This window comes from Pelobates fuscus, chromosome 10 (genome assembly GCF_036172605.1).
Source record: "Pelobates fuscus isolate aPelFus1 chromosome 10, aPelFus1.pri, whole genome shotgun sequence".
Taxonomy (NCBI): Eukaryota; Metazoa; Chordata; class Amphibia; order Anura; family Pelobatidae; genus Pelobates; species Pelobates fuscus.
The window spans coordinates 142180548-142237428 of record NC_086326.1 but is presented as its reverse complement, the minus strand read 5'-3'; the positions used below and the strand labels follow the sequence as shown (position 1 = coordinate 142237428).

The window sequence follows — 56881 nt, the reverse complement described above, 5'->3', positions numbered from 1 at the left end:
CCGATGTTTTCTTTTGTTTGTTTTTCTACTTTTTGTAGTTAGTTTTGCACTCATGCGATAAACAAAATTTGTGTTGTGGCATAGTTAATATTGGGCTTAGTGAGAGCTACAAGATAGTCTTATAATTGAGGAATTGTGGCCTCTCCCTTTCTAACTGGACCTAGGTTTTATCTTCCATTCTAAGTGAGAGCCTGCTCTACCTTATTATATCTGGAAGATATTGTTATCCCTGTGATACCGACTGCAATTTGGTTGGGGGTAAATCATTATAATAGAAATCTCCTTCACTTTTAGGTATTCAGAATGCGTTTTGTAAAATGGGGGACTTTTTCAAACTTTTTTTGTCTCTCTCTGATGGCAATATATGTTACCTTGCGACTGTTTTTGAATAACTCGTCCTGTAGCCTATTCCAGATGGATTACCCAGGATTAGTGGTTAGCCATGCTGATACACTCATTTTGCAATATATTTTGTATACGTTGTCGCATTTTACCAGCATTCAGTCCTGGACAGATATCTCATTTCAGTTCCCTATTTAGAACTTTAGCCAGAGTTTGGTACTTTATGCCCATTTACTAGATGATCTGTGTATTACACTATTTTGGAAGGGTCTTATCACTAGATCACTAAATATTTGAAGATATGTTGAATATAAGTAGTATTTATATGTATATACATTACAGAAGAAATCATTTTATATACAGAAAGAGTAAAGGCTGTGTTTTATTAATTGTTTGACTATATTTTCTATTAGGATCAAACAAAGATTTCTCCAGCCTCAGTAAGTAACCCCCTCCTGTCTCCGAATCTGCCATTACTTTAAAAGGGCGTTTGCCCTCTTCCAAAATGGCCGCGACTGTCCCCGTGACGTCACAGCCGCTGTCCCTATCGCTAAGAGACGAGGCTGCTTGTGACGCATGCGCGGTGTGCGCTCAGTGAGTGCGGCCTTTATGTGCGATATCTGGGGTTGATCTCAGGATCAGACCGCTCGGGGGCCCCTGGGAATGACAGCAGGGGCCACAGCTCAGTCCTGGCACAGTGAGTATAATGAACTGTGTAATGGGGACACAGTGTGCCCACAGCGCTCCCACAGGCATATCAGGAGACCCCCAATGGCAGACTGAGAGACCCCCTATAATGGGGCAGACTGAGAGACCCCCTATAATGGGATACACTGAGAGACCCCCAATGGCAGACTGAGAGACCCCCTATAATGGGGCAGACTGAGAGACCCCCTATAATGGGATACACTGAGAGACCCCCAATGGCAGACTGAGAGACCCCCTATTATGGGGCAGACTGAGAGACCCCCTATAATGGGATACACTGAGAGACCCCCTATAATGGGGCAGACTGAGAGACCCCCTATAATGGAATACACTGAGAGACCCCCTATAATGGAATACACTGAGAGACCCCCTATTATGGGATATACTGAGAGACCCCCTATAATGGGATACACTGAGAGACCCCCACTGGCAGACTGAGAGACCCCCTATTATGGGATATACTGAGAGACCCTATTGGCAGACTGAGATACCCCCTATTATGGGATATACTGAGTGACCCCTATTATGGGATTCACTGAGAGATCCCCTATTATGGGATATACTGATAGACCCCCTATTATGGGATACACGGAGAGACCCCCTGTTATTATATATACTGAGATGGGATATACTTATAGACTAGGAATCCCTTAACAGCTGAAGTACTAAGTAAATCCCACATTTTGACAGACTAGTGGAGCTCCTAATGTGTGATATACAAAGACACTCTTCTAAAGGTGACAAACTGGGGAACCGCAAGAAGCAACAGACTAGGGACATCTCTAAACAATGCAATAGGATTCCTCGCAGATAACTATCTAGCAATATTTAAAGAGTAAAAGATTAGTTATTCTCAGCAGGTGACAGATTCTGCACCCCTTACTAGCAATAGACTTTACACCACAAGCAGGTGACAGCCGTGGGGACCCCTAGCAGGTAAAAGACGAATAACCCCACACTTGACAAATAGGCAAAGTGAAATCAGTCTGTTTTGTCCATCTATAATGAATAATGTCAAAAATCACTGCATTCAGCTTCAGAAAATGAATAAGCATAGACAATCATTATACTATCGTCATATGGCCCTGAGCTTCATATTTACACCCTAACGGATACACTCTGAAAAAAATCTCTATAATAAACTGTGTACCCTATTAGTAACCATCTTACAGGAAAATGTTTAATTTCTTATTAGAAAAACATTAGTTTGTATCTTTACTTTATGTAATATATATCACCTTAAGGGTGTAATTTGTTTGTCAAGCAGTTTTGGCATTTTTACTTGTGTTTTGAACTGCATTTTCCAACTTTCTCATTTATCACACTAACACATATAATTTTATTAAAGGGGCTTTAATTTAAAGTTACATCTACTTATATCCATTCTAATTTATTATAAAAAGGGGGGGGGGGGACATTTTGTTCACAGTTTTGGCAATAATAATGTGTACATCATTTGTGCAGATTCCTTCAGAACTCCTTCAGGACCAAGATAAATTTGTTTGTTTTACACATAAGGACCAAGGCGTTTTTTGCTATGTGTGTGTACAACCGAAATTTTCATCTTCCTCATTTGTGGCACCAACAAATATACAATGTATTTAGGACAAAAGGGATTCATTTGATGGGACATATACATTTATAAATTTTCATTTATAATAAACAAAAAAAAAATTATGAAAATACATTTTTTTCCACAGTTTTGACAATAATAATCTGTACATAATTGGTGAAGCTTAAAAAAGTAATTCAAAATAAATTCATTTGTTCGTCCTGCTTTACCAAGTATATAACTTGTCCAGGATTTCAGCTCATTTTTCAAAGTTACAGGTCACAAAATACAAGGAGTAAAATAAAATATCGATGTGGAGTGATATTAGAATTTGGTATATTTGTCTTGTAAGGTAATCACAGACAACAAAATTGTCTCACAAAAGTATACATTTATATAAAGTAGACATCACAGGCTATTTACCAAAAGGGTATTTTGACACTTCTTTTTGACATAAAATACAAAATAATAAATTAATAAATCGTACGCAGATATTAAAAATATATGAATATTGACCCTCCTTGGCAAGGTACTCCGTGTATAACCTTAAAAAAACCAAACAGTAAAATATAGTGCACACAATCCGTACAAATAACATATGAGTATAGAATGACACCCTTCGTATACCCTTGTCATGTTTGTTTTTTTTTTTTTTAATTCTTTATTTTATTGTGCATGAAGTGACAATAGGCCTGCAGGGCCACAACAGCAGCTGCAAGCTTTGATATAACAGTTTAGCAGTTGAAAGCGTGGTATAGTAAACAGCACATTTTTTTTCTTTTTTTTTTAATCCATATAGAAACATTCTGATTTCTAACAGTGGTACATTAGTTTAAACAGGTTACGTTAGGCAGTCTACAAAATTTGTTGGTCTCGTTGAAGATCAATAAGACGTGTTTTATCATTTCGTAGATCTAGCTGTCGTTAAGACAGTGTGCTATAAAGCAGTGATTGACAATAAAAGAAAATAATATACGAGTAGGCATGTTAGGCAAACTATCAGCTATAGGCTAACCTGTAGATTAACGCAGTGCAGGTGAGAGGCATATCAGTGTCGATTGTGATGTAGGACAATCCGTTTACATAGTGTAGATTAAGTGTAGGGTTGCGCCTTGCGCCATGCTGTCTCTATGAATTGTGAGAGGTGTGTATCCTGCACCTATGGGGTGGGTGTGGGAGTTCGCTTTGTGTGTGTTTTGTCGCCTAAGTAGTGTATGGAAATGCCTTGCGCCAGTGGGAAGTGGAAGCATACTGACTCCGAGCTGTAATGCCCGCCAATAATGCAGCTGAAGACCAAATTGGAGGAACAAGAGAGTATGAAAAATAAAAATAAATGAAAAAGAAAAGAAAAGAACATTCACATAACAAAACATGTTGGGACATAGTACCCCTACAGTAGACTGTGTAGTATTGCGTTGGTGGGTACCTATAGGTACTAGTCGGTTCGGTAGATAAAGGTAATGTCAATGCCACTGTTCTGGGCTGTAGGTTGCGCTCAACGGTGACAATGTCCCGGCTGGTGCACAATGCATGGGTAGGAGCCCTGCATCGTGTGTTTTTCTCGTCGGCTCTAGCAGCTTCTGCCCATCAGGTGGGAAGGCCCATCACGCTTAGGGGTGATCTTTATAGATGTGTTTAGAGAAAAGTCCCGGTCTAGAAAAGTGTGGGGCCAAAGTGGGCCTCGTACCCTTGTCATGTTTTTGTGAAAATACAGGGCTGAATTTATAACCTGTCCAGTGCAATTAAAAAATAAAATGGAAATGGGTCTGTGGTACATTTTGGGCCATTTTAGTACCTCACATATTTAAAGGCACACTATAGTCACCATAACAACTACAGCTTAATGTAGTTGTTCTGGTGAGTATAATCATTGCCTTCAGGCATTTTAATGCAAACACTGCCTTTTCACAGAAAAGGCAGTGTTTACATTGCCCCTAAGGACACCTCCAAGTGCCATTCCTCAGATGGCCATTGGAGGTGCTTCCTGGGGCAGTGCTGCACAGTAGGCAGCACTGCCATTCAGCGTCTCCACACTCTGCATGGGGACGCTGAATTTTTCTCATAGAGATGCATAATGTTTATAAGACCACCCCTGTTTCCTCTTGAATATAACCTGTTACACAGTCTATTAAACGTCAGAAGTCACCTTGAACCTTACATTGCCTTGTCTCGTTCATTGGGGCTCCACACCAGATGGTTTTGGGACGAGGAAAAATACAGAGAGTTGCAAATTGATAAATAAAAAAAGACCATGGCCTGGTGAAATTCCTGACTATCAGACCCTATAGTGTTCCTTTAAATTGCTCCATAAATGCATACCATTTTCAAAAGCGGACACCGTGGGGACTGTCACATGAGCTTTACTGAGATGCTATTTAAAAAAAAAAAAAAAAAGTTTCAGGTGTTAATTTTTATTTTTATTTTTCTGTTTTTACATATACATTGTATTTTTGCTGCTTTATTTTTTTAATTCTCATGTTTCCAACAGTAATAAAGTTATTAATAAATAAAGTATTGCCACTAACAATAGTTTTTTTCAGCAGTAGGATTCAATTGCTGACCATAATCTGAAACCTACTCCAAATCCTAAAATTCTAATCCTAAGCGTAAATCTAATACTTATTGTAAACCTAATCTTGATTCATAATCTGAACCTGATCCTAGACTAAAGGGTTTCCCTCTGCTAATATTAGTAATAATATTAGCAAAGGGAATTCTAACTTTAGAAAGAGAGTGGTATGTTGCTGCCATCTATTGGTTGGCTATTTTCAGTATGATAGGCATTTCCTGTTACATTAAGAATAGTATGGCCAATGCATTGCGATTGCTGCTGGGAAACCGACAGAGCCCAGCACCAATCAAAACCGTCTTGGGGCATGGTGTGAGATCTTCCATCGTCTGTTCAGACTCTGGGGGTCTCCCAAGCACCAGATCCACTGAGAGAATCACCGAGGCTAAGCATGATCGCTCAGCAGCAGAGTTTTCTGTTGAGTTAAGTTCAGTAATTTGAACGTACAAATATTTTTAATATTAGGGTTCTTGAAACAACTTACTGACTAGGACCTCATTAGCGTCGGACTAGAGCTGGTTTAGTTTCAATGGGGAATATATCAATGTGTTCTGAAAGGTGATGGCTAAATTCTGCAGAATTAACAGAAAGTTAATTTTCAGAATAAATAAAAAGATTAATTTTTCTAGCGCTTGTGCAAAGTCTGTGTGGCAGCTCAGACTTCCCAAACCAGAGTCTTTCTTCTGATTGTAGGTAGATATAGAAAGGGAATGCAGGGAAGCAGCACCTTCACAAGTGTCCTCAACTCAAATAAAGATGGTGCGATATGTAAAACAACAGGACAAATAAAACGGAATATGGTGCAGTATTTTTGATGATTGTGATTATAAATAAAATAAAGGAAATGCACTTACAATATTCCGGAGCCTGAAATCAGCTCCAGATCTACACGCATGGACAGAACATCACCCATTTGTGTATATGCTGATCTTGGTCTCGGTCTTGATATTATGTAGAAAGGTATACGGCCGGTTAGCAGCGTATGGTAGTCAGCTTCATAGAAGTGATCTCTTTCAATATGCCGTTCTGTCGCAGTGAGATTTCAACTAAAATGAAAGTAAAAACAGATAATAGTGCTCTCTGTATAGCTAAAAAAAATTATAAATGGAGGTATACTCACAAACGGAGAGCACAGTAAAGTTATACTCAATCCTATATCGCTTAGGTGGTATCCTTCCCACCTAGGAAACCGAAGTATGAATCCCCCAGGTGAAAATCTCAAGAGATAAAAACTGTAAGGTCCGATTCGATAAAAACTAGTTTTATATAAAACACCAACGCGTTTCACCTTCACACAGGCTTTTTGAAAATGTTTTCACTTTTTGAGATTGTATGGCGCCAGTATCCAACTACTATTGTTTTCATTTTAGTCAGTTCCTTCAGCAAGGAGCAGAGCCCTAAATCAGAGAATATGCCTAAGTCTTTAAAATTGAATATGGACAAAGATCAGATGACGGAGAGGATCTTGAATCTCACCCTGGAAATCATCTACCTGCTGACTGGAGAGGTGAGGATTCTGGGAGATCTTAAAGGGAGTGCATATATATATATATATCATAGAAGGGATTTGAAATAAGAAACGTGGTAACTGTAATTAAGGGGAAACTTCAACTAATGAATTGTTGATTTAATGTGTGAATAGGTGTCAGGATCCTGATAGGTACTCAGTTGCAGGAAACGGCTGATCAGTCAGCTGTTGAGTGTGTATACTTTAAATAGATGGGAGGAAATTAGAGACAGTAAGTCTAGTCCATTGATACAGTTCAGTATAGCCAGCGCAGAATGTATTATGCCTTGTTCCTGCAGAAGTGAGAAACCGGAAATAGCATGAATAGCACAATAGGATCATCAATGGGACCACAAGACATTCCAGGGAAAATGGAAAAATGGAAAACACAATTCCGGAGCCCAAGAGAAAGGGTGTATCTGGATGTTATTGTAAGAGGTGCTAATTTATTCAATTTCGGATTTAGTTTTTGAGGAATCACTGCCTACTACAAAAACAAAATGAAAAAAAAACGAGACAATGCATAATGGTAGGACAGTAAAGAATGATTTATGTACAATAGAAGAAGCAGGATTGAATAATTAATAAGGATGGAGTTTTGATAATTGTTGCAAAGTTTGTTTGATTTTATGTCCATTTCATTAAGTAGGATTACATCAGTGTGAAGAAATGTGGTCACTGTGATATAAATGGGAACAGTCCCTTTCTATCAGAAGGATCCTGTAGGACCCAGAGTCCCACCACAGCGCCTTCACCCCACCCAAAGATACATGAGAGAATCAATGGCAAGAAGGTCCTTGAACTGACCAATCAGATCATCCGCCTGCTGACTGGAGAGGTGAGGTTGCTGGGAATGGGACATTATACAGTAAAACCAAGGGATGTGTTTGGATGGTGACTGTATCTTTGTGTGTGTCAGGTTCCTATAAGGTGTGAGGATGTCACTGTCTATTTCTCCATGGAGGAGTGGGAGTATCTAGAAGGACACAAGGATCTGTACAAGGACATGATGATTGACAATCCCCAGACCCTCAGCTCACTGGGTAAGTTGAAGTTCAAATTGCCATTGCAATTTCAGATAGCAAAATGAAACAAGTGCAGAATCCAGACTGGACTGGTTAAGGATCTATATGAATGCAACCCTGTTTAGGAAAAGGGTTACCCACCCTCTAAGAGACAACTGAAATCAGATAGGTATAACAAGACAATGTATATGGAGGGAACGTGTATAAAGAGGCCCATTCCACGCAGATCTAAGGCAATCAAGAAAAGTTGTATCTCAATCTCAAAAGTTTTATCCCAGATTAAAGGGTTTAGGTGCATAATACGGTGAATCAATTGGCTGTCCAGTCCTTTTTTGATTTAGCTGCAAGACGTATCAAACCTAATTTCACATTACCATAGAAAATATTTCTGTCTGATTTTTTATTTTGTTAACTTGTATTTGTAGATGTAGGTTGATAAGTAACTAAGTGCTGTTCTTTTTTCAGATGACGGAAAAAAGGATGCCAGGAGACACACAGAATTTGACTCTTCAACTTATTCTCAAGATTATGGAAATATAAAGGAAAATTTTGCGATAAATAATTGTGATGATGACTGTGTAAAGAAGAATAAACCAAGCAAGATAAGAAGCAAATGTAAAAATGATGTGGTAGAAGAACCATCCACCTTGTGTAAAATGAAACCAAGCAAGATAGGGAGCAAATGTAAAAATGATGTGGTAGAGGAACCATTCACCTTGTGTAAAAATGGAAGCATGACAGATGATGGTATAGATAAAAACCTCGAAAAAATGACAATAGATCATACATCTATGCATATTGTAAAGGAATGCACCAGTAGTGAAAAAAAGAATCTCACAGATACTAATATTTATACATCCACAGAATGTACACAGTTAGAATATCCATCTACTTGTATTAAGGAGGAATTGGGCTCATGTGAGGAAGAGGCTTTGACAAACACTGACATTTGTACCCCAACAGAACATACACAGACAGAATCTTTATCTACTCACATTAAGATGGAATCAGCCTTATGTGAAAATGGAAATCCTTCAGACACTGACAATCATACACCCACAGAACATACACAGACAGGATATCCATCTACTCGTATTAAAATAGAACCATCTTCATGGGAAGAAGCAAATAACATGTACGAACATGATATAAGTAACTTGCCTTTTATGCAATATAGTCAGTACAATACTATTTTTAATAATGAAACTGCATGCTCTCAAAGAACAAATCACATAGATAGAATGTATACCTTGTCAGAGTACCATAAATGGCTTACTAGACCCTCCACCAGAGTTCGACATCCGAGACACAGATTAATTTGTCCAGAATGTGGATTACAATTGCCATCCAAATCAGAGCTTATCATACATTTGAAGTATCACACAGGAGAGAAGCAATTTTTGTGTACAGAGTGTGGAAAGATTTTTACTACAAATTCAGATCTCGTCAGGCATTGGAGGATTCACACTGGAGAGAAACCCTTTGCTTGTTCTAATTGTGACAAGTCTTTCTCGCAGAGATCCACCCTCATGACACATCAGAAGATTCACACACGAGAGAAACCTTTTCTGTGTACTGAATGTGGGAAATGTTTTTCTGCGAAGGCTGATCTATTCAGACATCACAGGATTCATACTGGGGAAAAACCATTTTCCTGCCCTGAATGTCAAAAATGTTTTTCACAGATTTCATCTCTCATTGCACATCGTAAAATGCATGTTGGGGAGAAGCCACTTTCATGTTTACAATGTGGAAAATGTTTTGTGAAGACATCTGCCCTCTTAAGCCATCAGAGGAGTCACTGCGGGAAAAGTCCATACATATGTTCTGTCTGTGGGAAGGGCTTTACAACAAATTCCGATCTTCTTCGACACCATAGAATTCACACGGGAGAGAAACCATTCTCTTGCATGGAATGTGGGAAATGTTTTTCGCAGAGATCTACGCTGATTAAACACCAGAGGATACACACAGGAGATAGACCATTTCTAAGCAGCCCATCTCTCTTACAATTGCAGCAACTTGAAGAAGGAGAGGGGCAGTTCTCATGTTCTGAATGTGGGAAATGTTTCACACAGCATTACATGCTCATAAGACATATGAGAGTCCATACAGGAGAGGAGCCAAACTCTCCTCCAATATGTGGAACGCAGCTTGCTGACACTACAAGTCTACAAGCAAAAGCACAAACTAATATTGAAAAGAAGCCTTATTACTCGGAAACCGTATGAGGGTTTATACACTAAACTGTGAATTGTGTGAAATTGAAAGGAGAATTGCAAATCCTGGGACAAAATAGTTAAGTCGGAAAAATCGCTGAGTTTAAAAAATTTTTCTAATGCATTTTTACTATTTTGACTTAAAATTTGCAGTTATCGTAACGGTTCTCCAGTATTCTCAGTTTAGCAAATAGACCTCTTTCCTGCTCAGGTTTTGTGCACAATTGAGCAATCCATAAAATGTTATCAGGAATTAGAATGTAAGTGGACTTTAAGAAATGCAGTCTTTGTGTCTTCTTCTCATGGACCTTTCACAGACTTTACATACTCTTTACACGTTGAGCTAATTTACTTATATAACTTAGTTGCGACTTAGATTATCTCGCAAAATCCATGAATAGTAAGTGTTATTTTACTATTAAAAGGTTTTTATGTGTTCGCGCCTCCATTTTAGAATTTGGAATAGAGATATTTTAGAATTTCCATAATGCCAACTTGAAAATATGTGTGTACATGCTAAGCGGAAAAGGATTGTATGGGTGCTTGTGAGTGTGTGGCCTAGGGTGGTCTTATTGTCAGCCATCGGGCCGTAATGACCTCTCCATCCCATTAGTACTTCTTGAGGACTTCCAAATGGGGCGGGTCAAGGAACTGCATCCCCGATAGAAAAGACCCTCTCCCATCTCTAAGGGCAGAAGTATTGCCATAGAATGGCAGCTGTGATGACAAGATTGTCATTAGTTGTTAGACAATGAGCTCTGTATTCATTTTCACTCTGTCTTGCTGTGTTCTCTATCATTTGTAGGAGATCACATGGGGGTTTTCACCCATTTTGCTAGCAATCAAAGTACACAATAATACATATCCTAAGTTTACATTGTTCATGGATAATGCAGGGCATGGAAAATGTAAAAAATAAAAAATTCCCACAGAAAAACCACTTACACTACTGTTATGCGGTGTGTACATTTTGCTACACTTTGTAAATCTACCTGATGCTTTGAAAACATATTTCACGCTTGTGTTAGCCTTGCTTTTATCATCGATACAACTATTTTTTTCGAAATGTTAAAGTGATCTAACTTTCAAATGGCATCGCTCTATCCTATCCCTGCTCACCCACCAGTAACTGCCATTTTTACCTCTCACTCCTTAACAAGATAAAACTGTGAAGATTTTTTAAACTTTTATGTTTTTGATTAAATAAGATTTCACCACTAAAAGCAAGAAGGTCGATGAGATTTAAGGATGGCACTCGGTCATACCTGTTAAGGATCATGTCCTACAATCCTGGTTGATTGTAATTAATTACCCCTGTAATTTATGCTTATTTAAAAGTTACAGTACATCAGCTTTAAAGCGATTTATGTGTGTTATATGTTGATCAGAACTCATTTTCACATGGAGGATCGGTTAGTGTGACTGTAGGGGTGTATTTGGATTAGTGAATGCAAGAGGGCATCAATGTGTGTGTATATGCAGGGATTTATGTGCAGTGTTGGGTATGTGAATGCAGGTACTTGTGTAGAGTGAGTGTGTGAATGATGCACTCCTTTACCATTTTTAATGGCACTTTTATCCCCATCTCATGTTGTCTACCACTTCCTCACCCTATCCATTTACTTGTCATTCTCCTTCCTAATGTCACCTTCAATGTTTATTTTTGTAGTTTCTTATGATATCCTCTGCTGCTTACCACTGGGGATAGGGCCTCATCCCTGTTGTCCGATCGTACAATGCAGTCGAAGGGAACTGGGCTTTAGTAAGTTTTAATATAGCTGCCATTGGGCTCAACCTATAGTAACATTGTTCATTTCTACATTGAGAGCCCCGGAGAGCAGATTTTAGTACTAGCAGAAGCATAAATGCTAGTGCGTGCACCTTATTTTATGCCTTTTCAAGAGTGTGGGTGAATTAGGAGTCCTGTGTGTGTATGTATGTAAGGTTTTTTCCTTTTAAATGATACACTTAACTTATCTTTCACTTGTACAACTCATTCCAACCCATAATGTTTCCCAGGATGCTTTTGGCTTCTGTCTGAAATGGTTGCAGATATTGTGTATGTATTCAATAATTCTATTTTAAAATGATGGGCCTATGGAATACCCCAATGAGGATGCTTCATTGAGCAGTATCTTAAATGTTATGTACTCTAGTGAGAGAGTTCAGTGGTTAGTGCTCCAACTGTGGGATTTCAGAGTCTTGAGTTGTATTTAAAGCGGCACTGTCATTTCATAAAGATACTCGTACTGACTGTGTTCCAGCTTCATTGAAATTCCAACACAATCAATAGATATCATAAGACAAGGTACGCAATAATTTGTCTTATGGTAAATACCGATATAATTTGTCTTATGGTAAATACCGAGATGTAATTTGTCTTATGGTAAATACCGAGATGTAATTTGTCTCATGGTAAATACCGAGATGTAATTTGTCTCATGGTAAATACCGAGATGTAATTTGTCTCATGGTAAATACCGAGATGTAATTTGTCTCATGGTAAATACCGAGATGTAATTTGTCTCATGGTAAATACCGAGATGTAATTTGTCTCATGGTAAATACCGAGATGTAATTTGTCTCATGGTAAATACCGAGATGTAATTTGTCTCATGGTAAATACCGAGATGTAATTCGTCTCATGGTAAATACCGAGATATAATTTGTCTCATGGTAAATACCGAGATATAATTTGTCTTATGGTAAATACCGAGATGTAATTTGTCTCATGGTAAATACCGAGATGTAATTTGTCTCATGGTAAATACCGAGATGTAATTTGCCTTATGGTAAATACCGAGATGTAATTTGTCTCATGGTAAATACAGAGAAATAATTTGTCTTATGGTAAATACCGAGATATAATTTGTCTTATGGTAAATACCGAGATATAATTTGTCTCATGGTAAATACAGAGATTGACAAAACCTTTGTGATTTCTCAGAGCTTTGACTAGCTGTTGCTGAAGGACATACCAGAAGTTCTATAGAGGATACAGTAACATCTTCCATAGTAATCTGTGTTGTCTTTTCACACATATGTGCAAAATTGACTTGGGCCCTGGTGGATGAAGCACTAGAAACTGATTGAGAACTCTAATGACACTCACAAAACAGAGCTTCAGGTAAGTATATCTTCCTTTACCTTCTTGCCCTGGCTAGTGCACATCAATTAGCCATGTCACCTTCGGGGGTCTTTGCAAAATATGCAGAGATTTTAATTCAGTGTCAATGCCACTTTAATACATGCTCAATAGTGGAATAATGTTATCCCATTTTAAAGATATCTGTAATATTATTTTTTATTATTTAATTGCATTGTTTTTATTTACCGGTCTGCTATCAAATGTTGACATTGATCATCCCTTGAAAGATAGGCTCTATGATTCAATGACTTAAGTGGGCCAAATAAAGTATTTTGTCAGGATAATAATAGTGTTATCTTCATATTAAGTATCAGAACTGCTTAAAAGTTGAAGCCCACATTTTTGACATTGTAGCCTTTTATTCTGTTATTGGCTCTCTTTCGTTTAACATGTACTGTATTTTTTTTCAATGCTGTACACTTTTTATTTATGAGGGATTAGTGCTGTTTTTGTATTCAGCTAAATAAAACAACTATCACTTTAACTTGTCTCACTGATCATTAATCCTCTAAGATTATATTATTATATATCTGGGTACATTTATACAAGGTACTCTAAATGGTCCGTGTATATTCAGGAGAGTTACTCTATGTGGCGGAACCTACCTCGCCACTGGGAATTGGAGGGGCCTGGCTGCCTGCCTCTTACCTGCTGACTATGGCCCCTGGAAAATTGGTACACTTAAAGATTTATATTTGGGCATATTGTACTGTATATTGCTGCTACTGGCCCTTTTAACAGCATCTATGGACACATTGGGACTTTTGGGACTACTGTCCCTTTAAGACTGTGAAGCATGTTCTAGTGTGCTGCCTGTAATATTGTATATGTATTCATGTGTTAAGTTTAACCTGGGTGATATGTATGCAGCATTCAGCTGATTGTTCGGTAGAATCACTCCATTCATTATATTGAGTGAAACTACCGAACAACCAGACCACCCAGGAATAAGTGTGCCTCCAATTACAGTTTGCAACAATGTTGCAAACGGGTAATTGGCAATCAGTGCAGTGTGGTCTTTGTCCTCTGGGTGGCCGCCATTCAGGAAACTAACACGTGGCGGCGGCCATCTTTAACTACCGAACAGCGGTGTTTTGCCGTCGAGCGTCTGGAACTAAAATCGGACACTCGACTAGGCAAACACCGCTGAGACCTCCAGACTTCCAGGATTTCGTGGGGAAACTACCGAACGGCCCGCCGTTCGGTAGAAAGAAACGTACGAACTAGGGGATTCATACGAATCCCCCTTAGTCTCTATAGCACAGGCAATTCGTCTGTTTCATTCACTTGTTTGTGACCGACCGCAGGGCCAAAATGCATGGAACTGTTTTCGGATACTTTACCCATGCGGTCGGTCAATACTTTAAAGTCCCATAACTCCCGAACCGTTTATCCGAATGGGCTGATTCTTGCATATGTTGTCCCCCTGAATAAGGGCTATCAGGGGATACCTGTTTTGGAGGTGTAGCATATGTATTCGGGGTACATCCAGGAATTGGGGAAAAAGGTGTACGGTATAATTGTGTTAAGTGTTAATCTAAGGGGAGGAAATGTGTGGGAGGTACATCCATGTGATTGGTTAATTTCATCCTCCCCCTGGGAGTGTCCTGTATGTACTTGGTTGTAATAAAAGCCAGACTGGGTGTCCCAGTCGAGAGTTCCTGTTTTACCCTCAAAGTGATGTGTCGTCTCATTATTGGGGGGAAGGATTTATTGCATGCTGTTCCAGTTGACTGCTAGGAGTACAAGCCTATTCGTATGGTTCCTATTCAATGGTCTACAGCATTCATATGCTTGGGAGAATTTAAAGGTTTCTCGGATTCGGTGATTATGGTGTCTGCCAGAGTGCTTGGAGTCCTCAGGAAGCACTAGGAGCATCCATTAACGGAGGTACCAAGTCGGCGTGCCAGGTGATCCGTTACACTCTAAATAGACTCTTTATTCCCACTGCCCACAGCAAGTTTCTTGAAATCAGTATCCTTATTTTATTCTCCAAGTAGGGTGTCAAAAGTGTCCACATATAAAAGGGAATTAGACTTCAGTCGTTTTACAGCCAGACAAAGCCTATATTATCAGCAACAAAATCTGTGTCTATGCGTTCCGTGACAAATAGCATTTATCAAGACACCTTGTTGAAGTATGATTCACTTAATACACTATGGGGAGAATAAAATAAGTACATTGATTTTAGGAAACTTAAAGCGGCACTGTCATGCCGAACTTACCTTTCCTCAATCTCTTCCTCTTCTCCCCCTCTCCCAGGATCTGTTCTTATTTTCTTCCTGTCTTCTTTAGTTTTCTTTAAAATCATAAGACAAAGTACGGACTCTTTGCCTTATGGAGGATTCCTCCGCTTGACCAGCTCTGACCAGCAGAGGAGCAAAGTGTGCTTCATTTCCGCTGGTCAGAGCAATTTTCCCATGATCCCTAGCTTTCCTCCCTGTTCCCACAATGCTTCCTGTCAGTATTGCCGAACATCCTGTCACTTAGACAGAACGCCGGCAAAACTGCCGAATTGCATCCTAACAGAATGAGAAGAGTTTCTCCATTGGTGTTAGGATGCAATTCGGTACTTTGTTCGTATCGGAATTTCATTCTAATGAATGAAACGCCGATCCTATTCATTGCCGCGGCTGCATCTTGCAGCCGCTTAGTAGATAACTCCCTAATTCCCACGGTATTAGGGAGCTATCTATTAAAAGGCTGAAAGACCTAAATTGGTCTTTCAGCCAAATTTACTAATACTAAGTAAAGATTACTTAGTATTAGTAAATAATATGCCCCTACTCGCTATACCGCGAGTAGGGGCATGTCTAGTAAGCAGTGAGCAGCTCACTGTGACTGCTCACTGTAAAAAAAAAAAAACAAACAAAAAAAACCTAATAACCTCCCCCCCTTGCGCGGCTGGTGGGGGCCCCCTAAATAACAATAAGGGGGGGGGGGGACCTACTGTCCTCCCCCCCTGGCACCCACCCCTTAGCGGTGGGTGGGGGCCCTAAAAAAACAATAAGGGGGGACCTACTGTTCCCCCCCCCCCCCCCCCGGCCCCCACCCCTGAGCAGTGGGTGGGGGCCCTAAATAAAGAGAGGGGGAGGCCCTAGATAATAATGGTGGGGGTACCTACCGTCCTCCCCCCGGCCCCCACCCAGGAGCGGTGGGCGGGGGCCCTAAAAAAACAATAAGGGGGGGGGACCCCCCAGAGTGCTCTTTGTCATTTTACACAGCGTGGGAAAGTTCTTTGGAATTTTCCCACACTGTGTAAAATGACATAGAGCACTGTGATTGGATGGTTTTCAAGCCATCCAATCACAGTGCTCTGTGTCATTTTACACAGCGTGGGGAAATTCCAAAGAACTTTCCCACGCTGTGTAAAATGACAAAGAGCACTCTGATTGGCTTAAACCCACCAATCAGAGTGTTCTTAGCCTAATTGCAGGGCGGGGCATAAGCCTTGCCCCGCCCTGCATAGCTCAGTCTGTGCGGAGCCCTCCATGGGTGAAGATGGATTATTTATTTGCGCTCGGGTTTTTTCTTTTTCGTCATTTTTTTTGCGCTCGAGTTATTTATTTTATTTTAAGTTCGACGGGTATGATGGCTTTTTATTTGGCCTTTTTTGGGTCTGAAAAATGAAGATTTTAGAAAAAAGAAGACGTCAAATGGTAAGTTTAATTTTTTTTTTACAGGTTAGTTATTTTATTCCCCCCTCACTATTTTTAGGGTGAGGGGGTAGGTAGGGGATAGTTTGATTTGGGTGGGTGGGTGGGGGGGTGACTAGGGGCTTGGGACCCCTAGTCACCTTGATTGGGGGGGGATTTTCATTCAGGGCCCCCACCCGCCCCTCAGGGGTGGGGGCCGGGGGGGGGGACAGTAGGTCCCCCCTTTATGGTTTTTTATGGCCCCCACCCACCGCTCAGGGGTGGGGGCCGGGGGGGAGGACAGTAGGTCCCCCCTCTCTTTATTTAGGGCCCCCACCCACCGATCAGGGGTGGGGACCAGGGGGGAGGACAGTAGGTCCCCCCCTTATTGTTTTTTTAGGGCCCCCACCCAGCGCTCAGGGGTGGGGGCCGGGGGGGAAGACGGTAGGTCCCCCCCCACCATTCTTATCTAGGGCCCCCACCCACCGCTCAGGGGTGGGGGCTGGGGGGGACAGTAACCCCCCCCTTCTCTTTATTTACGGCCCCCACCCACCGCTCAGGGGTGAGGGCCTGGGGGGGAGGACAGTAGGTCCCCCCCCTCATTATCTTCATGGCCCCTTCCCGCCGCTCAGGGTGGGGGCGGGGGGAGGACAATAGGTCCGCCCCCCCCCCCTTATTGTAATTTATGTAATTTTTTTTCTACAGTGAGCAGCCATAGGCTGCTCATTGTTTAGTAGACATGCCCCTACTCGCGGTATAGCGAGTAGGGGCATTCGGGAGATTTTAATCTCCCTTGTGCTATTATGGGGGTCATATTGACCCCCATAGAGTGAGGTGGGGACATGGAGGGCTTATGAAGTGGCGGGGAGCACTGCTCCCTGCCGCTTCTATCTTTACATATTACAAGGAGGGAGCTGCAAGCCGGTAGCTACTGATGTAGAATTATTAAAAATCTTTATTGTACTTGTATTGAATTATTGTACCAACTCCATTTTAACTTCATACCGTGACAAATCCTCCATTTTGTCCTCCTAACCTGACTTCTTCATTTTAAAACTACATTACATGACAGAATTTCCCAGCACATCTAACAATGGACAAAGACTGTATTTTCTATAAAGACATGACTAACTCAGGAACTGCTGACTTTCCCCTAACTCGCAACATAGTATAATTTGAAGGCCATGAGAACACAGTAGTAATGAAATGTTCTATTCATAAGAGACCTTGCACCTGGCCACGAGATCTGAGATCACTGACCGTGTAAAATGACGCTCCAGACCCCCTTGTCCCCACCCGTGTCCAAAATAATACCACCTCTTGGTGGGTGGGCACGGGACTAACCACTTAGTTTTTGAGCCAATTAATTATACTGATAGGTGGACACTAATTCAGACACTTAACAATTAACCCAATTAATGATGTTTATTCACTAATATATTGATAATCAATGATGACGTAAAATGCCTCTTAAAAGGGCCTGCGCGCCCGCTTTGCTTCACTTGCCAATAAATTTCCTCGAAGTTATTTTAACCTGAACTCCGTGTGTCAGACTTAATTACTTCAGCGTATATACGCAATTCAATTTTCTTAATTTGGACAGGAACAGATAGACATTTAAACATTTTGGTTTACTGCTAAAAAGTACCATAACAAGCTCTCCTTGTAATAAACCGAACGAGCAAACGAACACTGATACACAGTGTTAGTTTGTTCGTCTGATTTTTTCTATTCATTCATTCGTCTGTCTGATGAATGAATGAATAGGTGAAATTCCCGTTCGCATGTCCAGGTGTTTCACTGGGCATGTGCGGGAATCTCACAGTCTGTCTAGTGTGGGCAGATGACGTGTCCCACAGGGACTTCACCTATCCACACAAAGATGGCGGCGCCCTGCATATAGATCAGGGAAGAAGATAAAGATTAAAAAAGAGGTAATATGGGGGGCTAAGGGGTATTTGGGGGTGACTAGGGGGTCAATTGGATGTAGTGGAGGCGGGAGGGGGGTTAAAAAAAAAAAAACGGGATTCGGCATGACAGTGCCGCTTTTATGGGAGCTGAAATCTCTCTTCCCTTTTGATTGCTTTACTGGGGGAGACTGTCCTCGATTCTGGACCAGCTGCTGTGAGCTCTGTCTCCTAATAAATGGTGAAATGTAGAGGAAACCACCATTTAAAAGGTAATGGAATATTTTTTTAAAGAGGTACTTTAAATGGACTCTCATTCAGGTGAGGTACTCTAAATAGTCGGGGTATATCCATGTGAGGTACTCTAAATAGTCGGGGTATATCCATGTGAGGTACTCTAAATGGAAAGAAAGCACCAAGGGTGCGAAACGCATCCAGCGTACTCACTCTTTCTTCAGTGGGTAGTGATGTAGGTGGTCTCCCTCACGTCTGGCAGCAGCAGGTATTGGAACCTTTTTTCCAATCTGCTTTTCAAGGTGTTTCTATTTTGTTGCCTCTGCTTGGAATCATATCATGGATTTAAATCCACTGAAAGCCATATATATTGCTTTGTATACCTAGTCTTTGTATTCAGCATTCTGAGTTCTGCCATGACCATTTTGCATGTCACTGACCGCTGCGATTTTGATCCTTACCTCTTTTGTTCATCTCTTATATTTTCATGAGGATCTCTTTAAGATTTATTCCTGAGTGCGGACTATACTATTTGTTTTTTGTGAATTGCTCTACATGTGGGAAAAAGCCCAGCACCTGAATTTATCTTTTATCTGCCTGAATACTACGATGGATTTGCTAGATAATATAATCCATCCTTCTCTTTAATTGTTTGACACCAACTAATCGTGTCATAAAACGTGGCATTTTGTATAACCAATAAATAAATAGGATAACATTGCATCATTAAAACTAAAAGACCACTGCACCCAAACAACTTCACTGAGATAAAGTGGTCTGGGTGTCTATAGTGGTCCTTAATTAGCCAAGTTCTAATACAAGGTAGCAGCAAATAAAAATAATGAACACTGGAGGGCAGCAAAGAGCAAGGAATGAATAATATATATCATGGTTTCCCAAACTGTGGGTTGCCGGCTGATTTTTGGTGGGTCACGCTGACCCACGCCGGGGTCTCGGGAGACAGTCAGGCCCTCGGTCCATGACTGAGGGCACGACACCAAGAGTGGGCCCAAAGGCATGCAAAGAGTGCCACTGGGTGCGGGGGCCCCTCTGAAACAGGGAGAAAGTCCTGCGCTCTGCTGGGGGCAGAGCTGCAGACCATGCAGTAACTGTCAACGAGCTTTGCCAATCACAGAGCGTTGCCGACGATTACCGCGACTTCACGTGCCAGAGCTCACAAAACTGTGTCTGCATGGTCTACAGCCGGCAAAGAAGGAGCTACAGACAGGACAATAACGGTGTAAGCCACTAGACCACCAGGGACTGCACAAAAAAATATTGTAATGGCTATCACCCTCACCTCCCACATACTGGCACCCTCACCTTCCCACACAGACTATCGCCCTCAGCTCCTGTCTCTGTGTATGTATTGTGTGTCAGTGTGTATCTGAGTGTCTGGGTACATGAGTTTCTGTATCTGTGTCATTGTGTCTGTCTGCGTGTGTATTGCTGTGTCAGTTTGATTATTTTTGTGTCTATGTGTTTGCATGTGTGTCTGTGTATGTGTTTAAGTGTGTGAGGAAGTGTATACACTACACACAAATGCTCACCTGCATTCAAACACCCACATTCACACACATACTCCATACAAAAACATGGTTACATTCAAACACACATTGTATTTATGTATATAGTTTTATATCCACACACTGCATCCACTACACATGCACTGCAGTCAAATGCAACAAACACACCCCTGTATTAAAACACTAAAATTATATACAAACACCCCTATTATATACAAACACCCCTCCATTCATACACCAACACTACACACAAAAGCACACCTGTATTTAAAATCTATCACTACATACAAACACCACTGCATTCAGACGCAAACACTAAACAAAAGTACACCACTACGTTCAAATAGCAACAGTACATACAAATACATCCACACATATACTTCATACTTACATTGGAACGCTGAAACACTGCTCACAAATACAATCCTGCAATGGTGGGCAAATGGTAGATCCCCAGCTTCGCATTGTTGGAGTTATCTGACAGATGGGGAACTACCACTGGGATACTCAACGTGAGAAAGAGTGGGACACAGCACGTCTGATTCTGCCTGAGTCTGTGAGTAACTAGTTGTATGCCCCTAAAACTGAAGCCATGATATGCCACGTTAAAACTGGTTGCCATAATGGGCCACATTTAGGCATCTAAACCTGATTGCTATGATGCGCCAATTTTACGCCTCTAAAAGCGATTGCCATGGTGTGAGAATTGTATGCCTCTAAAGCTGATTGCCATGGTGTGCCAACTGTATGCCTCTAAAGCTGCCATGATGTGGCAATTTATGCATCTCATAATGAATTCCATGATGTGCCTAGTTTATGCATCTAAAGCTGATTGTTATGGTGTGCCAATTTTATGCCTCTATAGCTGCCATAATGAAAATATGCATTAAAAGCGAGTGGGTCTCGAAAAAAAATTGTTTTCAAAGGTAGGTCTCGGCCCATAAAAGTTTGGGAAGCCCTGATATATTATAGGGCATAGCAGCATGCTAAGCCACAGTGATGGGATACTCAGGCTGGGCCTGTCAGTCAGCATGACAAATTAGATATTCCTCTATAATATCTCAACATAGTTTCCCCAGCAACTGCCACAACGTATAAGCTGGCCATTACTGGACCTCCAAGCACTGCATCCACTACCTCTTCATTGTAAAAAACTGAGTCCCAGTCCATCCATACACTGCCTCTACACTCACACAGCAGGGCACTGGGTACTAATGGGAGACTAGCTGTGCATGATAGGGATTGTAGTCCTCCCTAGCTCACTCTAAACAGGTGTTCTTATGTACAATGAAGCCTTTGCCAGGATCAAACATGGCCGTTTTGCCTCGGTCTGTGACGTCACACTCACGCGCCCCCCACTCTCGGGCTTGCCTTTGCCCTGACGCTCTGTGCGCACGCGCAGTGTGTACTTGGTGAAGGAGAGCTGGTAGCATCCCAGGTGAGGGAGTAGTGGATCCTGTGCTGGGACACCAGGAAGGGGTGGCCTTCAAACATCATTAACAGGTGTGTCCTCCTCCTCCTACTCAGTGTGTGAGAGTGTGTGAATGGCACCAAGAGGGATGGGATGATACAATGTGGGTAGCAGGAATTAATCAATTAATCAGATTATTCTTTTTTATTATTATTATTATTAATAATCACTGGATCCTGATACCAGTAAACAGGTATATGTGTAATTCATACTACTGGGAATCAATGTAATAATAATCACTGGGTCCTGATACCAGTAAACAGGTATATGTGTAATTCTTACTACTGGGAATCAATGTAATAATAATCACTGGATCCTGATACTAGTAAACAGGTATATGTGTAATTCATACTACTGGGAATCAATGTAATAATAATCACTGGATCCTGATACCAGTAAACAGGTATATGTGTAATTCTTACTACTGGGAATCAATGTAATAATAATCACTGGGTCCTGATACCAGTAAACAGGTATATGTGTAATTCATACTACTGGGAATCAATGTAATAATAATCACTGGATCCTGATACCAGTAAACAGGTATATGTGTAATTCATACTACTGGGAATCAATGTAATAATAATCACTGGGTCCTGATACCAGTAAACAGGTATATGTGTAATTCTTACTACTGGGAATCAATGTAATAATAATCACTGGATCCTGATACCAGTAAACAGGTATATGTGTAACTCATACTACTGGGAATCAATGTAATAATAATCACTGGATCCTGATACCAGTAAACAGGTATATGTGTAATTCTTACTACTGGGAATCAATGTAATAATAATCACTGGGTCCTGATACCAGTAAACAGGTATATGTGTAATTCATACTACTGGGAATCAATGTAATAATAATCACTGGGTCCTGATACCAGTAAACAGGTATATGTGTAATTCATACTACTGGGAATCAATGTAATAATAATCACTGGGTCCTGATACCAGTAAACAGGTATATGTGTAATTCTTACTACTGGGAATCAATGTAATAATAATAATCACTGGATTCTGATACCAGTAAACAGGTATATGTGTAATTCATACTACTGGGAATCAATGTAATAATAATAATAATCACTGGGTCCTGATACCAGTAAACAGGTATATGTGTAATTCATACTACTGGGAATCAATGTAATAATAATCACTGGGTCCTGATACCAGTAAACAGGTATATGTGTAATTCATACTACTGGGAATCAATGTAATAATAATCACTGGATCCTGATACCAGTAAACAGGTATATGTGTAATTCATACTACTGGGAATCAATGTAATAATAATAATCACTGGATCCTGATACCAGTAAACAGGTATATGTGTAATTCATACTACTGGGAATCAATGTAATAATAATCACTGGGTCCTGATACCAGTAAACAGGTATATGTGTAATTCATACTACTGGGAATCAATGTAATAATAATCACTGGATCCTGATACCAGTAAACAGGTATATGTGTAATTCATACTACTGGGAATCAATGTAATAATAATAATCACTGGATCCTGATACCAGTAAACAGGTATATGTGTAATTCATACTACTGGGGATCAATGTAATAATAATAATCACTGGGTCCTGATACCAGTAAACAGGTATATGTGTAATTCATACTACTGGGAATCAATGTAATAATAATAATCACTGGGTCCTGATACCAGTAAACAGGTATATGTGTAACTCATACTACTGGGAATCAATGTAATAATAATCACTGGGTCCTGATACCAGTAAACAGGTATATGTGTAATTCATACTACTGGGAATCAATGTAATAATAATCACTGGGTCCTGATACCAGTAAACAGGTATATGTGTAATTCATACTACTGGGAATCAATGTAATAATAATCACTGGATTCTGATACCAGTAAACAGGTATATGTGTAATTCATACTACTGGGAATCAATGTAATAATAATAATCACTGGGTCCTGATACCAGTAAACAGGTATATGTGTAATTCATACTACTGGGAATCAATGTAATAATAATCACTGGGTCCTGATACCAGTAAACAGGTATATGTGTAACTCATACTACTGGGAATCAATGTAATAATAATCACTGGATCCTGATACCAGTAAACAGGTATATGTGTAATTCATACTACTGGGAATCAATGTAATAATAATCACTGGGTCCTGATACCAGTAAACAGGTATATGTGTAACTCATACTACTGGGAATCAATGTAATAATAATCACTGGATCCTGATACCAGTAAACAGGTATATGTGTAATTCATACTACTGGGAATCAATGTAATAATAATCACTGGGTCCTGATACCAGTAAACAGGTATATGTGTAATTCATACTACTGGGAATCAATGTAATAATAATCACTGGATTCGGATACCAGTAAACAGGTATATGTGTAATTCATACTACTGGGAATCAATGTAATAATAATCACTGGATCCTGATACCAGTAAACAGGTATATGTGTAATTCATACTACTGGGAATCAATGTAATAATAATAATCACTGGGTCCTGATACCAGTAAACAGGTATATGTGTAATTCATACTACTGGGAATCAATGTAATAATAATCACTGGGTCCTGATACCAGTAAACAGGTATATGTGTAACTCATACTACTGGGAATCAATGTAATAATAATCACTGGATCCTGATACCAGTAAACAGGTATATGTGTAATTCATACTACTGGGAATCAATGTAATAATAATCACTGGGTCCTGATACCAGTAAACAGGTATATGTGTAATTCATACTACTGGGAATCAATGTAATAATAATCACTGGATTCGGATACCAGTAAACAGGTATATGTGTAATTCATACTACTGGGAATCAATGTAATAATAATCACTGGATCCTGATACCAGTAAACAGGTATATGTGTAATTCTTACTACTGGGAATCAATGTAATAATAATCACTGGATCCCGATACCAGTAAACAGGTATATGTGTAATTCATACTACTGGGAATCAATGTAATAATAATAATCACTGGGTCCTGATACCAGTAAACAGGTATATGTGTAACTCATACTACTGGGAATCAATGTAATAATAATCACTGGATCCTGATACCAGTAAACAGGTATATGTGTAATTCTTACTACTGGGAATCAATGTAATAATAATCACTGGATCCCGATACCAGTAAACAGGTATATGTGTAATTCATACTACTGGGAATCAATGTAATAATAATCACTGGATTCTGATACCAGTAAACAGGTATATGTGTATTTCATACTACTGGGAATCAATGTAATAATAATCACTGGATCCTGATACCAGTAAACAGGTATATGTGTAATTCTTACTACTGGGAATCAATGTAATAATAATCACTGGATTCTGATACCAGTAAACAGGTAAATGTGTATTTCATACTACTGGGAATCAATGTAATAATAATCACTGGATCCTGATACTAGTGTTGTGGATCAGAATGTTGATCTTTGTTATATTCAGAGGAAACCCAAATTGTTGTTACAAGTGCACTCGGAGAAGCAAGAATTAGACACCAGACACCTGTTGGTATTCAAAATAAGCCTCTGACGTTTTTTATTCATCAGCTGGGTTTTATACATTTAAAAAGTAAGTGCTTACGTGCAAATACTCTTTAGAACAAAAATAGCAAGGGAATACAGATAAGACATAGGAATAGGACATAGGATAAGACATAGGAATGAGCGCCATGTATACATAACAAATACGTTTCTGGGTAAGAGAGAACAACAAGATTAGAGTAGAGACATCTTGGGTGGGGGCTCTCTGCTCCCGGGACTTAGACATATATGGTCTTAAGTGTTGTTCAAGCATCAAGCAATCAATCCTGATTGGAATCAATCCTGATTCCAAGTTAGCCAATTTTAATATAGGATATCATTATATGACACCTATAAGCTTGAGCCTTGGAATCGAGATAAATTCTATCACAATCCCCTCTTTTGATCCAAGGGTCACCCAAATGTCCAAGGTATATCCAGGCCTGCTAGCCAAAGCCTGTGGGACTTTCATTTATTGCTTCACCACGGTTCCCTTGGACTGAGCGACCACCAGAATCAGCGGAGGAGAATTCCTTCATTTGTTAGGCGAGGTAACATCATAAAACCTTTCCGAGGTCGGAGCTGGAATGTAAGTTAAGGTACGACCAACAGTAGGTTTGCTTTTACATAGAGAGGTTAGTAGACATGAAAAAAATCTAAAGGTTAGAAAAATAGCCATAATGACAAATATAGCTAATAGCAAAAAGTACAAAATTTTCTTAATTAGTAAAGTCAACCATGTTCCTAGCCCAAATGTCCAATCCCAATCCTCAAAGAAGCCGTTATCTTGTTTGATATCCTGTACTAAGTCATGTAAATCTTTTATATGTTTATGGATCATAGTGCCATGGTCAGATAGGTTAAAACAGCACATACCTTCAATAGCTTCACATCCTAAGTCATGTTTCATTAGTAAGTAGTCAATGGCTGCTCTATTCTCAAGGATTGCCTTCTTATTTGCCTGGTTGTCCATAAGTAGCTCTTCTAGGGCCTGTGAAGTGGCATTTAAACCTTTTGCAAGGGAACAGGCTACAGCATTAACTACTCGGGTATTATACAGTGCTAAGCCTGGGACTCCTACCAAGGTGTACGCTAGGGCAGAGTATTCGGCTTTGGATAAGAGAGTGATTTCAGAGTTACAATCAGAAGTAAGGGTGTTTTTAACATCTCTCCTGTCTCTCAGCAGTTTGTGTAGCTGGGTGGTTTTAGTGATCAGGTCAGATTTGGAAAACATGGTCATGGTTAGTCGAGAAATTGCACAGGGACCTCCTGTAATGTTACCTGGGACATAAGCATAAGTAATATTTCCACAGGAGAAAGTCCATCCTTTAGGAAGATAGACATTGTAGTGGTAACTCATAACTTGGTGAGTTTTGGTACAATTCATAGTGGTGCTCAGGGCTCTACAATTCGTGGTATTTTTCCACCATGTGGGGCAAAACAGGGATTCAGTATTAGGGTCTCTTGAACAATTACATGAAAAAGACCAACATAGTTCAGCGCCTGTCACATTAATTGTCTTCAGGGATAGGGGAGGCTTGCCTACCAGTGGTTTGAAGGCATAAGAATATAGTTGTAGAGATTTATGGGGTCTATGGGTATGTAGGTACTTCCTCAACAGTGAGATTGGTGTGGGGACAGCTATAAGACAAGATTCTATGGCGTTTTCAGTACTAAGGAGAGGGTTGAGGCAAAAGGAGGTTAAATTGAAAGCCTTTGCTATCTGCAACCATATATTTTCCTGCCATGCATTATTATTTTCTGGTCTCAAGTCAGAGTAGCATATCTGAACAGAGCATAATATGGTAAAGGATAAGAACAGCTTCATGTTGGTGGATCAGTCGGAGTGACTTGTTTACAGTGACTGGCGTGTATCCACGTGGCTTTTCCTTCTAGTTTTACCGAGGTAGCCGTAGTCAAGAGCACTTGGAATGGACCGTCAAAGCGTGGTTCAAGTCCTTTCCTCACATGCCTCTTTATCACCACCCAATCACCAGGCTGCAGTTTGTGAGTTGCAGAATCAGAGTCTGGATCTGGAATAGAATCAAAGACTTGTTTATGCACCCTGTCTAATCTTTGGTGTAGGGCCTGAACATAGGCAGTCATACTACCATGCTGCATCTGGAGGGTTTGGGGAGAATAGAGGCCTGTCTTTGGGGCACATCCAAACAGGATCTCAAAAGGGGATAGGCCATGTCTGGAATTGGGGGTGAATCTCATAGAAAAGAGTGCTAGGGGAAGGCATTCAGTCCAGGGCTTCCCTGTGTCTTGCATGGCTTTTGCAATCTTGTTCTTTAAGGTGCCATTTGCCCTTTCTACTTTCCCACTACTCTGGGGGTGATAAGGGGTGTGGAAGGCCTGACTGATCCCTAAGGCTTTCATAATTTCTTGCATTATTTCCCCAGTGAAATGGCTACCTCTGTCACTTTCAATCACTTCAGGTACTCCATATCTACATACCAGTTCCTTCAGAAGCTTACTCGCTGTTATCTTTGTTGTGGCTTTCGACACTGGGTAGGCCTCTGGCCAACCTGAAAAGAGATCAATGCACACCAACACATATTCATACACTCCTACCTTAGTCTATCTGCAGTCTTTGAAACGGGTAAAGTGGCCTTGGTGTGTGCTTACTCGGTGTTTTGACAGCCTGTCCTGGATTGTTTCTAGCACAAATCATGCAAGCTTGGGTGTGTTTAGCTGCTACAACAGTAAATCCGGGTGCTACCCAATGGGTGTTTACTAAGCTGTTCATGTGCATCTTGGATAGATGTGTAGGTCCATGGGCAATCTGGGCCATCATGGGGTACAATACTCGTGGCAAACACAGTCTTTTACCTTTTCTCCACATTTTGTCATCATCAGGTTCTGCATCTTGTTTCCTCCAGAGGTCATGTTCTTCCTTGCTTGCCTGTCTTTGTAAGCTCAACAGTATATTGTAGTCAACGGCGTCATCTGTAAGAACAACTTGTAGGAAGGTTTTACCTTTAGAGGGATGAACTTGAATTGCTGCTTGCTTGGCAGCTTCGTCTGCTCTGTGGTTTCCTCTTGAAATTTCATCTGTGATCTTCACGTGAGCTGCCACCTTGATGATGCCTACTTGAGTGGGTAACAGGATAGCGTCCATAAGTGCACTCACGGCTTCAGAATTCTTGATTGGAGTTCCTGCTGAGGTGAGAAAATCACGAGCCCGCCAAATAGGGCCAAAATCATGCGCTATACCAAAAGCATAGCGAGAGTCTGTAAAAATATTAGCAGTCTTACCAGAAGCCATTTTACACGCTTCAGCGAGTGCCTTCAGCTCTGCCTCCTGTGCAGAGCAGTGAGGAGCGAGTGGTTCAGCTTTTATTATCTCATGTGCAGAGACTACAGCATATCCAGTGTGGAAATTACCCTTCTCATCAGCATATCTGGAACCATCTACAAAAAACTCAAAATCTGCATTAGATAATGGAGAATCAGTTACATGCAAAAAACCTGCTGTTTCTTGTGCCATTAGTGCTGCACAATCATGGGGTACCTGGGCATCAGCTAACTCATCTGGTGAAAGTGAATTTACAAAAAGATCAGAAGTACAAGTACCATTCCCACTCCCCTCTTTTAAATCCAGGGGAAGTAATGTAGATGGATTTATTACCATACACCTTTTAAGAGTAACATTAGGTGGCATAAGCAAGGCACATTGCATTCTGAGATGCCTTGCAGTATGTATGTGTTTTGGTTGAACTTGTGACAGTATGCTGTTGATATCATGTGGTGTGTATATGGTCACCGGATTATCTAAAACAATATCAGTGGCTTTGTCCAGGAGGGCAGTAACAGCCGCCACTGCCCTAACACATGAGGGGGCACCCCTGGCAACAGGGTCCAATCTGGTGGAGTAGTAAGCTATTGGTCTTTGTTTACCACCATGGTCCTGTGTAAGGACAGATGTAGCATAACCTGATTGCTCAGTACAGAACAGGTTAAAATTCTTTCTGTAATCTGGGAGACCCAGTGCTGGAGCTGACGTTACCAGTATCTTAAGTGTATAGAAGGCATTTTCTGCCGCATGGTTTAATTTAAATGGTTTGTTTTCGTTGGCAAGACAATCATACAGTGGTTGCATGTAGATAGCTACTGAACGCAGCCAAGGACGACAGTAAGATATCAAACCGAGAAAGGTACGAAGCTGGGCTAGGCTGCGGGGGGGTTTAATATTTTGAACTGCAGTCTTTCTACTCTCTGTGAGATGTTTTATGCCCTGGGAAATGCAATGTCCTAGGAAAATAACTTTCTCTACACAAGCTTGCAGTTTCGTTTTTGACGCTTTACAGCCTGCTTTTGCCAGGAATTTCAGCAAGGAGAGGGTGTTTACAATACAAGATTCCATATTATCGCAACACAGGAGTAGGTCATCGATATACTGCAATAAAATTACATTATTTGGCCTCTCCCATTCTTCAAGAATCTGGGCCATTGCCATGCTGTACATAGTGGGTGAGTTTTGTGCGCCCTGTGGCAATACTGTCCAAGTGTACTGTTTGTGTTTATGTGTAAATGCAAATAAAAACTGACTGTCGGGATCCAGGGGGACACTGAAAAATGCATTTGCCAAGTCAATAACAGTAAATACCTTAGAGGAAGGTGGTATTTGTGCCAACAAGGAGTGTGGGTTGGGAACATTAGGGGCAATCAGTTCAGTTACAGCATTAATTGCCCTCAAATCATGTACCATACGGTAAACCACAGGTTTACCTTTCTCTTGCTTTTTCTTAATTGGGTACAATGGTGTGTTACAAGGGGAGGTGGTCTGGACAACTACCCCTGCCTGCAGAAACTCTTGCACAGATTGCGAAATGGCATCTTCCTGTGCTGGGCTTAAGGGGTATTGTTTTTGGTAGGGAGGTTTGGCTCCGGGCAGGAGATTCACCTTGACTGGGGGCAAAGAGAGTCTGCCTGTATCTGTCTTCCCTGTAGCCCATAAGGAATCAGGGACTGAGGACAAGTCAATGGTAGGTTCTGGCACATGGCTGGGCATAGTGAGAGTTGCCAGAACATTTGAAAGAGATATCATTTGTTTGTCCTCCAAAGGCACAGACAATGTTACTTTTCCAGTGGGGCTATACTGGATATTTGCACTAAGAGCAGACAGTATATGACTGCCTAGTAGATTAACAGGGGCATTAGGGCTGACAAGTAGCCTTGTCACAAGGGCAGTAGAGTCGTGTAGCTTCAATTTCAGCTTGTGGGTAAGGGGAATGTCATTTTCGATACCATCCACCCCTACACATGATAATACATCATTAGATTTCTCATACGGGAACACATATTTTTCCTGTAACATCGATTTAGCAGCGCCAGTGTCCAACAGGAAAGGGACTATTCGGCCCCCAGGTAGTGTAACATCGAAAATGGGTGAGGGTCCTGCAGAGTCAGGGATATTTATAATATGTAGGGACACTGGTTTGCCAATTTCCTATTGGGGAGGGGGAGGTGGTGGAGGTGGTTGGCTGTCTTGGGAGTTATCATTAGAATCCTGGGGTTTTCTATTTTTAGGAGGACACTTGCAGTGTCCTTTCCTGCCACAATTCCAGCATTCTACCTGCCTTCTGTCTCCGTCAGCTCTAGGGACAGTTACAGCCATTAGAGGTGTGCTCCTCTTTCTAGTATTTAGATTAGCTTCCACTCCCCTAGCCACCTTCACCAGATCACCATAGGTTAAACTTCTCCACTCAGGTCTAGCATTTTGGAGACCAGTCCTTATGGGTATGTGGATACCATCCATGAAGCAGTTAAAGGACCACTCTAGGCACCCAGACCACTTCAGCTTAATGAAGTGGTCTGGGTGCCAGGTCCTTCTAGGGTTAACCCATTTTTTCAGAAACATAGCAGTTTCAGAGAAACTGCTATGTTTATGAATGGGTTAAGCCTTCCCCCTATGTCCTCTAGTGGCTGTCTCATTGACAGCCGCTAGAGGCGCTTGCGTGCTTCTCACTGTGATTTTCACAGTGAGAGCACGCCAGCGTCCATAGGAAAGCATTATGAATGCTTTCCTATGTGACCGGCTGAATGCGCGCGCAGCTCTTGCCGCGCGTGCGCATTCAGCCGACGGGGAGGAGAAGAGGAGGAGAGCAGGAGGAGATCTCTCCGCCCAGCGCTGGAAAAAGGTAAGTTTTTACCCCTTTCCCCTTTCCAGAGCTGGGCGGGAGGGGGTCCCTGAGGGTGGGGGCTCCTATGAAGGACGAGTATGCTTTCCTGGCACTAGAGTGGTCCTTTAATAAGCAGTCTGGTCGAAGTGGTTTCAATATCTGTGTAACCCAATGCCTCCCAAGCCATCTGTAGTCTGGTGAAAAATGTTTCTACAGGTTCATCTTTCCCTTGTAATATATCTCCTAATTTATGGGCTAGTTCCTCTGTCTTTACCTTAGCCCATTCTCTTATTGCAGTGACATAGCATGCTCCAGATGCAGACTTGGTTCTAAACCATTCATCTGTTTGCATGTTGCTTTTTCTGAGGTTATCTTCATGGGCATCAGTATATTTAGCAATTATTCTAGCCAAAATGGGGCCAGCTTTTAGTGCCACAATCTGTTTTAAATCCATCCAAGTACACTGGTAAGTAGCTTGAATTGTGGATAGAGACTGAACTAGAGCTAAGGGGGCCTTTTCAACATCTGCCAGCTGCTGTATTATTGCCAGTTGTTCACTGGGTGTCCAGGGCTTATATTCTTCCCAGTATTTGATACTTGAGCTCGGCTGTCTGTTCTCATGGTACATGCTCTCAACTTTGGGTATCATTGGAGTAGAAAATTGTGGAGCTAATGGCCCCACTGGGGTGTCTATGGGGGCAACTAGGGGTTCCTTTAAGTCTGGGCTATCTGCCTGCTCTAATGAACCCATAGGTCTTACAGGGGCTGCTAGGGGACCATATGAAGTCCCACTGCGTAATATTACTGGAAAGAGAGGTTTTGATCTCCGTAAAAGGGAAATCGCCTGGCCTTTAGGGACCAAAGGAGTCCCTGCATTATCCTGGTAAAGGGGTGGGTTTACAAGATTTTTCCCAGGATCCTGCCTACTCTGGGACCCTAGAGGTCCAAAACATTGATAATATGGTACACTTTTCCTGGTGGTTTCTCTACAACCACATTTAGTTAATTCAACAGCAGTATCATGCCATTTTTGTGCAACTTCTACTAAGTTATTATCTTCTAACCAACCTCTGTAATTTGCCATAAATTCACTCCATATATGTGGGTCTAGAGTGCCCTCTGAGGGCATGCCAGCTTTCTTAAGTAACCTCTTAACATTCTTAATTGCTCCTTGTCCTTTGTGATGCTTGACAATAGTCAAAGCCGTAAATCCCCCTTGGGTACTTTCAGAGCTACCCATCTTAAAACTTGTAAGGGTTAATTACTTCCTTACACAAGACAAACTGTACAATAACAGTGTATTTAAACACTTATGACCGCTGCAGTGGAATTTTCACAGTTCTGTCTTCTAAACACAGATCAGGAGATCTGCCCTTGGAGGATTCTAACTCAAATTATAAAACAAATGACAAGGCAAACAATAAAAATAACTTACAACCCACAGTTCTATTCCACTATCTCAAGATTCCTTTCACAAGACATAACACAACCTCCACCTGAATATAACCATAATACCACAGAAAACAAGTTCTTTAGATCAGACGTTTTTAAAATCCTTACCCACCCGGACCGGGGTCTCAAAGAGCACCAGAGAGTCTAAATCATTTATAGGTAGAAAAATAAAAGCTTTTTCTTACCCGCTGCAGCTGATTAACCGTCTGGGCTCCGAGCCAACCCTTCTGGGTCCGGATGAACTGGATTCGTCTGATCCCGGGTCACGGCACCAAATTGTTGTGGATCAGAATGTTGATCTTTGTTATATTCAGAGGAAACCCAAATTGTTGTTACAAGTGCACTCGGAGAAGCAAGAATTAGACACCAGACACCTGTTGGTATTCAAAATAAGCCTCTGACGTTTTTTATTCATCAGCTGGGTTTTATACATTTAAAAAGTAAGTGCTTACGTGCAAATACTCTTTAGAACAAAAATAGCAAGGGAATACAGATAAGACATAGGAATAGGACATAGGATAAGACATAGGAATGAGCGCCATGTATACATAACAAATACGTTTCTGGGTAAGAGAGAACAACAAGATTAGAGTAGAGACATCTTGGGTGGGGGCTCTCTGCTCCCGGGACTTAGACATATATGGTCTTAAGTGTTGTTCAAGCATCAAGCAATCAATCCTGATTCCAAGTTAGCCAATTTTAATATAGGATATCATTATATGACACCTATAAGCTTGAGCCTTGGAATCGAGATAAATTCTATCACAATCCCCTCTTTTGATCCAAGGGTCACCCAAATGTCCAAGGTATATCCAGGCCTGCTAGCCAAAGCCTGTGGGACTTTCATTTATTGCTTCACCACGGTTCCCTTGGACTGAGCGACCACCAGAATCAGCGGAGGAGAATTCCTTCATTTGTTAGGCGAGGTAACATCATAAAACCTTTCCGAGGTCGGAGCTGGAATGTAAGTTAAGGTACGACCAACACTAGTAAACAGGTATATGTGTAATTCATACTACTGGGAATCAATGTAATAATAATCACTGGATCCTGATACTAGTAAACAGGTATATGTGTAATTCATACTACTGGGAATCAATGTAATAATAATCACTGGATCCTGATACTAGTAAACAGGTATATGTGTAATTCATACTACTGGGAATCAATGTAATAATAATCACTGGATCCTGATACCAGTAAACAGGTATATGTGTAATTCATACTACTGGGAATCTATGTAATAATAATCATTGGGTCCTGATACCAGTAAACAGGTATATGTGTAATTCATACTACTGGGAATCAATGTAATAATAATCACTGGATTCTGATACCAGTAAACAGGTATATGTGTAATTCTTACTACTGGGAATCAATGTAATAATAATCACTGGATCCTGATACCAGTAAACAGGTATATGTGTAATTCATACTACTGGGAATCTATTTAATAATAATCATTGGGTCCTGATACCAGTAAACAGGTATATGTGTAACTCATACTACTGGGAATCAATGTAATAATAATCACTGGATCCTGATACCAGTAAACAGGTATATGTGTAATTCATACTACTGGGAATCAATGTAATAATAATCACTGGATTCTGATACCAGTAAACAGGTATATGTGTAATTCATACTACTGGGAATCAATGTAATAATAATCACTGGATCCTGATACCAGTAAACAGGTATATGTGTAATTCATACTACTGGGAATCAATGTAATAATAATCACTGGATCTGATACCAGTAAACAGGTATATGTGTAATTCATACTACTGGGAATCAATGTAATAATAATCACTGGATCCTGATACCAGTAAACAGGTATATGTGTAACTCATATTACTGGGAATCAATGTAATAATAATCATTGGGTCCTGATACCAGTAAACAGGTATATGTGTAATTCATACTACTGGGAATCAATGTAATAATAATCACTGGATCATGATACCAGTAAACAGGTATATGTGTAATTCATACTACTGGGAATCAATGTAATAATAATCACTGGGTCCTGATACCAGTAAACAGGTATATGTGTAACTCATACTACTGGGAATCAATGTGATAATAATAATCACTGGGTCCTGATACCAGTAAACAGGTATATGTGTAATTCATACTACTGGGAATCAATGTAATAATAATCACTGGATCCTGATACCAGTAAACAGGTATATGTGTAACTCATACTACTGGGAATCAATGTAATAATAATCACTGGATCCTGATACCAGTAAACAGGTATATGTGTAATTCATACTACTGGGAATCAATGTAATAATAATCACTGGATCTGATACCAGTAAACAGGTATATGTGTAATTCATACTACTGGGAATCAATGTAATAATAATCATTGGGTCCTGATACCAGTAAACAGGTATATGTGTAACTCATACTACTGGGAATCAATGTAATAATAATCACTGGATCCTGATACCAGTAAACAGGTATATGTGTAATCCATACTACTGGGAATCAATGTAATAATAATCACTGGATCCTGATACCAGTAAACTGGTATATGTGTAATTCATACTACTGGGAATCAATGTAATAATAATCACTGGGTCCTGATACCAGTAAACAGGTATATGTGTAATTCTTACTACTGGGAATCAATGTAATAATAATCACTGGGTCCTGATACCAGTAAACAGGTATATGTGTAATTCATACTACTGGGAATCAATGTAATAATAATCACTGGATCTGATACCAGTAAACAGGTATATGTGTAATTCATACTACTGGGAATCAATGTAATAATAATCATTGGGTCCTGATACCAGTAAACAGGTATATGTGTAACTCATACTACTGGGAATCAATGTAATAATAATCACTGGATCATGATACCAGTAAACAGGTATATGTGTAATTCATACTACTGGGAATCAATGTGATAATAATCACTGGATTCTGATACCAGTAAACAGGTATATGTGTAATTCATACTACTGGGAATCAATGTAATAATAATCATTGGGTCCTGATACCAGTAAACAGGTATATGTGTAATTCATACTACTGGGAATCAATGTAATAATAATCATTGGGTCCTGATACCAGTAAACAGGTATATGTGTAACTCATACTACTGGGAATCAATGTGATAATAATCACTGGGTCCTGATACCAGTAAACGGGTATATGTGTAATTCATACTACTGGGAATCAATTTAATAATAATCACTGGATCCTGATACCAGTAAACAGGTATATGTGTAATTCATACTACTGGGAATCAATGTAATAATAATAATCACTGGATCCTGATACCAGTAAACAGGTATATGTGTAATTCATACTACTGGGAATCAATGTAATAATAATCACTGGATCCTGATACCAGTAAACAGGTATATGTGTAATTCATACTACTGGGAATCAATGTAATAATAATCACTGGATCCCGATACCAGTAAACAGGTATATGTGTAATTCATACTACTGGGAATCTATGTAATAATAATCATTGGGTCCTGATACCAGTAAACAGGTATATGTGTAATTCATACTACTGGGAATCAATGTAATAATAATCACTGGATCCCGATACCAGTAAACAGGTATATGTGTAATTCATACTACTGGGAATCTATGTAATAATAATCATTGGGTCCTGATACCAGTAAACAGGTATATGTGTAATTCATACTACTGGGAATCAATGTAATAATAATCACTGGATCCTGATACCAGTAAACAGGTATATGTGTAATTCATACTACTGGGAATCAATGTAATAATAATCACTGGATCCTGATACCAGTAAACAGGTATATGTGTAACTCATATTACTGGGAATCAATGTAATAATAATCACTGGATCCTGATACCAGTAAACAGGTATATGTGTAATTCTTACTACTGGAAATCAATGTAATAATAATCACTGGATCCTGATACTAGTAAACAGGTATATGTGTAACTCATACTACTGGGAATCAATGTAATAATAATAATCACTGGATTCTGATACCAGTAAACAGGTATATGTGTAATTCTTACTACTGGGAATCAATGTAATAATAATCACTGGATCCTGATACCAGTAAACAGGTATATGTGTAATTCATACTACTGGGAATCAATGTGATAATAATCACTGGATCCTGATACCAGTAAACAGGTATATGTGTAATTCATACTACTGGGAATCAATGTAATAATAATCACTGGGTCCTGATACCAGTAAACAGGTATATGTGTAACTCATACTACTGGGAATCAATGTAATAATAATCACTGGGTCCTGATACCAGTAAACAGGTATATGTGTAACTCATACTACTGGGAATCAATGTAATAATAATCACTGGATTCTGATACCAGTAAACAGGTATATGTGTAATTCATACTACTGGGAATCAATGTAATAATAATCACTGGGTCCTGATACCAGTAAACAGGTATATGTGTAACTCATACTACTGGGAATCTATGTAATAATAATCATTGGGTCCTGATACCAGTAAACAGGTATATGTGTAATTCATACTACTGGGAATCAATGTAATAATAATCACTGGATCCTGATACCAGTAAACAGGTATATGTGTAATTCATACTACTGGGAATCAATGTAATAATAATCACTGGATCCTGATACCAGTAAACAGGTATATGTGTAATTCATACTACTGGGAATCAATGTAATAATAATCACTGGATCCTGATACTAGTAAACAGGTATATGTGTAACTCATACTACTGGGAATCAATGTAATAATAATAATCACTGGATTCTGATACCAGTAAACAGGTATATGTGTAATTCTTACTACTGGGAATCAATGTAATAATAATCACTGGATCCTGATACCAGTAAACAGGTATATGTGTAATTCATACTACTGGGAATCAATGTGATAATAATCACTGGATCCTGATACCAGTAAACAGGTATATGTGTAATTCATACTACTGGGAATCAATGTAATAATAATCACTGGGTCCTGATACCAGTAAACAGGTATATGTGTAACTCATACTACTGGGAATCAATGTAATAATAATCACTGGGTCCTGATACCAGTAAACAGGTATATGTGTAACTCATACTACTGGGAATCAATGTAATAATAATCACTGGGTCCTGATACCAGTAAACAGGTATATGTGTAATTCATACTACTGGGAATCAATGTAATAATAATCATTGGGTCCTGATACCAGTAAACAGGTATATGTGTAATTCATACTACTGGGAATCAATGTAATAATAATCACTGGATCCTGATACCAGTAAACAGGTATATGTGTAACTCATACTACTGGGAATCAATGTAATAATAATCATTGGGTCCTGATACCAGTAAACAGGTATATGTGTAATTCTTACTACTGGGAATCAATGTAATAATAATAATCACTGGGTCCTGATACCAGTAAACAGGTATATGTGTAATTCATACTACTGGGAATCAATGTAATAATAATCACTGGATCTGATACCAGTAAACAGGTATATGTGTAACTCATACTACTGGGAATCAATGTAATAATAATCACTGGGTCCTGATACCAGTAAACAGGTATATGTGTAATTCATACTACTGGGAATCAATGTAATAATAATCATTGGGTCCTGATACCAGTAAACAGGTATATGTGTAATTCATACTACTGGGAATCAATGTAATAATAATCACTGGATCCTGATACCAGTAAACAGGTATATGTGTAATTCATACTACTGGGAATCAATGTAATAATAATCACTGGATCCTGATACCAGTAAACAGGTATATGTGTAATTCATACTACTGGGAATCAATGTAATAATAATAATCACTGGGTCCTGATACCAGTAAACAGGTATATGTGTAATTCATACTACTGGGAATCAATGTAATAATAATAATCACTGGATCCTGATACCAGTAAACAGGTATATGTGTAATTCATACTACTGGGAATCAATGTAATAATAATCACTGGATCCTGATACCAGTAAACAGGTATATGTGTAATTCATACTACTGGGAATCAATGTAATAATAATCACTGGATCCTGATACCAGTAAACAGGTATATGTGTAATTCATACTACTGGGAATCAATGTAATAATAATCACTGGGTCCTGATACCAGTAAACAGGTATATGTGTAACTCATACTACTGGGAATCAATGTAATAATAATCACTGGGTCCTGATACCAGTAAACAGGTATATGTGTAATTCTTACTACTGGGAATCAATGTAATAATAATCACTGGATCCTGATACCAGTAAACAGGTATATGTGTAATTCATACTACTGGGAATCAATGTAATAATAATCACTGGGTCCTGATACCAGTAAACAGGTATATGTGTAACTCATACTACTGGGAATCAATGTAATAATAATCACTGGATCCTGATACCAGTAAACAGGTATATGTGTAACTCATACTACTGGGAATCAATGTAATAATAATCACTGGGTCCTGATACCAGTAAACAGGTATATGTGTAACTCATACTACTGGGAATCAATGTAATAATAATCACTGGGTCCTGATACCAGTAAACAGGTATATGTGTAATTCATACTACTGGGAATCAATGTAATAATAATCATTGGGTCCTGATACCAGTAAACAGGTATATGTGTAATTCATACTACTGGGAATCAATGTAATAATAATCACTGGATCCTGATACCAGTAAACAGGTATATGTGTAATTCATACTACTGGGAATCAATGTAATAATAATCACTGGGTCCTGATACCAGTAAACAGGTATATGTGTAACTCATACTACTGGGAATCAATGTAATAATAATCACTGGATCCTGATACCAGTAAACAGGTATATGTGTAATTCATACTACTGGGAATCAATGTAATAATAATAATCACTGGGTCCTGATACCAGTAAACAGGTATATGTGTAATTCATACTACTGGGAATCAATGTAATAATAATCACTGGGTCCTGATACCAGTAAACAGGTATATGTGTAACTCATACTACTGGGAATCAATGTAATAATAATCACTGGGTCCTGATACCAGTAAACAGGTATATGTGTAATTCATACTACTGGGAATCAATGTAATAATAATCATTGGGTCCTGATACCAGTAAACAGGTATATGTGTAATTCATACTACTGGGAATCAATGTAATAATAATCACTGGATCCTGATACCAGTAAACAGGTATATGTGTAATTCATACTACTGGGAATCAATGTAATAATAATCACTGGATCCTGATACCAGTAAACAGGTATATGTGTAATTCATACTACTGGGAATCAATGTAATAATAATAATCACTGGGTCCTGATACCAGTAAACAGGTATATGTGTAATTCATACTACTGGGAATCAATGTAATAATAATAATCACTGGATCCTGATACCAGTAAACAGGTATATGTGTAATTCATACTACTGGGAATCAATGTAATAATAATCACTGGATCCTGATACCAGTAAACAGGTATATGTGTAATTCATACTACTGGGAATCAATGTAATAATAATCACTGGATCCTGATACCAGTAAACAGGTATATGTGTAATTCATACTACTGGGAATCAATGTAATAATAATCACTGGGTCCTGATACCAGTAAACAGGTATATGTGTAACTCATACTACTGGGAATCAATGTAATAATAATCACTGGGTCCTGATACCAGTAAACAGGTATATGTGTAATTCTTACTACTGGGAATCAATGTAATAATAATCACTGGATCCTGATACCAGTAAACAGGTATATGTGTAATTCATACTACTGGGAATCAATGTAATAATAATCACTGGGTCCTGATACCAGTAAACAGGTATATGTGTAACTCATACTACTGGGAATCAATGTAATAATAATCACTGGATCCTGATACCAGTAAACAGGTATATGTGTAACTCATACTACTGGGAATCAATGTAATAATAATCACTGGGTCCTGATACCAGTAAACAGGTATATGTGTAACTCATACTACTGGGAATCAATGTAATAATAATCACTGGGTCCTGATACCAGTAAACAGGTATATGTGTAATTCATACTACTGGGAATCAATGTAATAATAATCATTGGGTCCTGATACCAGTAAACAGGTATATGTGTAATTCATACTACTGGGAATCAATGTAATAATAATCACTGGATCCTGATACCAGTAAACAGGTATATGTGTAACTCATACTACTGGGAATCAATGTAATAATAATCACTGGGTCCTGATACCAGTAAACAGGTATATGTGTAATTCATACTACTGGGAATCAATGTAATAATAATCATTGGGTCCTGATACCAGTAAACAGGTATATGTGTAATTCATACTACTGGGAATCAATGTAATAATAATCACTGGATTCTGATACCAGTAAACAGGTATATGTGTAATTCATACTACTGGGAATCAATGTAATAATAATCACTGGGTCCTGATACCAGTAAACAGGTATATGTGTAATTCATACTACTGGGAATCAATGTAATAATAATCACTGGGTCCTGATACCAGTAAACTGGTATATGTGTAATTCATACTACTGGGAATCAATGTAATAATAATCATTGGGTCCTGATACCAGTAAACAGGTATATGTGTAATTCATACTACTGGGAATCAATGTAATAATAATAATCACTGGATCTGATACCAGTAAACAGGTATATGTGTAATTCATACTACTGGGAATCAATGTAATAATAATCATTGGGTCCTGATACCAGTAAACAGGTATATGTGTAATTCATACTACTGGGAATCAATGTAATAATAATCACTGGATTCTGATACCAGTAAACAGGTATATGTGTAATTCATACTACTGGGAATCAATGTAATAATAATCACTGGGTCCTGATACCAGTAAACAGGTATATGTGTAACTCATACTACTGGGAATCAATGTAATAATAATCACTGGGTCCTGATACCAGTAAACAGGTATATGTGTAATTCATACTACTGGGAATCAATGTAATAATAATCACTGGATCCTGATACCAGTAAACAGGTATATGTGTAATTCATACTACTGGGAATCAATGTAATAATAATCACTGGATCCTGATACCAGTAAACAGGTATATGTGTAATTCATACTACTGGGAATCAATGTAATAATAATCACTGGGTCCTGATACCAGTAAACAGGTATATGTGTAATTCATACTACTGGGAATCAATGTAATAATAATCACTGGATCCTGATACCAGTAAACAGGTATATGTGTAATTCATACTACTGGGAATCAATGTAATAATAATCACTGGATCTGATACCAGTAAACAGGTATATGTGTAATTCATACTACTGGGAATCAATGTAATAATAATCACTGGATCCTGATACCAGTAAACAGGTATATGTGTAATTCATACTACTGGGAATCAATGTAATAATAATCACTGGATCTGATACCAGTAAACAGGTATATGTGTAACTCATACTACTGGGAATCAATGTAATAATAATCACTGGATCCTGATACCAGTAAACAGGTATATGTGTAATTCATACTACTGGGAATCAATGTAATAATAATCACTGGATCCTGATACCAGTAAACAGGTATATGTGTAATTCATACTACTGGGAATCAATGTAATAATAATCACTGGGTCCTGATACCAGTAAACAGGTATATGTGTAATTCATACTACTGGGAATCAATGTAATAATAATCACTGGGTCCTGATACCAGTAAACAGGTATATGTGTAACTCATACTACTGGGAATCAATGTAATAATAATCACTGGATTCTGATACCAGTAAACAGGTATATGTGTGTTTCATACTACTCAATAGTCCGTTAAATAAAAGCACTCTGTATTTATTATAATTTATTATTTCATGTGTAGGATGACGTTCAGTGAATCATAAAATAGATTAATTACATAGTTTTGTAGATCTTGGCTATAAATGGAAGGGTTCGTTTGGGCTCATTTTCGATGTAAAAATTTGTATTCGTGCTCTGGGCGGTATTGAGGCAATGCCAAGATCTCTTGTTCTTGTCCACCACTGCTGGAAGGCTGTGCCATGCATCTACAATTCTTTCTTGAAATACATGTTGCCTATAAATTACCATCTTTAACGTGACTTATTCATGTTGCCACTGTATTCTCTTCCCGGTGATTGGTACACTAGATAGCTCTTTTTACCCAAGATCTTGCACCATACTAGGGCCAGTTTGAATTTCCTTAGTAGATGCGGCTTGGTGCCGGGAGTGCCAGTCCAATGGAAATTCCAACCATTCACCTTATTTTCCACACGACTAAAACTTACATGACTGTGGCCAATATTTGTTTTATATTTTTCGTATATGTCGCCCTCGAGCATAACAAGACTGCTTTCTGTGTGCTTACAACATTTATATTGTTGTTAACCAGCCTCAAGATTAGCAGAGGATTATGGGATATATAGTTCAGACACATCTAGTATGCTAAGGAAAAGTGTTGGTGTTTTTAATATGCTGTGTCAGACAAATGCGAGATTAATGATCATTTTGTATTCCATGCGTAACCAGTGTTTTGATGTAAACATTCACAGGGAAGCCGTAAACATGCCAAACTGCATAGTCGACAACTGTAAATATTACTCTGGGAAGAAGTTGAAATGCCCTGATGTGACATTGCACGTGTTTCCTAAAAATGTGGACATAATCAAAAAATGGCTGCTGCAAGTACAAGAGTCAGGCCAGAGTTTTGGCGACCTAGACGAGTTTGTGCAACGCGTTTACGATGGTAAAAAAAGTGACGTTTTTCGAATTTGCTCACAACACTTTGCTGAAGACTGTTACACATATCAAGTAGTTCAAAAAAGAATAATGAAGAAAGACTCGATACCTACAATATTTACCAGGCAGAACGAAGAGGAAGAGATATCAGACTTTAACGGACTATCAGCCAGGAGATATCGGAGGAAGGGCAGATTGGATTCATCATTTGAAAATGGGCAGCGGGAATTATTTCAAAGCTTGGTTAATCCACTGTCTGAGATGGATGAGATGTTTGGTGAGATGAAGCAAGACTCTGTCCTGCAATCCTCTCTTCATGATTCCGTGAGTGAAGTTGATGGCATTCAGCCTTCCATGAACCAGGCAAGTGATCTTGAATTTTCAGAGGGGGGTGGGGGGGTTGTGTTTTGTTTTGTTTTTAAATTATTATTTTTTTTAATTACATAGAGATTTACTGTATTGACAGCTTCTTTCATGACGTTATGGTTTCCCCTATATTTCTTACCGTGACCCTCAATTGACCACTGTATTTAACATATGGTTGCTACATAGTCACCTTTGAATTTAAAGTTCTGTTACATACAACAATACACTTGGTGGCCTCTGTGGCCTTTTATTCCTCTCTCTATTCTATATCGGGCTTTTTAAACTCTGACCTACAGATGTTGCTAAACTACTTCTGCCATGATTGTCTGGCCATCTTTTGTAGTTAAAGAATTCTGGGAGTTGTAGTCAATCAACATCTTTGGGGAGCGGGACAACATTGAGATCCCTGGTCTATATGATGCATATTCTATAACCGTGCGTAGTGGTCTTACCGTTTTCCAGTCTCTCAGTTACTAGTGTTGCTGAGTATTTTCTGTTAACCTTTGTAGCCGCATCCCACCGTACTTCACTAACCATATGTGAGTGTGTTACATACTGCAATTAGCATTTTCTGTGATGTCTCCCGGAAAGCTGCTGTTGTTGTTCTCATTGCAGGGTAATAAATGAGAGAGAGGATTCCTGGCATGTCACACCTACCCCTTTACATCAAGGGAAAGAAATCTGAAAACTCTTCACAGCAGTTTCATGTTAATGTTAGATCGCTCACAGTTTGCATGTATCTATGTCTATATAGTTTCAGAAATTGGATGGTTTGTGTGAATTCAGTCCATTTGACAAGAACCGGGCCAGGGTCTCGGACCATCTAGTTGACTCCGTGTTCATAAAAAAGGACAGGAATCGGGTGACTGAAAGAATCTTGTCTCTCACCCTGCAGATTATCTACCTGCTGACTGGAGAGGTGAGGGATTCTATCACAGTGATTTCCTATTTTATTTCCATTTTAACACAGACTCGATGACTGAGGTAGGAGAGATATTAGTGAATCCAGGACTTGTACAGCTAGGTGTATCACCGGTTTAGTAGGGTATGGGTAATTTAGAAAGCTGGTTCATATGAAGGCAAAGAACTGTATAGCGACATGAAAGGAACCTTGGTAGAAATGGTACCTCCAATGAGATCTCATTATTAGTCCTCTGACATATGTCTTACAGGATTATGTATTAAAGTGAGGATTCGAGTGTATTTCAAACTTAAACGGACAGTTTTTGAGAAACTTCCAGACAGCCACTATAGGCTTTTCTGGGAGTTTACTGGACTCCACATTGAGTCAATGTTTTCCAATGGGGATGGCCTAATGCCCTTGAGGTGCTCGCCACGCATTCGCATCAGGTCCCCCCCCCCCTACATCGGCTGACGTCGGAGGAGGTGAAGGGCGACCCAGCGCAGGGGGATCAGCACTTGAATCGGGTAAGTAAATATGTTTGTTTCTTTTAAAACCTTTACATTCAGGGGGAGGGTTTGCTAGGGAGGCAGGGGAACAGAGGGCACTATAATGTTAGGAATACAACTTTGTATTCCTAAAACTATAGAATCCCCTTTGGGCCAAAATAGCGGAATTGGAACCATTCTTTGAAGAGGCTCTGTCACCTTCTGGGGTCTATGCTTATTTTGAAAAGACCCCAGATGGTTACTTTGCTGCATGCAGTGGGCCAGCTGTGGGGTGCAACGAAAGGTGAGTTTTACTGACCTGAACCTATCCTTTGCGGCCACCATCTTTTTCTGTGGGTTCCTATTCAGGTCCTGGCACTTCAACAACCAGGAGCAGACATCAGTGCTTTACACTTGTGCATGTGCGAAAGTACAACACTGATGTCTATAGAGGAGACAGCGGGAACCTCTATAGACAACTCCTCAGCCATAACTAACGATGGTTAAAGGTCTGACAAAGCTTGATACCATTAGCTCTGCCTCCTGGTTAAATACAGGAAACACTGAGTCACTTTAAGGCAGCTATTCCTCTAGTTTAGCTACCTTGTACTAAAATGTGAAATTCATGTTGATTTTTTGCTTTGGTAAATAAACCTATGAGGTTTCCTCATGATATGTTAATATCACTAACTGTGTAGGATTATACGGTCATGAAGAAGTCTGGTGAACATGTGACACACAGCAAAGGTCCTTGTGTATCAGAAGAATTATTCAGGCCCACAAGTCCCAGCACTGTGCCACTGATAAATGAGAGACTGAATGAGAAGAAGATCCTGGAACTGACCAATCAGATCATCCAGCTGCTGACTGGAGAGGTGAGGCTGCTGGGAATGGGACATTATACAGTAAAACCAAGGGATGTGTCTGGATGGTGACTGTATCATTGTGTGTGTCAGGTTCCTATAAGGTGTGAGGATGTCACTGTCTATTTCTCCATGGAGGAGTGGGAGTATCTAGAAGGGCACAAGGATCTCTATAAGGACGTAATGATGGAGAATCACCAGACCCTCAGCTCACTGGGTAAGACATTAGCAAATGTAAACTGGGAACTAAAATGTCTTAAATACTGTATTTTTGGAATGGGATACATTTTTTATACTCTAAAATTTTGGGTAAAAAACTGCCTGCATCTTATATGCCAAATGTGTTTTTTATACTTTGTATAAACTGCCAACTGCCTCAGGCTGCCACTGGACCCCAGGGAAACCACCCTCCAGAAAAAGGTAAGAACCTGGAGGGTGGCTAAATGTAGCATGTGTGTCAGTATGTGTCTGTGTGTATGCCTGTGTGTGTATCTGCATGTCTGTGTGTGTGTGTCAGTATGTCTGTGTGTATGTCAGTATGCCTGTGTGTGTCACTATGTCTGTCTGTATGTCAGTATGCCTGTGTGTGTCAGTATGCCTGTGTGTGTGTGTGTGTGTGTGTGTGTGTCAGTATGCCTTTGTGTGTGTGTGTGTGTGTGTGTGTGTGTGTGTCAGTATGTATCTGAGAATGTGTCAGTATGTCTGTCTGTGTGTGCATGTGTCAGTATGTCTGTCAGTGTATATGGCTGTGTAAGTATGTTTTGAATCTCTCTACTTTAGTTCCCCCCCTGCATTGGGGTGAAAAGTGTGATTGGGGGTTGGGTGTAATTGGGGGGTGGGAGGGGCAGGACCCAGGGGGCCCAAGGAAATGCTTTACCCAGGGTCCTATTCATATTATAGGTGGCCCTGGTTGTTAGTATGTAAGATGAAAAATGCATATACTTTTTAAAGTCTAAATCTAAAAACAGAAATAGAAATAGGGTCGCACTCAGTCACAACAATTACACACAGGGTGCTACTGAGCATGGGTCAGCAAAAGACCCCAAGAGACATATATAAAATAAAAAGAATCTCAGGCACTCACTGTGATTGTTCTTCAAGCAGGTTTATTGCAACGTTTCGACCTCAATGAGGTCTTTTTCAAGCTAACACCACTGTGACAAAATCGTGTTTATATACACACACAAATTAATGAACAAACAATCAATTGATTAAATGATCAATTACAAATTTTATAGGACACACATATGTTAAAAATTATTCAATGAGTTAATCAATTTAATATACACAGAAGGATAAAAATATGTTTTGGAGTGGATAAATAAATGGCTGTTGAGGGTAGTAGTAATCACAAAAATAAATCCGGGTTTTGGAGATAATCACACACATAGTAATTAGTACACAGGTCCCTCAAATAACGCTAGGTTGATGCATATCAAGTATATGTAATTGATAATAAAATTAATGCAGTTATACCTGGGAGACAATCAATAAATCGCCCAAACCGGAAGAGAGTGGAACGCCTAATCCACGTAACAACGTGGCAGCGTCACTCGCTCCGTAACGAGCAGGGTATGGTGGCCGCAGAGGGTGTTCGACATCGGGTGCTCACGACGCATGCGCGCAAAACGAGAATCAGTCGCGCATGCGCGTAACCACCATCATATGTCACAGAACGGCAAACAATGTAACATAGAATCCTGTACGCAACTGGTACAGATCCCCAGGTTAAACGAGCAATAAGGTATCATAGATAACTAGCACCAACGAAGGAGGGAAGGAGAAAAGAATAATAGAAGGGGAAATAAAAAGATAAGATTAATAGTATAAGTGAAAGAAAAAGTGGATATAAGGAAAAATAAAAATAATAATGATGATGAAAATAAAAATAAGATGAAGTAATGGATAAAGATAAATAAAAATAGAAATACAGAAAAAATAAAAGTAAATAGAACAAAAATAATAATAGAAATAGTAATAATAATAAAAAATAGTGAAAAATGAATATAAGAGTAAGGAAAAAATGTTAAAGCAAAACATAAAATTAAAAGTTAAGAAGAAGAAGAGAAGAAAAGATTAAATCAAAAGGCAGTAATAATAAAGAATAATAGAAATCAGCCAAGAAGGAAAAATATGAATCAAAGAAAGCAATAATAAAAGGTAATAGAATAAAGAGTACAGATCAGCCAGATATTATAGCATATACCACTAAAAAAAGGGGATAAATATCCTGACACTCAGTTATAAATACGTATACACGCAAAAACATATATGTGTATATGTCCTCAGAAAAGTACACATAGGTTTTTTAGCATGTAACCTAAGACATAATATGTATCACAAGACATAAGAGATACAAAATATAAAATAATAGGAGACCTAAGATACAACAATCAAAACTGATCAGACTGTATAGGGTCCATATACAAAACCTTAATAAGATGATTCATTATTACATATAGATATTCCAAAAAAGTATATTCAACGGATTACTGTAAAAGGAAGGTTATACAGATGTATACATATATTAAAGGTGTATACATAAGTACAATACACTAAGTGCAAAACAAAGTGCCACAAAACATGCAACAAGTTAGTAAAAAATGCACACAAACGTGTATCAATAATCAATGTAATACATTAAACGAAAAATTCATAGGCAAATAGTAAAGTATATATAGTGGCAAAAATACCATAATTCAATAGTGGTACATATCACATACCTAAAGTGACTAGACATATAAAATAAAAATACTTTAAGTGGTCAGTTCATTTATGTTGATTTCTATGAAGAATGTGATAAATATAACACATATAAAGTAACCTATCCGTGAAGTGATATTTGATATAGATGGAATCCTAATAACATAATTGGTTGATCAGCAGATGTGTAACTTCTTCACGACCAACAGATGATCAGAAGGAGGTCTCTCAAAAGGGTGAAAAGAAAGAAAAGAACCTAACCGAGCAAGGCCATAGAAAAGCCTGTAGGGACAAAAAATTAATAGTTTGGTCTAAAGAATGATAAAAACAAACCAATCAAGGAGGAGATCTTCAAATTAAAAGTGACAAATCATATTCTAGGTTCAGCCCTCTAGGGGATATTGTATCCAGTTCCCTGATCCAGAACGCTTCCCTCATTAGCAATCTTTTGATTCTATCGCCCCTCCTAAGAGTTTCAGGGACATGATCAATGATTTGAAAATGGAGCTGAGAGACATTATGATGCGCTTCAGAAAAATGGAGTGGTATAGGCAGTTCAATCATTTTTGTACGAATTGTGGATTTATGTTTGGAGAACCTCTCTTTCATCTTTTGTGAGGTCTGGCCCACATATAGAAAGCCACAAGGACATTTGAGAATATACACTACATATGATGAATTACATGTCAAAAAGTGTTGTAATACATACTTTTTTCCAGAGTGTGGATGATAAAGCCATTGGCCTTGTATCATAGAGTGGCATGCCACACAATTATAGCATGGAAAATTACCCTTCCTGGTCATTTCAGGTTTAATCATTGGTAGTTCTGCTCTCACCAGTCTATCCTTAAATGAAGGACACTTCTTGTAAGCTATCATGGGTTTTAAGTTAAATTCAGGAATATCCGGGTGACACTCCGACAACACATGCCAATGTTTAAAGATAATTTTGTTGAGAGAGGATGAACGTCTCCCAAACTTTGAGATAAACTTCAGTCTTGCATTCTTATTATCTTTCCGTCTTGGAAGTAAACATGATCTATACACCAAAACTGCTTCATTAAGCTAAAGTTGTTTTGGGGCCTATAGTGTTCCTTTAAATAAATATCAGTCTGATGTAATAAGAGAATGTTTTGTTTTTTCTTTTCAATAGATGGATTCTCAAAGAGAACTACAGCATCTGATGCCTTTTCATCACAATATTGTACGAGTGAAGTTAAAAATGTTAATGAACTCACAGTAAGAAAACAATTTACTGAGAAATATAAAGCAAGAAAGGGGCAGGACAAATACAGCGCACATGAGGAACAATTCGGTTTGGATGAAGGACATCACACAGACACTTGTACACCCACAGACTATAAATTAATCCGTATTAAAGAGGAATACTACTCAGATGAAGATGATGGTCTCTCGGATGCTGACCTTCATACACCCACAGATTACACAGATACAGAATATCAATCAACTCATATTAAGGAAGAATTAGCCTTGAGTGAAGAAGGAAATCTTACAGACACCGACATGTATGCAAACACAGAATATCCACCTACTGACATTATGGAGGAATCCGCCGCTTGTGAAGATGGAAAACTCACCGACCTGCAGAATTACTGGAAAAAGAACTGTAATGCACAGAAAACAAATAAAGCATTGTCACAAACTCCATGCACGAAGCTTAATGAAACATTAAATAAGAAATCCACGACACAACACCAAAATATACTCTCCAAAAAAGAGAGGCATAGCAATTTCAAGAGCCAGAAAAGTTTAACTTTGAACTCTGATCTTATTGGCAATCAGACGGTACAGCAGCAAAACAAAATGGCGTGTTCGGAATGTGGAAAACAGTTCCTATATAAATCATATCTTGTGATACATCAGAGGATTCACACAGGAGAAAAACCATTCTCATGTTCAGAATGTGGGAAATGTTTTAGTCAGGCGTCACACCTGACTGCCCATCGAACAGTTCACACAGGAATAAAGCCATTTGCTTGCTCTGAATGTGGGAAACGATTTGCTCAAAGCTCCCATCTTGAGAAACATGAAAGGATTCACACAGGAGAGAAACCATTTTCCTGCTCTGAATGTGGGAAATCTTTTTCTATTTATGAAAATCTTATGACACACCAGAGAATTCACACTGGAGTCAAACCATTCATATGTTCGGAATGCGGGAAAAAATTCACCCGTCTTTCATATCTTGTTTCACACCGGAGGACTCACACGGGTGAGAGACCATTCTCCTGCTCTGAATGTGGGGAACGTTTTACAAAGAAATCGGGCCTTAAAGCCCACGAAGCTGTTCATACAGGACGAAAACCATTTTCCTGCACAGACTGTGGAAAGTCGTTTAGTTTCCGTGGAAATCTTGTAACTCATCAGAAGATTCACACAAAAAAGAAACCGTTCACGTGCTCTGACTGTGGGAAATGTTTTTCAGGCCGTTATTATTTCATCAAACATCAGAGGACTCACACATGAGTTACATTATCATGTCCTGAAACATAGGAAAATCACATGGTGATAAAATGACTCCTGTACTATGAATAAGCATTGATCTGGTGTTTAGAACTCTATTAACACATCAGTTGGTGCAAAAGAGTACTTGCTCACATAAATTGGCACACAAATAAGCTGTTTTATGTTATATTTTTTAAATAAAATCTATGCTTTATAGTCCCTATATCGCAAATTACAATGACTTGAAAATCACTTTCCAAAATGTAGTCGGCAGTAGCTGCTTGGCAAAAAAAATCTTCAACTCACCTTTGGTCAAGTTTACCTGTTGCAGCCTAAATTTGGCAATCTAGTTCTCAGTTGACTGTTATTTAATGTTAATAATATCATGTAAGTGACAGCGTTGGTTCCAGCAATTGTACTTCTCACCATTCTGGTGCAGCACTCATTCAAAGGCTTTGGTTCATTAAATTGCTCATATGATGATCTAGGACAGGGCAAGCTTTGGCACTTCATGTGTGATGGACTACATCTCCCATAATGATAGCAAAGCATCAGTGGAGATATAGTCCTCAACATCTTGAGCATTTAACACTCCCAGCATGACCACCATTTCTCCAACGCGTTATATAAAATTTTATTTTCTGTTTTACTGTTATAGGCATAATTGGAGCTAGGAAAGAAAGCTGTATTCTAATTCTCACTTGGGTCTGGAACAAAACTAAGGGAATAACTTGGTTCCTCCTCCTGGATGTAACCCGCATTTCCAGAGGAAGGGAAGTGCAGGGTTAGGCAACCTTCGGCACCCCAGATGTTGTGGACTTCATCCCCCATAATGCTCTTACAGACATAATACTGGCATCATGTAGTATTCTGTTTATGTCCAGTACAGGCTCAAGGCCTTTAGCACACCTCTGAAAGTTTAATTTAATTAAATCTTATGTGTTATACTTGTTACAAGTAAACTAGTCAAACCATATATTAAATAGAAGGCTTATTATCGTGTTCGTACACAACTTGTATTCAAAAGTGATAAAATATCTGTAGACAAGGATACATTTTTTAAAATCATTTATCCATATTTATAATCTTGTGTACTTAAAGGACCACTATAGTGCCAGGAAAACATACTCGTTTTCCTGGCACTATAGTGCCCTGAGGGTGCCCCCTCCCGCCGGGCTGGATGGAGAGGAAGGGGTTAAACTTACCTCTTTCTCCAGTGCCGGGCGGGGAGCTCTCCTCCTCCTCTCCTCCCACTTCTCCTCCTCTTCGGCTGAATGCGCATGCTCGGCAAGAGCCGCGCACGCATTCAGCCAGTCCATAGGAAAGCATTCTCAATGCTTTCCTATGGACGCTGGCGTCTTCTCACTGTGAAAATCACAGTGAGAAGCGCGGAAGCCGTCTAGCGGCTGTCAATGAGACAGCCACTAGAGGCTGGATTAAAAGGGTTAATCCTAGCTGGACCAGGCACCCAGACCACCTCATTAAGCTGAAGTGGTCTTGGTGCCTATAGTGGTCCTTTAAGTTATTGGCATTTATTATAAGCCATTACTCCACCTATTTTAGCTAGATTCTTAATGTATCCATTGGAAGGTAATTGCAAAGCATATTCCTCAGTCCCGCAGAATTTTAATATCGCTCCAGGAGACGGGTACCTGGTGGCTATCAAGGTGACTGGCTGCAAAGTGCGGTAAGATACCAGACGTTATCCTTTGCCAAATATGTCGCTGGCTCTATCACAGGATGATGCAGAGTAGCTCATGTTTTTTTTTTGTTTTGTTTTTTTAAATACTGCAATTCAGATCCTAGAACTGCAGCCAACAATGAATAATAATCACTTTTTAATTTGGGGGAGTTTTTTTCCTGGGGTGTATAAAATGTGAACAGATTAATTCCCAGTAGAATCATGTGTGGTGTATTGTGTTTAACCCCTTAAGGACACATTACATGTGTGACATGTCATGATTCCCTTTCATTCCAGAAGTTTGGTCCTTAAGGGGTTAAAGGAAACGGAACATATTGCAAACGTTCATTGTTCTGAAGCCATGGTTTTTAAACATCAGACATCCACCTGTAGGGGGCAGAAATTCCCATGACTCTTCGCAGCCTGTTACTGTGATTTTGTTGGCACTTGGTTTTTCAATTTGGCTATTTCGATCTTACATTTAAATTCACTTTACATTTTTTTTACTTTAGTGGATAACCCCACAATTGTTGCGAGAGGTTTTAAAAGGCAGTGTAGTTGGGGCGGAGCCTAACATCCAGACCGAGCGGACGTGTCAGGCCCGAGCTCCGACACAAACCAAACGATTTTGGGGGTAAATACCCCACTACCTGGCGCAAATCTGCTCAGGAGAGGCATAACCGTAGGGGGAATGCCCGGGCACATCTTCCGATACCTAAATCAATAGCCTGACGACCCGGAGACCCACACTGCGGCTACTGAGGCCTATGAGACAGAGGGAGAGGGAGAGACGGCCGCTCTCCTCTCTGCCAGCCTGCTGCAGAAGCACCTCGACCCTCAAACCTCCTAACCCCCCCCCCCCCCCCCCAGACCGGTGGGGGGTATCCCGGTCCTCGCCGTGAGCCCGGAGTGCCACACCTGAACAGACAGACAAGACACAGCAGAACTCCAGGGCCGGCGACACATGAGGCACGCACAAGATGGCGGCTGAGTACTCACCACGACAGCGGTTCCCGCCTGCAATCCCACAGCAGCGACCAGACAGCAGCACCGACCTCACAAGGCGCATTGATGAGCTGTTTGCCAAGTTCTGGGAGAAGCTGCAGCTCCGAGCACAGAGCGCACAGACAAGTCGGAAAACCCCCAAGAGAGCAGGTGAGAGGGGCCACGTGCAGCCGAACATGAGGGGGGCACCCCTGGGAACGGCACTGGATCACTCACCACCACGCGCCCCCCACAGCCCAATACAGCCCTCCAAAGACTTGCTTCAAACTAAAGGAAATCCTGGGCCCAACAGAAAAGCAGCGAATCAGCGCAGACTCAAGGGGGGAAAAACATACCAAGGCAACCCACGCAGACGGCGGAGCGTAAAACCTAACCCGGCCGCGACCACAACATCACCACCTCGAACCGGCAGCAGCCAGTATCCACGGCGACCCACAAAAATTCCAACCGGGACCACACGCTACGCACCAGGCGAACCGGCGTCCAGCACTGAGCGATGGCCCACCCATGACCCTCGCACCGAGCTCCAGTACCAAGCCTCCAGAGTCGGAGTGGGATGACCAATATGGACTGCCGTAAGGACTAATCATGCTCCGCAGTGTACAGAAGTGTACAGAAGCAGGTTCAGTCCAAAAGACACGCAGTTACTCTCCTTTAAGTTACTTAGAGTTAGCCACTCTTGTTTGTGCCCCAGCACTTCTTAGCTGTTAGTCCACCGCCTGTGCTCATAATCTTTACTGGCCTTTAAACCCTGTCTCACTCCCATAACAGAGTGCTACAATATTAGGATTGTTCATTAAGCCTGTATACAAGCCTACCTTAAAGTAGCTACACTACAAAGTTAAGCAGGTTTTCATGTGTTAATTTCTATGCAACTAAATTCTAAGCCTAACAAGTCCTGCTAAGAGTTTCAACTGGTTGTATTTACTTAATTTAGCCATACGGGACTGACCTGAATATACGAAAACCCTAATAAATGGGAGCCTTTCCCCGTATAACAGCCACCCCTGTCTTGCCACCCCTCTCAGATACAACGAAAATGATGATGCTTGTTTACACATATACCATAAAAATGTGCATGTTCCTCATATGTTACTTAACGCTTTAAACATGTTTTATTGATGCTTGCTCATGCTGATGTGACATATCGTAAGCCTGTCTGTATTTTTCCCTATATGCACAACCAAAATAAAGAATTAAAAAAAAAAAAAAAAAGTTTAAAAAAAAAAAAAGGCTGTGTAGTTGTTTGCATGACGGCTGTGGTTCCCAGTAGTTGTGGTCTTTAATACTATACTGATGGCGTAATAAAGGTTTAGGATTGAGAACATTTACTTTTGCTTGTAATTCAGCTATCAGGACATAAGGATAAAACATTATTCTCTGTAACGTGTCACCAAGTTCTGTTTGACATGACATTCGCTCTTCATGGTTATTAAGTAGGCCATATTGAAAATGTTAAGGGGTACACCAAACAATAGTTAAACATTATTTTCTACTCTATCCTATAAATGTGACTATAAACCAGCAATGTATGTGTCCTGAATATTGAATTAAACAGTGTTGTATAAGGGAATTGTGTTTACTGTCCATTACATTGTATGAAACGTATTAACGGGCACATTTGTTACATCATTTTTAAGATAAACCATATATCATATCTTATTATAGTTGCACAATCTCATGCAGCGCTGTGTGTTCCTGCTAGATAAATGCGTTGAATGGAGAGGCTTTCATTATGCCACTCGTGTGTCTGCCCTTTCCTTAAAGGAACATTCTAGGCACCATAATCACTTCATTGTAGTAAGTGGTTATGGTGTCATGAAGCCATCTCAGTGTCCTGCAATATTGCCTGCAACACAAGCTGCAGGGGGAGAATTTCTGAATCAGGTTACGACTGAGCCCATTTTTCATAGAGAGGTGAGAAGTGAAATCCTCTCTTTAGTCAACGGAACATGAGAATATACTGACCCAGTAAAACGAGAAACTATGCTTTAGAAAGTTAATCCCAAATCCGCTTTCGCTGCCTTGTTTAAGTCTGTGTTTCCGCTGTCTCAGTCCTCGTTGTACCACTCTGGGGTCTCCCATACCCTTTACTGGGTTATTAAGCAAAGAGAGAATTCCAAGTGAATTTCAAATTTAAACTTAAAATAATCAAACGTGAAAAATTGTGTAATTCAGCAATGCTTCCAGTACAGCTGCGTTAGGCTTAAATTGGAAAATCATCATCTCTCTGTATCAGGCTGCCTGCTCTGTGAGGCAGAGCCCTATATACACTACTGATATAATGACTGCAGTCAAGGCTGGTAATCTCTCTGTATCAGGCTGCCTGCTCTGTGAGGCAGAGCCCTATATACACTACTGATATAATGACTGCAGTCAAGGCTGGTAATCTCTCTGTATCAGACTGCCTGCTCTGTGAGGCAGAGCTCTGTATAAACTACTGATATAATGACTGCAGTCATGGCTGGTAATCTCTCTGTATCAGACTGCCTGCTCTGGGAGGCAGAGCCCTGTATACACTACTGATATAATGACTGCAGTCATAGCTGGTAATCTCTCTGTATCAGACTGTCTGCTCTGGGAGGCAGAGCCCTGTATACACTACTGATATAATGACTGCAGTCATGGCTGGTAATCTCTCTGTATCAGACTGCCTGCTCTGGGAGGCAGAGCCCTGTATACACTACTGATATAATGACTGCAGT

General features: G+C 39.7%; 2 protein-coding genes across 2 annotated transcripts; both read left to right on the top strand.

Annotated features, from left to right (window-relative positions):
* Positions 1-941: 941 nt before the first annotated feature.
* LOC134574533 (zinc finger protein ZFP2-like) lies at positions 942-10033 on the top strand. The gene is made up of 5 exons (XM_063433646.1): positions 942-1039; positions 6542-6678; positions 7328-7516; positions 7598-7721; positions 8169-10033. The coding sequence occupies exons 1-5, from the start codon at positions 1006-1008 to the stop codon at positions 9932-9934; spliced, it is 2250 nt and encodes a 749-aa protein (XP_063289716.1). The 5' UTR covers positions 942-1005; the 3' UTR covers positions 9935-10033.
* Positions 10034-21775: 11742 nt separating this feature from the next.
* On the top strand, positions 21776-51647 carry LOC134574531 (zinc finger protein 154-like). The gene is made up of 6 exons (XM_063433644.1): positions 21776-21875; positions 43517-44066; positions 44830-44988; positions 46157-46333; positions 46415-46538; positions 50178-51647. Exons 2-6 carry the CDS (start codon positions 43530-43532, stop codon positions 51509-51511), a joined length of 2331 nt encoding a protein of 776 aa, XP_063289714.1. The 5' UTR covers positions 21776-21875; positions 43517-43529; the 3' UTR covers positions 51512-51647.
* Positions 51648-56881: the final 5234 nt, after the last annotated feature.

Coding starts and splice junctions, on each gene's coding strand:
- LOC134574531 (XM_063433644.1), top strand. CDS start 43,530: ATGCCAAACTGCATAGTCGACAACTGTAAATATTACTCTGGGAAGAAG. Junction 44,989..46,156: donor TCTACCTGCTGACTGGAGAG/GTGAGGGATTCT, acceptor CTAACTGTGTAG/GATTATACGGTCATGAAGAA. Junction 46,539..50,177: donor CCAGACCCTCAGCTCACTGG/GTAAGACATTAG, acceptor TCTTTTCAATAG/ATGGATTCTCAAAGAGAACT.
- LOC134574533 (XM_063433646.1), top strand. CDS start 1,006: ATGACAGCAGGGGCCACAGCTCAGTCCTGGCACA. Junction 1,040..6,541: donor CACAGCTCAGTCCTGGCACA/GTGAGTATAATG, acceptor TTTTCATTTTAG/TCAGTTCCTTCAGCAAGGAG. Junction 6,679..7,327: donor TCTACCTGCTGACTGGAGAG/GTGAGGATTCTG, acceptor TTCATTAAGTAG/GATTACATCAGTGTGAAGAA.